This window comes from Tinamus guttatus, unplaced genomic scaffold (assembly GCF_059628265.1).
Source record: "Tinamus guttatus ecotype Peru unplaced genomic scaffold, ASM5962826v1 Tinamus_guttatus_pri_ptg000028l, whole genome shotgun sequence".
Lineage (NCBI taxonomy): Eukaryota > Metazoa > Chordata > Aves > Tinamiformes > Tinamidae > Tinamus > Tinamus guttatus.
Genome location: NW_028288562.1, coordinates 4,147 through 76,235, shown reverse-complemented (window position 1 = coordinate 76,235; position 72,089 = coordinate 4,147). Strand labels below are relative to the sequence as shown.

The 72,089-nt window shown below is 40.3% G+C and overlaps 1 protein-coding gene across 1 annotated transcript; it reads right to left on the bottom strand.

Annotated features, from left to right (window-relative positions):
• Positions 1 to 44,300: 44,300 nt before the first annotated feature.
• MMRN1 (multimerin 1) lies at positions 44,301 to 68,219 on the bottom strand. Its single transcript, XM_088529398.1, has 8 exons — positions 68,176 to 68,219; positions 67,628 to 67,747; positions 65,862 to 65,968; positions 60,556 to 60,651; positions 56,509 to 56,682; positions 50,003 to 51,985; positions 45,898 to 46,044; positions 44,301 to 44,722 (listed from the first exon to the last, which is right to left on the bottom strand). Exons 1-8 carry the CDS (start codon positions 68,211 to 68,213, stop codon positions 44,301 to 44,303), a joined length of 3,087 nt encoding a protein of 1,028 aa, XP_088385524.1. The 5' UTR covers positions 68,214 to 68,219.
• Between the last annotated feature and the right edge of the window lie 3,870 nt (positions 68,220 to 72,089).

Sequence of the window (72,089 nt, the reverse complement as noted above, 5' to 3'; positions counted from 1 at the left end):
ACTTTGAATAGGCCAGAGAGCAGGGTAGTATGTGAACAGGACAAGCTCATGTTTCTAGTCGCACTATGATAGCTGTATGTTCATAACACAGGAGTCTTGAGAGCAATTTTCAGTTGTTCATCTGGCCCCTCTGCCACTGAGAAATAAGGACAAGCAAGGCCTTTTGTTTGCAGGAGCTGAGGGTCAGCAGAAATGCCTGTGATGTGTGGCAGCAACCTTCCTGGGACTGCTCAAACAGCTGAGGAAAGTGAATGTGAGCCCATGAGCAGAGGAGCGGGGAGCAAAGATGAGGAGGTCCCAACAGAAATCCTAGGAATGGGCCAAAGGAAAAGCCCTCACTGCACTTGTTATTGTTTGTTACTAAGCTCTGATGAACGATAATGAATTTATTTAGCCTTTTAAATAAGGTAAACCTTGTACAGGACCTTGCCATAGCATCTCCTGTACGCAAAAAAAAGAGTTGAATCCCACGCTACCTTAGCAGAAAGAACATATTCACACAAAACTGATGTAAATATGTGCTTTTAAATAACATTTGGTAAAAATATCATGCATTTAAAATGTTCCATTCTGTCTCCTAACCATAACACACACAAAAAAGTAAAATTATATCACTTAAACGATCATTTCTTATAAGAGGAAAGAATCATTGTGCGTTCTATCAAATCTTCTATCATGGCTGACAAGGCCAACTTTGCACCTTCCTGTTGTTTGGTCATATAAAAACAGGATGTCATTCCACCAGGGAAATAATCATCAACAAGGTGGTTTCTTTGCCATTTGCTAGGATATTGCTGAAAAATCTCTTTAGTATGGATCACTTCACCTCACCGAGGAGGATAACAGACTAGAAAGTAAGCTTTAAAACCTGATGCCTGCCATTGTGGCTAATCTGCAAATACAAGATCTACATTCTCCATAGCTTAGAAAAGACATACCCCCTACCAGGCAAAACACACATACATGCTCAGCTCTCTCTGCCTTCACTTTCTGCTACAGACCAGCAAACAGCTGATCATGGTACTTAAATTCTAATAAGATACAATAGAAATAAAAGACAAATTATTGGGAAAAAAAAAAGGAGAGAGAGAGAGAGAGAGAGAAAAGAAATAGGGTGAGAAAAAAGGAAAATAGTCCTAAGATAAGGATGTACATATTTGCTACACCAGTATAATTTTCAGACTGGTTCAGAGAGATAATCTTGAAAGCCAGGATCACACTCTGAAGATATAAGACTCTTCTGTTCAAATAAGCTATGAAACATAGCCTGTGACTCAAAGATCAATAGGTTTGGGGGAATATTTTGGGGAAGAGTGAGAAGGAGCCTCAATCAGATGGCCTGACCCAATTCTCATTTTCCAACAGTCCGCATAAGGCACCTGCAAATAAAAGCCACGGTTTTTAGGGATCTTGACTTTTGTTAATTTCATAAGAATTTTTTTATGTATTAGACCATGAAACAAATGATCAAGTAGTCTGTCAGTGGCTATCGAATCATGTATGACATTTTACAGTGGTGGTCTACAGATCTAAGCATTTTCAGTGCCATCAGAATGAATTGCTGAAGTTTTACTTGACATGGTAATTAGACGAAAGATGCTGCCTTCCCCCCCCCCACCTCAGAACACTCAGGCAGATTAAAAAAAAAAAAAAAAAGTATTGCAATGTTACTTTTTTTCCTTTTCTTTTCTTAGACCACCATCCTAGTTAAACAGTACATGTGCTTCCTCACTCTATTTAAAAACAAAACCAAAACAAAAAGTCCTTGACTTTTTCCTGGAGTTCAAGGGACAATCTATCCATGGCTTGTGTTGCAGAGCAAGGGAATGATGATGGCATTTGCATCATTTCCATCCTTCATGCCTGTCAGGAAGGACTGCTGAAGGGTGTCTGTAAACAACCTGCAGGCACTGAAGATGTCATCATTTTTCGGGGCTCTGGGTTGCCCCCATACACAATTAGAGCCCAATTGCAAAGAGGAGATGGAAAGAGAGATAACGGCACCAATTTCTAAGACTCCTGCAACTTAACTCCGCAAGGCAAAGGGGATTGGAGAGATCTAATTTGCTCCATCTGCTGCAAGACAACAGCTTCAAATGGAATGAGACTATTAAAACATGGCCTAATCAAGGGCAGCAAAACTCATGGGAGCTGCTTCCCTTCTCTCTTTTCAAGACGGTTTCCAAACATCCAGAGCTGATTGCAAATATACAGCCCACTGAGCTCATCCTGTTCTAGAGAAAACCAAGAGCTGCTTTTAATCTGCAAGTCCTGAAGCTGCCCTTTTAACCTTGTCCTTTGTTTCCTCTCTTCTCTTGCAGTTTGTTGCTTCTTCAGTGTTGGTCCCTTCACTTTAAAACATCTCATTAACAGAAGCCAAGTACCAGCCAGATTTCCTTTAGCACTTAGTTACAGTTCCACCTTTCCACACAAACTTGACTGCTCAGCTGACCATAAATGATTTAAGAGCCACTGCTTCTATTTACTGCTATTAAGAAAAATCTAGCAGACACCACCTCACAAAAGCATTGCACTTGTTACAGTATGTACTACACATTTTCTTTTAAGTGGTGTGTATGTTAACCAGTCAAGTGTTGCATGCATCCCTGTAGATTAATATCAAAAAATGTTTCCATGCTTCCTTTTAATGTTGTTCTTTTTTATGATTTTTCTTTCCAGAGAACTATCCATCTATGTGTATTTGTTATAAATGTGTGCGGCATTTAGAAAGATAATTCAGGGCTGGTAATAATTAAAATTAACAGTGGAACTTTATTTGCACTGGAGCAGAATACCAATAGAAATGTGCATTAAAGCACACCATCAATGAGCCTGTGTATTAAAACACAAACAGCAGTGGCTGTTTCTTGTAGCTGCATGTGGATTGCTCTAAACTTCATCTATTTACTAGCTAAGCTGTTCACATTATGTGTGAATTCATGGCAAACTATTTTAAGAGTACAGTGTTTAATTCCACTAGATAATTGCGTAGCACAAATGGAAATACAGCCAGCATCCATATAAACACTAAAAAAAGATCATAACCATCAGTACTTTCTTAAAGCAATATCAGCTTAATTCAGAAGGGAGACTTACAATGATCTATATGATTTAGAAACCAAAAATCAAAAAACAAATGAATGCTTGTCCTTGGCATTTGTTCTATTCAACACTCTGCTTTCCACAATACCCACAACTTGTCTTCATTCGTGACCTCCCCCAGTGCAAATCAGACAGCACTTGACGGTGTGTTTTTCTATTTCATCTTTTTAGTAAAGTAGAACAGCAATTGCTGAAGATCACCAAGTCAATATGTACAGAAGGACAGCAAATGTGTCCTCAGAAAATGTAGTCAGCAACTTCTATTGTTACTTCAAGTGTGTGAGAAGACGGATCTGTATTTCACTTAACCTGCTTACACTTCATTTTATTCTTATGAAATTGAGCTGATGGGTGTATACAGCTGCAGAGCGCGCTGTGGTTAAGAGCCCAGACACAGGTCTGAAGCTTTGGGCTCTGTGCATGGAGCTTCCTTGGGGGCTGAACCCATTAAATAGACTTGATTTTCTTCTCCTACTTAAAACTGGATGGTAATACTGCCCCATTTCGTAAAGCCTTTTGTGTTAATTAAATAAAAGGCAATATATGTTTAAAATACTACTGTAATTGTCAGGGTCTAATTTTACATTGATTGGATTCAAGTCCTCTTGACGTGCCTTCAGTGACTGTTATAATTAGACGAGTGGCATGTTTAGCCCATACTTCCCCTCCCCACATTGTTTTCCCTTCTTATGGCAAAGAACTGCACAACACAAATGCTTCTAAAAAAAATCTCATTTTAGGATAGTCCCGGATAGCAAGGGAAAAAAAAATCATAGCATTTTATGCTTAATCTGTTTTTTGGCTAGAACATAGTAAAAAAGAAACTCAGCCAAGGATCTGAATCAAGTGACTAATGCAGTTAATGCCACATGCTGAGAAATTAAGAATAACATGCCCCAACATACAGACTGAGTTAAAGTAATAGCACCAAAGGTCACATTTTCATTTGAAAGTTTTGTCAGGAATTGGAAAATAAGAAATTCAGATAAGTTTTTTTCAGGCTGTAGACATTTATCCCTTTCAGCAGCTACCAAACAATTTCATCTGTATCCAACTTAATGGTCAGGATAAATGGAAGAACTAGAAGTCCCCATAGTGCTAAAACAATTCCATAGTAACAAATCCAGATGTACCCACTAAGCCTCTCTAACAAGACCACTGCAAAGTCAGTTCGACAGGGAAAAAGCAAAGCTAACTGTTCTGATGCCAGAGACCATGGCAAAGCCCTCGTTCTCAAGAGTGAGCAAAAAGCAAGTACTTAGGAGCTGCCTGACCTTGAACTTCACCAAGAGCTGCTTGGTGGGTAAGCAGGGCAGGCTGTGGTATGTTAAACAAAGGTAACTTCTTTAGCAACGTCACTCAGTCCTGGACCTCCCCGAGTACCAACCATCAGCTCTCTCAAAGGAGCAAAAAAAAAAGATCGCCTCCACATCACCACACCCAGCTCCGCCAAGACTCTCCCACCGACCAGACTCGGTGACTGTACGAGAGCGCGGCCTCAAGCGTGACAGCGAGCGTTGTCCCTCACACCTCCTGCCGGACGAGGAGCTTGTGGCCGAGGCGGCCGGCGGGCAGCGCCGGGCTGCGAGGAGGCCCCGCGTGGCAGCCTGTGCCAGGCCCCTGCCATTCCCACTGCTTCCCAGCTCGCAGTGCTTGCGCTTGCGTGTGCCCAAGCTTTAGTAGCAACAAAGCTCCTCAGCACCAGCAACCCAAAGGTGGGGAGGAGAAGGGGGCTTTTGTTCATTAACAGTCTTGTCATCTATCTGCTGAGCTCTACCCTCATTTTCATAAGCAGCAGAGGATTGCAACTCCAGTTAATGTTAATAGGAGTTCCTGTACACTGACATATCACAAAGAAAACAGAGCCCTTGATCTTCTCAGCGGAGTCCTGCTTTATTTCCTTCTGTGATGAAATGGAGATTTTGTGTAGCCTATATTACAAAGCTCATTTTAAGCTACTTATTCTAATGTTTTCTTTTCAGAGCAAAGAAATCTTTGCTGTTGCTAACTATGCATTGCAAAAGTGCATCATTTTATTTACTTTGCAGAAACCAAGTTTGCATCAAAGGTAGAAGGGTGATTTTGGCATTGGAAAGCACTTCACCTCTGCAGCTGGAATGTAAAACCAAGCTTGAAGAACTAAGTTGATATTAACTGTTGGGGACCAGTAGCAATCTGCTTGATAACTGGTTCTCTGCCTTACTCTCCTGAGTCATCTCTCTCTGCCTCAGGTAACAGTATTTAAAAGTAATATGGCTATATGCAGATGCCAAAGTATAGTTAAGCTCTTCCTACTTTTTTTTTATTTATATAGTCCACACCAAATACATACTTAGATGGCTTGGATTTATTACACTCTTTCCTGAGGCATTCAGAAATATTCAGAAATTATTCTTGTTTACCAAAGAATAATGGAATATATCATAGGGCATATCATCTAAGCATCTGTTATAGCAAAAAGTAAATGTTCTTGATATAATTCTCTGTGTAACAGATAATACTCCCTGATAAAAGCATCATAAAAATAATTATGTTAAGCCCAGACTATACATGGCATAAAGGCATGCAGGGCAACTGTGGGGCTATGCAAAGAACGCTTTAAATCATTTTCACACTGCTTAACTCTAGGCCACCTTCTCCCATCTCCGGTCCTCACGTGGCCATCACAGCATCAGCTCTGGGGGAGAGATGCAGGGGTTTCAGAGCTGAACCTCCTCTGCCTGCTCCACATGAAGTACTCGCCAACAACATGACCTATCGTAGCATCCTCATAACCCAACGATGTCACATCTAGGGCTACAGGGACACACGCCAAATACCTTAAAAATTCCCATCACAGCATCTGATCTATGAAATATACCCTGATCAACAGGGTTGTATTACAATAATAAAAATATATTTGCCACATAAGGCCCAGAGCTAGTGACACATTTCAACAATGTAATGCAGTTAAATCATCTTTCTAGAGCTGCAAAATATGTTTCAGTTGGATCAGATGCTCTAGTTTCAGAGCTCAAGAAAGCCCTGCAGCATCAACTAAAGCAGCCTAACATAATGCTTTCCCCTAAATTTTGCCGAGTTTTGAATTCAGGCAACTAGTCTCACAAAACATTTTTATTATTCACAGAAGAAGATACCACCTTTCCTAACAACTGTGGTTAACAACAATTGGAAATAATCCTAATCACACTCCAGTCTTCTAGTTCTCTTTGCATGAGAAGCAGGCATGTATTTTTAAGCTATACAGTTGTCATAAGAGTAAAATAAACATTCAGTAGCTCTCAGATTAAGGTAAAAAAAGCCACAGTAAGCATACTGTATCAACTCACACACGTTATCAAACAAGGTGTTAAAAGCTAATCTATTTTTTTTCTAGATTAAAAAGAGTTTTTGCTTGAACAATGGATTCTCTTTTAAAAAGATAACCAGATCTGAAGACAGCAAACAAAGGAGAAACCTTTTTTTTTCTCCACGCATTTTTATTCCAATGGCTAATTGCTCTTTAAAGTAAATATTAAAATTCATAATTAGCTTTCTTGATTACTCAGAATAATTTATCCCTCATGTTATTCATTTTTATTGTTGCTTTTAAAAGCAACAGGGGGTGGAGGGGGGGAGAAGACAATCTAATTTTTCTGCAGAGTGGAGAGAGAACGTGCAGGAAAACATATCTGACACTGAATGGCAATATTTTCAGAATATGCAAACCTGGAAAGCTCCCCTGAGCTCACTAATTGTATCAATTCAGAGTGGATGATAACTGGATTTTTTAAACACTTAAATCTTACCATATGATCTTTCCAGGTTTCTGCAGTTACCCATCAGCAGCCTAAGTATCTGAGCAGAGGCTAAAAAAGGTTTGTGCTATTTCATCAATAATTATGTACCTTGAAGAGAGACTATCCCAAGACCCACTTCAATTTTCTCTAAATAGAAGTTTTACAATTCCATCAGGGAGGAATTCCAGTTCTAATATACAGACTATGGATAGATGTTCACACAAGATACATTCATAGTCATAATTCAAGTATGGCTACAAAACTCTTAAAAAAATCCCAATTAAATCCTGAGACATGACTTCCTAGGTTTTAAATCTTATACTATCTAGCAATCTTATTATCTGATAGTAATTCTTACAGATAATAGATCTTATGCTATCTAGTAATGTACTAGTAATTCACTCTCTCAGACTAACCTACATAATTGAGTCATATGCCAGCATGGACTGTAGAGAGGCTAAAAACAACATTTACCTCCCTACAGTAGGAAGCCAGTAGAGGAATGATGAAGGGATCAGCAGTTTAGACACTTACTGCAATAGAGCTATCTGTGGTCATTAATGGTGGGAGATTCTCCAGCTTCAGCAGTCTTCCACAGACCAGTGGGTGTTTTTTTTTTTTTTTTTTTTTTTTTTTTTCCCCCCCTGGGTACAGCTCATGGTTTGGCTCAAATTTTCTGTCTGCTCATAGATTTAGCATCTGAGGAGTATTTTAGTATGTGTTAATTGGAATATGGACAATAATACCACAGTTTCAGAATGCGAATAAAGTTGTAGCAGGAGTAACTGGTGCATCCAAAGTGGATACCAATCAATCTGGTGCTCCTGATCTGCAGAATGGGTGGAAAGTATCAGGTTCGCTCCCACTGAGTTAGAGTCATACTCATTTTCTGCATCTCAGGGTGAGCTGACTTAGCAGCATAATTAAGGCCTTTGTATGCTCATTGATAGCTGAGTTCAAGCTTTGAATCAGATTTGCAAAAACTGCTACTTTCACTTAACACCAGAAATACTATCTCCTTTATCTATTGGTGGTCTAGAAATGAGTATCTCTTACCCGTATTAGCTTAATGGGTCACTAGCATGGGTAGAAGCTTTATAATCCCTTTTATGAACCATTTTGTCATCTAAATCAGGACATTTAATTTTTAGAGCCAGCATCTACAAAAGGCCCAGCCAGCTGCCAGGAAAGCCTCACACTTGCTGCATAGCCCCTAGCCTAGCAAGGCAGTAACTGCAATACACATCCTTAACTTACCTTCAAATTTCCTGTGTTTTCTGAGGGGGTCAGAGCTGAGTTTGCAAACATCAGTCACATTTCAGCCACACATGGCAGGCCCTTAATCTCCAGAAATTTGTGAAAGAAAGTGATCATTCCTTAAGTGCATCCCTTTCTCTCCCTCATGATATGCATAGGTTTCTTTTTTTTCCTTCTAACTGTGGGGCCACAGGAGCCACCAAATGAAAATGATCAAGCATAACCCGTCTTTTCTAAATTAGTCTTCTCCCTCCCCCAAAAGCAGCAGCTATTTCATGTAATTCACCTGAAAACAGCAACAGCTCATGTTGAGCTACTTTCTTTAGCAGCTCAAAAGCTAAACCATGCCTCATATGGTTTAGTAGAGCTTAGATCAGAGACAGACTTCAGTTGTACAGCCCCTCGCTATGGGCATCAAGGGTAAGTGTGGTGCTCCTACAACACAGCAACAAAGTCTTCATGGATTCTGAGAAGTCCTCAGTGGACTGTAGTAAGATCTGTACTGTAACACCTTCCTTGCTGATTTAACATATCCCTGAAAAAAAAAAAAGTGTCTTCCTGGACACAACCACACAGAGATACTGTTTTCCCACATTCTGCATGTTTTCTTCAGAGACAGGCCGTGCATTACCTTTCTGTGATATCTTTGCAGAAATAACTTTGGAAAAAAGCCAGAGCTCACTGAAAAGATGTAAGAACTTATAATAACAATACTTAATTTTTAGAAATATAATCTGCTAAGTAAGAGTGTCCATCACTATCTCGCAATACACATATGTTAGAAGAAAATAGTGTTTTCACTCTAGGTACACATTTTTCTTTCACTTTGTTTCTAGGAATACTGCATTTCCCAACCTAAAATCATCTATCTTGAAAACAAATGTTAACAGCTGAAAGTACTGCGCATCAGAAATGAAGAACTATAAAAGAAAAGTTTTAGAAAGAGCTACTAAGCCTCCTCTCTGTCAGTTTTCTGCAAGTGTCTCTACAGAAAGGAACATATATCCTTTATTTTAGACTTCATCACACACTATATGCACCAGAGGGATGGAGGCCGAAGTACCGTGGAGAGAAATGGAAACCCACGACGCATCTGACCGCGAGGATAACTCCTCTGTATGAACGAGTCATTGCTTCGGTAGTGACATCCCGGGACAGAGACACACTTCAATAGCAAATATGCTGATGTATGCAAATATGCTTGCAGACATGTATATACACATGCACTCTACATGCTAGCAGCATTTTGTACAGATACAGAGCTGAATTCAGGAATAGCTACCTTGTAATTATTTTGATTGTGGGAAACAAGAACAATCAAAACACCTGTGCTTGAAAATCAGATTTGTCAACTACCTTTTTTTGGTATTTGATCAAAAAGTCTTTTAAGGAGTTTGATTACATACACACAAAAGCCTTTTTTTCCCCCTAAATCTAGCCTTTAAAAGGCGTGATATTTATATTAATAATACTAACTTCACAGGGAGAATGATTTAATTACTTCCATGCAGAGCTAAGCTTCAGTTAACTTCAAGCATCAGCACTCTAAGCTAACTTCCCAGGAAGTGGATGTATCTGCTGTATTTCTAAAACAGCATAGAGAGCAAGGATGTTTAATAGCAACATTTTTCATTATACCTTTCATCCATCTTTCTTCTATATTTGCAGTTTGATCCCCTCATATACAAATTCATTTTAATTTCACATTCCCTTCATTAGCTCTTTTTGTAATAACTGGGATATTATGGATCAAGTTGGGACTATAGTGCTAAACCTCGCATCTCCTCAGTGTGCTGATTTGAAAATTGGGCAGAACATAAGCACAATACTGTACAGCAACTGCACAAACATATCAAACATGGTTATGCAGATAGGAAAATGAATGAAAACACTCTTTAAGAACATGACTATTTGCTACTTTCTCTACTTATTCTGTGCCAGTCTGGGCAATTACAGCCCATTCCCTGCAAACCAGTGGACCTTATCACGTCTTTCTCATTCTGTTTCAACTCAGCTGAGAAAGCTATTTTCTGTTCATATCTCTTTGGACTTACTTCTGCAAAACAGCCTCCCCCTTTCGTGAAGGGATCAGGAACTTTTGGCGAGCAGAGCAGCCAAGTTGCGTTACCTGCAATTGAATCATCTAGATGCCAAACACAGTTGCAGGTCCCTTCCACCTCTCTGTGTCTCATCCTTACTTGAAGCAGGCACAGCTGCCTTGTAAAACAGTATTAACAGTAGTAGGTGATAAGAGATGCAATTAAGCATTATTAGAACCCTTAAAGGAACAACTGAAACTCAATTTCTGTTAAACACAACACTGTTTTACTCCTGCTTAAGTTAGCATTAAATTGATCTCCTGACTTTTTCCAGACATCAGAAACTGAAAGAAGCCAGCATATCTCTCTCAGGACAGTCATTTTGTTTTCTTCCATAGTAGATTGGTTAACCAGCACAAGATTACAAATGCCAGAGCAAAGTCCACTGAGCCAGAAATTCACATAACAAAAAAATTAAAAGGAATTGGGCAGCCATATCCACCAAGACAGACAGGGGAGGGGGGGGGGGGGGAGGGAAGCAGGGGGGTTGGGGATTTTTAGCCTCATTTAGCCACACTGCCCTAGTCCTCAAGTTATAACATTGGAAGTAAGACCTAGAACCAAACCCACCCTAAAACACTCCTTCTCCCCAGCAGCAGGACCCCATTTAAATCTCTCAGCTGTGCCAATTCACAACACTCACGACTTATTTTATTACAGAACAGAGCTGCCTGCTCTGCCGGGGCCAAATTAAGCCTGCTTAAGCAGATAAACAGAAAAATATTGCAGGAACAACATTCTTTTGTGTCCTCAAATTGAATTTAACAAATATTTTTGCTGTCAAAATAGAAAAGGGGGAGATTTGTATTTTAGGAAAAGGCAGTTTTCAGAACATTTTACTTGGATATAATGTTTTTGTTTCATTAACCAAAAACGTCTGAAAAGCCTGAAAATGGAAGTTTTTAACTTGAGTAGATGTTCAATTTGGACAACACTTTTATTCATAATTTTTGCCTGGACATTCAGCCCGGTGCCATTTTTGTGCATGAGTGACCACTAGGATCAGAACGGGAATCAATAAGAGGGAAATGAATCGGATATTACAGAAATGGGTGGCAAGGCCTGGAATCTCACTAGGTTGATACCTGGATGTACTGCAAACATTAATTAATTTTCGTCGCACCCTTTGTAAGGTGAGGGAGTGATACTATCCCTGCTATGCAGAAGGGAACTGAAGCACCAACAGCAGAAAAAAATGACACATTTTCACAATGAGGATCTAATTTGACAGACGTGGCAGCTGATTTCATACTGTATAATTTTATATAGCACTTAGTATAGTTAAAACACAGTCTCTACTCACGAGTTTTTCTAAAAATATCGGTAAATAAACAGCATGTTCAGAACTTTCCCATGCAACAATATGTGCCAACAGTTAATAAAAGAGGGCTTTGACTAGTTCTTAAAAAAAAAGAAGTGCTTGTAAAAGTCTACTCATAGTTTCTCTAATATCCTGAGCTTATGAAGCACTTAGTAAGACAAATCATTATAAGAACAGAAGTGAACTTTTTCAGATAAAATGCTCTATATATGGGTTCACACTGAGAGGTCTGCTATCATTATTGTCTAGCCTTTGTTTGCTGAAAGCTGTATCTGATGTTAATGGTACGGCAGGAGCTAATTAGGGAAGAGTCAAGTATGTACCAGTGTAATCCTACCTTTTTCCCACTTTTCAACCTAAAACTCACGGCCATTCCCTGCTAATTACACTGTATGGATTACCTAGGTGCCAACATAAGCTGCATGAAAAAGATAACACTAAAGTGGGAGATGAGTGAAAAGGATCTGACCTTCTTAGTCAAGGTCACTGATAGTGTAATTATTCTGAAAGGCAAGGCGTAATGATCTTGTGTGCTAGCCAGGCATCCAGGCTTCTCAGTTCAGCAAAAAAACATGGTATTTTTGCAGGATGCAATCTGTGCCTGTGGTTGTAACCCACACATTACAGTTAAAGCTGCACACACTGCTCTGCCTGAGCACGGGACACTGCTCTCGGGAGATAGAGCAGGAGGCAAAAAGAAATGGATTAGAAAGGGTTGTTGCACACACAACTCCCACCAAGGGAAGCAAGAGCAGTGGGATGCAGCTCTGACTTTCCTGGAGCTTTTCTGTTCCCTCCCCAGCGGTACCCGAGCTCTCGGTGACGAGTGCTGTGAGGGGTAGAGCAGAGCAGCCCCTGCTCCTGCTGACGCAGAGACTCTGCACGCATGGGGAAGAGGCCACTTTCCCTTGCTACTGAAAAATAATCAACACACTAGAAATAGTAATTTTGTTCGCAGTGCCAGGAGTAGCACTGTAGTTGCATTTCATTTAGCTAAGAAAATTAAAGAGAAACTTTTTTTTTTTTTCTGGAGAAAGGAAATATTTTTATTAGGCCTTTTTAGAAAGCTGGACTAGAAAGCAGCAGACAAAACAGATAGGATACAGGTTCCCAAAACTTGCTCATTTTAGGTAATTGTATCAACAGATTAAATGCATTTTTTTCTTCAAACTCTACTTCCAAACTAAGTAAAATAGCAGCAAAAAACTCTGTGGAGCTGTAAGATTCTGGAAACTTTTATTGCCATTATTTTACCTACTTGCATATGTTCGATCACTGAAAGGATGCCTGGAAAAAGACAAGTGTGATTAATTATCAGTTAGCATACACCATTTTAAAATGAATCGATCGCTGTATTTGGCAGTATGTATTATTGACTGAGATGATCACATAATCTTTCCTAAACTAATTTGATTTTGCACCTTCAGGAATTTTGAGTAGAGGTCAAAAACCTGATCTCAACTCTGCTCCCAGGGTGTGCTTACCTTGCCTTTTCAACAGTTTTTGCTTTCCAGTTTTCTAAATTCAGTATTTTTAATTAAATCTACTGCTATTTGGCACACCTCCACACTACAGTCAAGGATGTGCAGGGACATATCAGTGAGCACCGGTGGGACTCAGTGCGCTGAAAGAGCGGCGCGATCAGCAAGCCCAGGGAGCAGCTTCTACGGGAGTTAGAGGCGCTCCAGCCTGAGCGGGTACCTAGATTTGGAGGCTGGGTTTTGCTAAAATGCAGAACCTCACAGACTTCCTCTTTCCTTTGGGACTAATGAACGTTGTGTAACAGCTGGCACGTCACACTCAGCATTTTTTTTTTCTGACTCAGTACAAATTATCAGCAGTGTTAGGTACTGTATTCCTGTTACAGAAACAATGTCTAATTTGCTGTTCATGTAAACAAGCCCATCTGATCTCAATTTGCACTCATAGTGGTCTGATTTATTTTCCTGTTTTTTTTTTCTTTGTTTGTTTGTTTTTTGAAATGTATAGTTTATTTTCTCCAGTATTGTTCAGAATTTCTGGGAGCCAGTCAGGTAAGTTCTAAAAGGATTAGGACATTATATATATATATATATATATATGTATATATATAAAACCAGGCACCTCAAAAGCAGAAAATGACTAAATAGTTAAGAAAATAAAGGCTCAAGCTTTGTAGTTTCCTTCTGAGAAGATTGAATACATCTGTGGTTAAGACAGTGCTGATATATAAGGCTTGGGAAGTGATGCCGAACGCCCTGGAGAGGACATGCCGGGAGCAGGATTCGGCTGCCATAAGCTGCTTGGGATGAAGCTGAACCTGAGGGATGCACATGTCCCAGCCCCCACCGAAAATCCTGGCAAAATCACCCCCTTGCCCCCCAACATGGGGTTTCAATACACTGACCCAACAGCTCTGCTGCAAACTGTAGCCAAAATAAATTGACTATGTAAAATCACCTGGCCCATGTTTGTAGAAGCGGATGAAATGAGGCCATGGGGTTTTATTGTGGGGCCTACAGTGCAGAGGGAATTGTCCTCACTTTTTCCACAAACAGTGGGTTGAAAGACAGCTCAGTCCTCAAATAATCCCTGAATTTAAAAAAGCCTTAATCTGTATTCACAAAGAAATTACTTATGCATGCACAGTAGACAAGACAAAATGCAAAGTTTCACTAACTTCAGCCTGGCTGCCCTTTTGTTTTCTTTCTGATTCCTTAGGCACTTCAGATAAATTTCAAAACAGCCAGGACAAACAACAGTGTAGCTCATACGGATGCCTATAAAACCAAGGTGAGGATTTTCAGCACATAGAAAATACACTGAGCATGTGACTGAGGGAATAACAAAATATTGCAAGGTTTACAAGGACCCGTATTTGACACATGACCAATCCCTGCAGATTGTTCTGTGTGACAGGCAGGAAATCATGTATCCGCCCCACAGGACTCCTCTCACAATTGACAAAAGCAGCTGGCGAAAGGGCTGGGCAGTTAATGGAAATGCAGGCGCGACCAAGTGAAAGGTTTCAGAGAGAATCATCTCTCTGAGGGCGCGTGGGAGCGCTGGCCAGAGCTGGAAGCCTCCTGTGGCTGTGGGGAGAAAAAGGGAGCAAAGAAAGAATCTCTCTTATTGGGGTGAAATCAAAGGAAGGTGATTCCAATGAACAAAACCAGTGAATCATGTTCCTGAGGTTTTACCAAAAATCAGATGTGTTTAGTACTCCCTTTTATGCTGTACTGATAACGGCACGTATGTTTCTTTGATGGGAACCATCCTCTTTGGCACCTCGGAAGGAAATGCCCAGTTTCCCATTGCAGATGGCAAAATGTGTGCTGGACCGTGACTTGTCCTGAGCAGTGCTTGGATACCTTCCCCCCTGAAGTAGAAGGGAGGAAGCAGGAATGGGTGGTCCCATGCAGTGCAGGTGCCCCTCCTCACACAGGGTTGTGCAGCCCCCAGTGCCCCTAGATCTTTTCCCAGGTGGAGTTAATCAGTGCAACTCCAGTGATGTTTGCAGTGCCATGCTTAACCTTCACATCTGATCAGCCTGCCTTCTTCTTGGTCACTGTGTCTTTCCTGTGGAAGGCGCCAAACGAGAGCAAATCCCCTGTTTTTGATTTACAAGAAGTGTTTTATTTGTTTGTACACAAATGCAAGATGCCTAAAATCATCACTCTTTAGTGGAGTGTTTTGCCTTCTGTTTTTTGCACAGTGTCACTACTAAAGTTATTTCAGAACCCCTTGAGTTGCTTGTGGTGCTTTCCTACACCCATAGAAGTGCATATGTGCGTCAGTGCGTAAGCCAGGAAATATGCAAGTGGATGGACAGACCTTCATGACAGAGCATGAAGAACATTGCTCCCTATGACAACACAGCTCCTAAAGGACATTCTTCTTCTATTACTCCACACTGATATTTTTGCTCTTTGTAAATCACTGACACTTCAAACCCTTTGTTTGAGACTCCCCAGCTCACAGACAATGCTGGGGTGACATTTATCTTATTTCTAGAGCTGCTTCATGGCGAGACCAACACAAAAAGAAAAGAAAAAAAAAACCAAAAGGCCTGATGGCACTGTGATATGCCAAGCTTTGGGAAAATATTCACCATTTAATTTTCTCTTTGCTCCAGTCCCAAAAGAAAACGTGGCACATGTGCTTCTTCCTTTGTGATGTACCTGTTTTAATCCTTGACTGCAGTCTGTCAGCTATTCCTTTTAATTCTGGGATATTTGTTCTTTGACTCTCACATAAAATATTCTTTCATCTAAATCCATGCAGGTGTACTCTCATCTTCTCCATTTCAGGTCAAGGGAGGCACTAACTTCACTGTACACAATAGAGGTCTCCGAATTGCTGTGTAAGCTGTTATGAAAATTAATGTATTCAAGTCTGTGCAAACCTCCTTCTTACTTAATCCTCACTTCTGGATTGGCAAATCTTCTTTTCCTTGGTGATTCAACCTCTCCTTTGGAATATGTATCTTTAATTACATTTTGCTACACATAATCCAAGCCATCCTGTGTCAAACATGTGACAAAATAGATAGAAAGCTGCTTCATAGCTAGGGTGGCATTTAGGCAGCAAGCAGGCTGTCAGGAATAATAAAAAAAAGCGGGGCATGGTTTCTTGTATTTTAGAAAATCAGAGACTGTATGTAAAAAACAAGAGCAGAAATTATGGTATAATTTTAGATTAAAATAACTTTAACATGCAAAAAAATCAAGGCAGAAAAGACACTTCAAAACTATGGTAAATCTGCTTTAAAAATATATTCATTTTGTTTTTAGATTTCTACACATTCTTTTCTCTGTTTTTGCTTTGCAGAGACTAAACTTGCCCTGAAAGAGAAAGTCTCTTGTTGTGTGCCTGCCCAGCACGCTTCGCCATGGGGCCTGCAGCAGCTGGGATCCTTAGGTGCAAAAAATCAGGTAAAAAATTATTGTTTTAATAGGAAAACCACATCCCAGAGGCTCTATTGCAACCATCATCTACCAGGACTGATCAGAACATAGGAGAAAACAAATGGCTTGTGAGTGCTGCAGCAGTAATCAAAGGAGTTGCTGGCTTGGAGAGGGAATCAAAAGCAATGACGTATGATGGCCGGCTGCCTGTGCAGCCAGAACGTGCTAGCTGAAAGTTGCTCTTGTGTCTGCTAAGATGATGAAGGACTATTACCCAAATGAGATAAATTTCTGAAATATCACTCAGGAACAAGCAGCATCTGGATTTACCTCGTCAGTTGGCTCAGGCTTTATTCTCCTCTGAGCAAGTCTGATTTTTAAGAGTGTAACTCACTCCTACCTTGATATAACTACTGATTACTGTGCATAATCATTTAAAAAATACTCCCTTTTGAGATGTTGCAAGTTGGGCAGACAGAAAAATCGAGATATTTCTAGTAATTTCAAAAATGTTAGCCAAAATTCTTTTAGAGGCAAAACCATGTGACAAGTATGTTAGCTGTGCCAGGCATTTCCAGATTTGCCTTGGGTCCTACGTGCCATTAAAATGTTTGATGGGGAGTCTCTTAAATATGGTCCTCCTGTTATAATGTCTGTTATGTCTTAGATAATTAAGTAAGAAATTTCATTTTTTCCCCGTCTTTACCAAATTAGACTCTGTTCACATTAATCTGCTCCATATGCTCATTAACTGAGCTGTATTTCATATGCAGGATAATAGGATGGGATTTATTGTAGACATCCCACAATTCCAGATGTGGCTCCATGGTCATGGGTTGAATAAGTGATCCCTCCCTCTACCCTCCCCCCCACTTCACTTCTGTGTCAGATATTGCTTCTTAGCAGCCAAGTAATATGCCAGTGCAGTCTGACAAGGAACTCAGAAGAGCACATGCCATAAATGCCAAATGAAAAAGAATCACTTTCTCTTTTCTTTTTTTTCTGATGAAAAATGTAATTTCTGATGTAAGCTTATTTTCAGCTGAGGAGAAGCAAATATCATGCAAACGAAGAATAGGTATGGATGGAGGGATTGCAAATTTCACATACCCAAACAAATTTTCTTAATTAAGCAAGTCTCTCTCCTCACTTCATCTGTTTTTTTTTGTTGTTTTTTTTTTTTTTTTGCGGGGGGGGATTTATTTTGCTCAGTAATGAATGCTGTGTTTTTTCTGCCACAGAGCAATAAAAAATGCAGCTGTGTATCCATGTTTTCCCAGCAATCTAAGAAAAAGGCAAATAAACTTTTTTTTTTTTTCAATCATCCACTTCTGATATGAGTGGTGTTTTCTTTGGCAGTTAGCCTAGGAGATGCCAAGAATGCTACAGTGATTAAACATTATCTTGTCACATCTGTTTGGAGGCAATATGTAAACTCTTAAAAAAATCTAGGCTGCGATAGCTTTTTACCCATCTACACTGGAGAGATGTGGGGCCTTATGTGCAACTAAGACCCCAGCTGAAGATGGTAAAGAAGAAAGATGGGAGATGTTGATGCTGGGTGTGAGAGAAAATCCTGCATTTTTAAAGACAGACGGACATCTCTCATCAAGTGCAGCGTCCCAGCTGGCATACAAGTGGCTTTATAAAAGAGAATATGGTGGGGGAAAAAATCAGTGAGATTCAGTGATAATCAGTCATGTTTTATGGTAGTCTCCAGAAAAGTTGAGAGACCAACACATGCTTCTGAGCAGAAACAACAGAGCTGGGGAACACAGTGTCATATTCTTGCATGTGGACAGTTTCTCCAAAAGTGATTTCATTTTTTTTTTCTAATATGGGATTGATGCTATAAACTATTCTCTATGTAATAAAGATATATTGATAACATCATACAAAACAAAATAATTCTCTGCTCCTGATGGACATAAAATGCCAAAGGAGCTGAAAATGTACTCCCCATGACAACTAATATCCATGCATTAATGAGCTGTCTGCATTTTCTGGATTACCCTACTAATCATGATGTTCTGTGAATGATGAATACAGATATTACATGAGCAGCACCCTTGTGATGTTTTCAAGCCTTGGGAAGGGGGCTTGATGCACAGGGAGCTGTGCATCCTTTCTCCTCAGCGTCCCTGCATTGGAAGAAGTGGGCACACACGTGTTTCACTGAAACTTGAAAAATCCGTGGCTGATGAGCATGAAGTGTCCTTATTTCCAAGTGCCAGCAAGGAAGCACTTAAAGGTCTTACACTGGGGAGTAGCTTATCAGGTTTGTTTTCTCTTCTTTCAGCTATAGAGCTCTATATAGACAATGCTGGGTGACTGGGATCCACCTATCTATAAATCAGACAAATTTGTCTGATTTTGCCAATGCCTCTCTGGAAACAGGCTAATGGAATCAGTTATCCAGGAGAAATCAATGTAACATCAGTGTATCTCTTTACTTATACAGTCTTGCAGATTTAGCATTATGAGATTAATGCTCCAAGGAAAATTTTTTACGTCCTGTTTGTCCAAGGTACTTAAAGGTCTCCCCTCAGCATAAGCAGTGATCTAACATGTTCACGAAAGTGGATTCTTGTGCCCCAAAAGCCTCAGCGTGTATGGAGAGGTGGCGTGGACTGGAGCCCATGGCTATAAGCCATGCACTTCATTTATTTGCAGAGCGCTCTGCATCATCTGTTGGACCCTTGAGGCTTTGCCATAGAAAAGTAATAATAAAGGGAAAAAAAGTGCAGAAATAAAGCTCTCAGGAATGGATAAGTTCTTCTGAATGATTGACTGAGCGCAACTCTAGCTAAATATGATGCTCAGAAATCTTGTAGTGGTACTTACATATGCACATATATGCGTGCATGCACACATAAACACACAGAGAAGTGGCTGCAGTGGATCCAACTAATAAAGTTATCTACTTGTGGTTTTGCTTCTTCTTTCAGTTAGGTGCCTGATTTTTGTTTTACTTTATTCTTTTGTGATTTGTTCTGCTCTAGCCATGAGTTCTGGAGATTGGGAAATTTTAACATGATTAGGACTCTCGGGAAATAAGCAGCAGAATTGTTTATGCCATTTCTGCTGAGACTACTTCTGTGTTTTTATCCTAACCCTAGTGTTCTGGTCACATAGAGACTATACAAAAGAATACAAAAGATGTTAAGCTACAGAATTGCCTTCCTCATGTGAGCACAGACTGGCAGCCCTGGCAGCACCTTGGCTGTAAATCTTTGAGCTGTAGGAGATCAGGGGAGGATAAAGCAGGTTTCTTTTGAGTGATCTAGGCTAGGCTTCTTTTCGGCTTTCAGTCTGATCACTCAGGTTAATAGGCAAGAATTAGCAGTAGCCAAGGGAGCAATCTGCAGGGAGGCTTTGGCAGCTGCAGTCCTGCATGTAGCACATTATGCAACACCTGCCATCAGCATTCAGTAAAAACATCCTGCAGGACAAAGACTCAAGCACACCTTTCCTGAAAAGGGCATGTGAAATAAGATGGCACTAGAAAAAGGCCCCAGAAACTGCCTACCTTGCACCTACTTGTCAGCATGAGGTACAGGTCCAGGCAGGGAGCCTGCCTGCTTTCCACCTGTGGCTCCGTCAGCAGCAGAGCGAGCAAGGCCTTTCTGCCACATGGAAATGAATGGCCACGTGGCACTTTTACCTGAATGAGAAGCAGGTATCTTGGAAAAATCATATAATATATCCCCAAATATGAAGTAAAAAAACAGTGGCAGACGGCAAAAGTACTACAGAATTCCTTCTGCCCTTAATAGCCAAAGAAAGCTTCTTCTGTAACTGTATCCTTACAATTCTTCATTTCTAACGCAGGCCCGTTTTCAGCTCTAAGAATGAAAAGAGATCACATAGTGCCAAAAGCAAAATCTGCCCACTCTTGAGGTTCATATGCTCTGAGTCTCTCCAAAAGAAGAGAGGCTGAAGGGTGAGACTTGTGCAGAGGAACCTGTTCAGGAACCAGCTCATTATCTCGTCCATGCATAAAAGTTGCCCAGAGAAGGCAAGCAACACCCTACCACAGAGAGTTGACTAAAACCCTCTCTGTGCCATTGCTCCACAGAGATCTGAAACAAAGGGAAAAGCCCCAGCAGGAATGGAGGAGGAAGAAAAAAAAAAAAGGAAAAAAAAAAACCCACCATACAGTAGACAATAACCAGTCATGAGAAATTTATAGGAGAAGGTGGAGAGAGAGAAAAAGATGCATAATGCGTTAGCGGCAGCTAACAAAGCTAAGTGTAATCAAAGCCTGTTTAATGGAATGGGCATAAAAGAACCACCAGGGAAAAGCAGGTCCACTGATAAATGAGAAGGATAATCAAATTAACAAGAACTTTATAATGGCAGGGTTAATGAACTGCTATTTTGTATTAGTTGCCCAGAAGAGGGGAAAAAAGGTGAAGAGGTATGAGCAATTATGCATTAATGAAGACCTAGATAACAGGATAGAAATAGTTGACTGAAATAATGGAACAATGTTAGCTAAGTGATGGGAACCTGTGCCGAAATCTGCATCTCATTCACCCTTCAAATTCCAAGTGTTCTGGAAAGTTAGGAAAAAATGCTGAAATGGCAACTTGATGGAAGAGCTGACAGAAATAACACTGCCACTAGGATTGGGGCACTTCCATTTACTTCAGTGATTTTGGATCAAGAATTGAACAGATAAGCGGGGTATGGGGCTGCTCAGGCCTGCAAGGTAGAGAAAGGCATCTGGACCATGTCCAAAAAAAAAAAAATGCTTAAGTAGGTGATAGATTTTTAATTACCCATGTTGCTGTTCTAACTGTCATAGGACTCAGTTTGCTTATAATTAAGCACATGTTTTACTGAATTAGGGCCATTTTGCTTCATAGTTTTCAGGACTGACCCCATCTAAACCTGCCATTTCCCTTGTAAAGCTTTGTAGTCCATTTTTTTTTTCTCTCTAATAGGAAGCCAATAACTTTTGCAAGATAAAATGTAGTTTAAAGAAAGTGAAAGGTAAGTGGTTATTTCAGTAAAACAATGCAGAAGCACAACAGTTCTTGGCACATATTATAGCCAAATACTGAAACTGCCTTTTGGGGTTTTTTTTTTTGCCCTGTGAACAGATTTATACTTACATTAAAATATTACACTGAGGCTGCTTTACTAATTTGTACACAAAAGGATTTCTTTATTCAAATGATAAATGCACGAAAGAGATGAGAGTGGGACTACAAGATACCACAACCTTTCTAGCTCAGGAATTACTTTGTATGTGGAACTGACCATCAGAAGAGCAATTGCTAATTAGGAAGGGAACCATTGATTGACTACGAACACATTTCTAGTCAACTTCATGTATCACTCCTTTTCAAAAAGGGTTATCAAATTTTTGGCCTTTTGAGGTTCTGATTAGCTATCATTTTTTCCTAAACATATCAACACTTAAATTGAAAAGATTTTTATACCTTCACTAGAAAATGATTTTTGTATCTTTAGTTTTCATACACTACATCTTAAAAAGACAGACAGACATTCCCTGTTGCCAGGAAGCAATTCACATCGTCCTCAGTCCTTCTAATCCAATTGTGCATTTACCAAGTAGAAACCCACGCCTGGGCTCCTTGCATTCCTAGCATAGTAAGGCTGCTGCAACTGGAGAGTGTTTTGCCTATGGAACATAAATCTTTCAATAACATAGCTGTTTTCCTTACAAAGTTTCCTCTGGAAGCCGTGCTGCCAATAGCTAGAAACATTTTGATGGGTGCTTTGTTGCTTCCAGCACTGCTGGTAGGTCTCTTTCTTCTGCTACCATCTTGTTCACAGCGGAGCTGGAGACAAACCCTGTTTTCTCCAACACATCTCCTCTAGCAGTCATCTGGGTGCATTTACTTTTCCATATTTACCTGGAACATCTTAGATTCAAACTTGTGTGAAGACTCTGGCTCTACTGCTGCACTTAAGATGTGCACTCTGATGCCCATGTTTTTAGTGGTGGGCACCATGTGTATTATACAGTAAAATGGGCCTCAGTTTAGCAAGCCAAATTTCCTCTTTTTCCTTTCTTCTTTGAGGTAGCTCATCCAGTGAAGTATAAGAGCAATTGTTCCTGTTATTCAGCTGCCCTAAACGAACTTGGTGGTAATGAGGCACTATGCCCTTCCACTAGACTTGGAGGAATATTTTAGTCCATACTTACTGTGCTGAGACAGAAATCCACAACCAAGACCCCTGCTCCTGAGGCAGCCAGGCTGTAAAGCAGGGAAATTCAAGCAGTTGCACCAGAAGCCAGTGTGGTTTTGCAGGGTTTTTTCAAGCATATTTAATCCTGCACAGTCTCAAGTTAGGTTAACAGCAGCCTCAGAAGCATTATGAGATGGCTGGCAACTGGTTAAGTAAATAAATTATCTAGTTTTGGGTATGAGCCTCACTGAAAATAATCTACTGATTTCATTTTTCTGTTTGTATGTGTTAATAATGTCACAGAACACAAAATAGTTTATTATCAGTCTAAGAGAATTGAGTTCCTTTATGTCTCTAGCATTTCAAACAAATGATTTCTCTTCAAAGGAACTTGATCATCTAGAAATTACTCTTTCCTGCACAACATGACTTGAATTTCTCAGTCTCCTCATAAAATGATTGTATTGTTTCTCAATATGAAATACTAATTAATTTTAACTGACCTGGTTGCTTTTCTGTCAGAAACACTGTCAAAAAGCCTCTGAAATTGCTTCCCTTACTAGAGTGGAAAAAAGGGCTTTCAGTGACACATGCCATCGTTCCCATCTGATCTGAAAGCACAGTGACAATAGACACTCTTAAAACAACATTTTAAAGACTTATGCATTAGCCTTCAGTACCATTTGTAACACACGGGCCTAAATTTCTAAGGTTACTTTTATATAGATATCTCTCTATAACCTATTTAAATATAATTTATATCAATATAATTTATTTCAACTTTCTTATTTCCCCTTCTCCCCCACAGACCTTATTCTCTTCCCTTGTAAAACTTGCTTGATGGCACTGATGCCAGTGTGCTGTTAAATATATTAACATATATTATTAGCAAGGAGCACAGGAGACAAGTAGTAGAGCAGTATGAGGCAAATGCGTTTCATTTATTCATAAAGCAGACATTCATTAAAATCATGATGACTTTCCACCCAGGATGCAGGACACACAATGAAGTTGGCTTTCACGTGGCAAGAAGATGAAAGCATAAGTTTTACTGTTTAAAGTATTTACTGTTTAAATGCTCTTCCAATATTTGATTTCTAAATCAAGATTTTTTCCAAAGTGGACACATAGACACCTCTACTTGAATTCCCATCACAGCTGTCCATGCACACTTTACTGGCCCGATTTTAAAACACTTCTGCTTTGCAATATATAAACCCCCCATGTTTTTTTCCATTTCTACTTGAAAGGAGAGAGAAATAGCCCTATTTCAGAACAGTGCAACAGGCACTATGCATCTAGTTTGCCCTCACCCAGGATAATTCTTATTTGGATAACTTCTATCTTGGTTGCATATTACACAATTCCTGAAAATTCTGAAGGAGTCTTAAAGGCAGCAGAGCAGATAATCTGAAGAAAAGTCCTCTGCAGAGACACTAACAAGATGGCCTATGTGAAGCGTTCACCTAAACAGAGTATTGATCACAGAAGATAACCATAACAGGCAAAATTATGTCAATAATGGTTAAAAACAAAGAATGATTAGTAGAAAAGAGGTAGGGCTTACATTACATAAACATATAAACTTAGGGATTTGGAAACAGTACATTTGGAGGGTAATATTTGCAGAGCAGTAGAACCAAACCTCTCCAAAAAAATCACCTAAGAACAACTGTGCTGCGATTTTTCAGAATCCTCTAGGGAAGAAGCAAGATAGAAAGCATGGCTGTTGCAACAAAATAATGAAAAAAAAAAAAAAGCAGTGAAGCAGTGAGGTGAAGTTATAGGCAAAGATGAGGACACACATTGTGCTTACAAGCCTTGCATAACAGTGGGGGATGAGCACATAATACAAGAACTGTTCTGCTGCACTCTTGCTGCAAGCAGGTTTGAACTAGACCTGGCAAAAGGACAAAAATATTATTTGGCAAAAGCCTTAGGGAATTCAAAATCTGTCTTGGCTTCACTATGAGCCACAATAAAACCTGATAATTTTGAAATTTCTGTTTAAGAAATACTCCAAGGAAAAAATAATTTTATTTGGAAATTCTCTCTGAATACAGAAAATATTTAATTCTGAAAATGTTGCAAGACATAATACAGGACTAGAAATTGAAACAGTTCATTAACATAACTAATTTATTACAGAAAACGTCAAAGTGTCAGAAGCTTGAATATGAATGTTTTTAGACTCAGTATTGGAGAACAAGAGAGTTCAAGAAAACTGTAAAAGAGAGAACCGCTGTGCTCTAGAGGAGAAAGGCAGCAGAAGAAATAGGCCCATTAGCGCATTCCCAAGCATTTCACCTGGGGTGGACACCGCACAGCAGACTGGCACCGCGGTGTCAGCGGCATCGCTCCATGAGCTCTATATAGCCTTTCTAACCCCCAACCAGACTTGCCCGCCCTCCCCGCAGCCTGCCCTTTGCCAGGGCCTGCTTTCTCCTACCTTCTCTCATTAATAAGAGCTTCACTTCATGCCTGTGTCTCTCACTTAGTAGAGCTGCTGTCATCAATAATATATTCCCTTTGATTCCCTTCCTCACTTTCTTCCCTCCATGGCCTCCCAGCAAACATCAGGAAATTTGCATTTCTATTTTAACAGTCCACAACACAGGAACAAAGGTAGCTCAAGATGCACAGCCAGGAAAGGCACCACAAGCGACTCCTACTGACACGTTCGCAGGCTTGCCATACCTAGGGCTTCCAGCAAGTACTTGTCATGAATCAAGTGAGATCTTTGCTTGGGATTTTAGCAATTCATTTAAGATGTCCAAAAAACCCTCTGTGTACTTTCAGTGAAGTAGGAGAAACAGGATTTTTGTACTCCTTCCTTCTCCCAGTTCTCCAGCAGAGAAATTTACAAGGAGATTTCTTTCTTATTTATTTTTTTAATTAGGCATGCAGACATTATGGTCAGTTTGTACATAAATGGAGACACAAAACTCGGGATATGTTGACCTATCTGTCCATGTTATTATACACTTTTTAGATTAAAACTTGTTTCAGGCAGGCTTGAGACATTTGCTATTTAGAAAGCTCCATTTCTTCTGGATTCTCTAATTTCTCAGAAGAAAACAGGTGTTTGTGTACCTGACATGAACCCCTAAATGACTCACTAAACGAACAGGCTCTTTCTCCAACATTTGTTAGTGAATCCTCCGAGTCACTGTATTTCTTGGACTCCCTAATATAAAGGGTTGTCAGCAGAACGGAGGCCTGAGCCACAAGCATATGGCAATATGGACATCTCATCAGATTTCTAATGAAAAGTTTAAGCACAGTGTGTGACTACCTGCCATTTAGAAAGCTTTTACTGTGGTTGCAAGTAAATTTAAAAACATAACCTCATAGGGTTACCTAAACCAAGTGTGTGATTAAGATAACCCAGAGTTCTTCAGCAGATAGCCAGTATTCCAAAGGTAAAAATCTAGCTCAAATGCTGTAGACAAATACAGCCATGCTCAGTGCAAGGAGTAAGAAGTAAAAATGTCAATATAGACCGACCAGTAAAGGGTGATTAATAAAAACTTCCTTTATGATCAAACTGGTTTAGATCCATGGCATCTTTTTTTAATTGCATTTTCTTGTGATGAGACTAGCATTATTGGTGTAGGGGCCACCTCAATACAGTGCTTGATCTTGTCAGTGGGAATTTTAACCCCAGCACACCACTGAGGCAAATCCTTTAGTCAGATTAAAAACTGATTAGCTCTTTGCAGCCACAATTTGAGAAAGTACATATGTTGGCAAAGAGCATTTTTGCCAATATGTCATACCATTCTCTTATTCATTACTTGCATGTTTCTCAGCAACGCAAAGAAACCAAAAAGAAAATAAAGTTATATACTTCAATATTCATGTACTTACTCATCTCAACAGGAAAGATGATGGGGCACAAATGAAAAATGTAAAGGAAACAACTCACAATACAAACATCCCAACGATTTTTGTTGAAAGGCTATTTAATCAAAGCTAGTTTCCCTTTCTGTATGTCAGTAGCCTTCAGAGCATGACACCTGCCTGCAATCTTTTCAGGAATTATCCTTTGTGCCTTACATTGCTTATATTTATTTTCTTATTTTTCCCCTTGAAATTGTAATCCTTCATATTCACTCAGAAGTTTGTTTCCATTTACTATATGGTTAACTTTTCCTGACCATTTGCATCTAGCTGAAACAGTGCAAAAGTAGTCTTGGCTCAATATCTACGCTTTCTCACTAAGCTTTTATCCTTATTGCTTCTATTTCCAAATTTGTTATTACTAAAAATATTATTTATGCAGACTTTTTAACTCAGTAAATTTTGGCCTTAAATAAAAAAATCTTCGCCTTACATTTTAACATTTTCCTTTGAGGTACTGTTTCTATTTGTTTGCATAAGGATCAAAATGAATGCAAGCTTTAATGGAAAGTCTTACCAAAACACATCTCAGGACAGTAACCTTCTTATACCCCTCTGCTGCACTACTTCTACTCTTTCATCTATTTCATAGTGATTTGAACACTCAAGATTCTTTTAGAGAAAGCTGGAGCAGTTTAGGCAGTTGCTGTCTAACTACTTCATTTTAACATCCCAGCTAAGCAGCTTTTCTGGGCTGTATGAAAGCCTCGAGTCCACTTAGGGAGAAGTTAGCCAGGTTTTTCTGAAATGCCTTGAGTGGCAATTTAAATTAATTTGGACTTGGGTCCTGTTAAGAGTTATCCCTGAGCTTGTCAGGACATGCTGCCTGGAGGGCCACGTGCCTCAAGAAGGCTGGCTGCACCGACAGGCAACAAACTGTAGCAGGAAGACAAAACTACCCTCAAAATCATCCAAGTTTGCTTTCAAAAGCCCTCCAATGCAATGACAGACTAGCAATAGTACCGAGCGGGTTTTTTTGTTTGTTTTCTTTTGTTTTTTATACCAAGGAGAACTATATAAGTGAGATTTTTGTCAGAGGCCAGGTTTAATATACAGCACTTGAAAGTTTTCATTAGGTTATTTTTCAATTGCACACCAAATACCGGTGTAGCTGCATCTAGGTCAAAGACATTTCTTAGTGCAAAATCCCATGCAAGAGACAGACAGATCTGCAGGCCAGTAATACAGTACTTATCAGCATGATGACTGTTTTAGAGCTGCCTCTTGCTTCTACCTTCCTCCATGAAAATACTCTCAAGGTATATCTTCTGATTTTCCCTTGCAGAGTCCTATTAAATTCATAGAAATATATTTCCTGCTGCATCATCATGCTGAACTTGCATACAGTTTAAAAAAAACGGTAACTGCAGATAAAAGTGATGAGAGGACCAGACTGTAAAAGCGACAAATAGCAGCATCTTCCTGCAATGATTTGATGGGTGCCAATGGCTAGTTTCCTACTGACACTCTGCTCAACTTTGGGCAAGTTACCTTCCCCATTTGAAGAGGAAGCTCTTCACCTGAAGAGGTTACCCTTCAGGACATGCTTCTCTAGTACTTGATTCCACAGACTTGCTGTGGGCTGCTGCCTTCAGCACTATTGGGGTAGAAACAGAAATTTGTATTTGCACTTGGCAGGCATTGCTTACAGCCCATGTTGCCGGGAGGAAGGTCAGATGCTCAGGTGCACACACATTACCTCTCGCAGAGGCAATATTACTTCAGCCTTACACAGTGTGCAGTATGCAGGTTAGAGCTCCTTACCGATAAGGAAAAAACACAGCTGAGCTTGATGGCTGGAGTGTTGTGACATGGTATATTTGTTCACCTTTTCACATGTTCTGATCATAATCCCTAAGTCCAAAACAGGTCCATAACAGCATGTTATCTTTGCTTTCTGTACAAGCCTTGAACAGGACATGGTGTTCTGTGCTCTGCAAGAGGCTAAAATCCTCTTTAAGTTATAGACACAAGCACCTGCATATTCTTATCACCTTGAAAATGGCTGAAGGTGCACAGCAGCTTTGGCACCTTCCCATATCCTTGCAGCGTTTCACAGCAAATGCTCTTGACACAGAAAGAGCCAAAGTCACAAGCTAGAACTGGCTACAGAACACAGAACTGGCTACAGAACACAGCAAGGCGTGCCAAATACCTAGAGCAAACCATCCCAGTGCAAACATCTTCTTTAAAGCATATAGTAACCTGTAAGATCCTTGCAGATGTGCTACAGTGGGTGAAGGGCCTTATATAAAGCCCTGCAGAGAAGCAAATTATCTTGAGGAAAAAGCCTGATTCAGTCCCACAGAGGCAGAATTGGGTCTGAAATCTAAAATATAACAGCACAAATTGACACCTTGTCTACCTGCCTCAGTAACCAAGATGAATGTTGCCTGCTGTTAATGATATAGAACCAGTGTCATCTGCACTTTGCTTTCTGCCAAGAAAGGCATCAAGCCAGCTTTGATATTTCTTGGTGATACAAGAAACATGAAGGCTTCAAAATGCCTTTTCTCTCTGAAGTAGAATTTACAGCACCAACACAAAAAAGTAAACCTTCACATAAACCACCTTTCCTTCTCTATGCAAAAGAAATCCCACCAAACTGCTAGCATTTTCCTCCAGTACTTCAGAGAAGCAATGGAACCTAACACCAGTGCCATTTATTTTCATAAGGTCTCTCTTTCAGAGGTTCCACATCTCCAAACCTCCAGCTCTCCTCCGCTTCAGTCAAGTCCCCTCAAGTCACAGTTGAGGGACAACAGAGGAACCTCATCCGAGGCAATGTGCCTTCTTACAAGAGCTTGAAAAGAGATTCCTCTAAGAGCTTGTGTTCATGCGAGCTCTATCCAGGGAGAGCTCCATGCGGCTTTACAAAAGCTAGGCTTGTGCCTAAGCAGGACCAAGCCTTGCAAGGAGAGATTTCTGCTCTCAGGCTTAGTGACCATCCTGGCCAAGGAGGCAAGAACTTGCATACAACTACAAACAAGAGCTATTGCAGGCTGAGCTGACACTACCTTGGCAGTATCACAAGATTCCTCTCCTCATTCTCTATCAGTAAAAAAATAAAACAAACAAAAAGCCCACAAACCAAAAACCCACTGTCAAATACATTCAGCAGCAGATTACCCACAGGACTAAGTATTTTAAACATTACCCTGAAAACAACTGAGAGAAGATAAGTGTGTATGGCACTCAGTTATTTCAGGTGCATTTTTTGGCTAACATTTTTTTAAATTTATTATTAATATCCATACTGATATTTCCAGGCAAATATCATTTAAAATATGGATTAAAATGTGACAGTGTTGTAGAAAGTATTCAATTTAAACTATGCAATGTAGAATTAACGTGGAAATTTTCAAGTGTCATGAGGCGGTTGGAAAAAAATTGTTTCATTCACCCATCAAATGTCTCAGCAGCTCCCTACTCCAATTTAACATAAAGAAGCTTGCCCTGTCCTTACTGATGCTGCAAGGACTACCAACAAGGTGTTAATAAGGATTTTCTTAGGTTTGCAGGGAGAAGGGACATGCCTTGTCACAAAAAGCTTGACTAATCTGACAAGGTCACTTCTATATAAGCCATGAAACATCTGTCAGCCTGTAATGACTTCTTCAGATCAATAATGACACAGCCAGATTTGAAACCTGCAACCTAGAGGCAAAAGGCTTTGTACCCTATTACTAATCTCCTGAGTCTTCCAGTCCCCTCTGAGGTGCTGCTTTCTAATGAATACATTCTCCATTCAAAATGACGAATGGCTTCAATTAAAAAAAGATCTTTGGGAAAACATTCCTGTTGTTTAGTGAACAAGTCTACAATATTACTCATTCTTTTAGGCCATTGGAGTTAATATGTCAGTTCTGTAAATTAAATGTTTGTGTGAATCATGAAGAAAGATGTCTTAAGAGCCACATTGCCTTGGGATGTGAGCAGTTCCTTTTGCACTAACAATTAAACCGAACTATGTGGTGGTTAGGGCTGAGAGAGGTGACTTAGAGAGCATTGCTGATATTTATAGTATTGAAGCCCTACTTTAATTGTTAAGGCTATCGGTTATAAAAAACAGCAAGTAAACATTGCAACATGGAGCAAATTGGGCCAGTTCAGTTACCATGAGAGCAAGCTGTTTCTCTCACTACTGTGGTGCTGCAGAAATAAGGGTTAAAAAGTCCCTGCTGTAGAACTGCGTTTTACAAAATTTTACTTTTCTTCCTCATCCCAGATAATTTTCCTACTGTTCCCTGGTGCTGTGGAACACAGGCTCTGTCTTTCAAGCCTAGACACTGGCAACATATGGAAAACTAGTGCAGAGGTCTGAATACACAATGATTTACTCTGAGCCTGTCCTACCACCTGTCAGACTACTATTGCTATTATCTTTTCCAAACACCAAGCCTTTCATCCACATATTCAGGAATATATAATGCTGAAGATCAAGCCTGATTTCCAATGAAAACTGTGCAGATCATATGGCTGGTTAAATCTTCTCCCAACATCTATGCATCCAGACTTTCAGCAGTGCCTCATAGTTGTATACTGCAAGCAGTCTTCATCTGAAACCAGGAGTAGTAACTGAAAAGAAGAATAACTACTCTAAAAATTTTAAAAAGTTTACTTTTAAGCACAGAACTGTAGGGCAACAATAAAAAGCAAGCAGCAAAGCTTTTGGCTCACCTAACAGCAGTTAATGCTTTGCCACTTAAGCATTTCGATGAGCTGAACAGAGACAAAAGCAGACAGGCTCTGCAGCAACAGGGAAGCTGTCGGACCCGAGCTCTTCACTGCTGATTTACACAGTATTTGCATCCATCCTGCAGCCCACAGATCCTCACAGCTCACAGACCTCACAGTCACATCCTCAGTCACGATGTGACCAGCTCTCCTGATATGACTTAGGGGAGTCTCTCATTTACATCCCACTGTTACCTCACAGCTTGAGGCCACTGGAGAAGCCAACATATCATCCTGCTTCCCTGAGCTCTGCTGTGCTTAAATGACCTCAGAGATGTCCTCATGCCACAAATGCCCTGAGCTTGCTATGTCAGAAGCCAGCATTCAAACCTTCGATGGTTTGTGTCTATTCCCCGTGCATTGTATTCTCCCTGTGCCAAACGTTCAGAGGCACACTGGACGTAAAGCATGACCATCGGAGCTGTTCCAGAATGGTTCCTAACGTGTACTGGTGTACACAAGCCTAATAAGGCTGCAGGATATGACAGCAGAAGTTTTAAAGAACCTAGAAGCTGTTCTGGAGGGTTATGATGTCTGTTACAAGTGCACTTGGAAAAAAAAAAAAAAGAAAAAGAAAAAAAATCACATTATAGCTTTGGAACAATTTCTCGTCATGGTGTTGCTGTTAAATAGTATTTGCCTTCTTCCCTCCAAATTGTCAGCAAAATCTTCTACGGTATGATGTGGCTGAAAGGTCAATCAGGCCCCACAATTTCCTGCTGTCTCTTCCTTTTCAAGTTCAGGGGTTGTCAACTCTTTTTCCTCTCAACTCTTTGAAAAGCTTTCAAAGATTTTTGTCGGTGGAGTTCAACTCACACCAGAGGGTTTTTTTTTTTCTTCTTAACCTAAAGAATTTTAACAAACACAAGTTTATTGTTTCATTGGGAAATGCTAAAAGGACCTAAATATAATTCTGGTTGTCAACTGACTGTAAGAAAGGCCCTACACAGCCAGGTTGCTCCAGTTGTGCTTCTCACATGCTCATTTATGTAGGAGCCCCGAATATAAAACCACATTAGCAGTTCAAAGGAGATTCAGATCAACTGGAACCCTTTAGATGTCCCTACTTAAACAGTCTAAATTCAAGAAAATGAATATCTGCAGGTCTGTTTGATGGCAGTGATGCCACTGTTGGATTGTATGAGAGGGTTGAAATTTAAGTCAATATTCAAAATAAAGGTAAATGTTAGAACACCATGTATACAATGCTCAGGCAGTATTCTACAGTTCTCATAAAAATCAAATTGCCTGCTCCAATATCTGCAAAAAAATCTGTAGCCATCATATCCCACAAAAATAATATTAAGTAGTAATTGAATATTGAATTAATCATAAAAGCACATGAATCTAATAAGTCCTCTCTTAAATGTCATGCTTCCAGCTGTAACAGTCATACCCACAATGCAGATGGCCATTAATGATTAACGAGGCAATACAATGGAGAATAGCCCAGGTCTTGTTTCTCATGGCTAAACACCTACCAAATTTGACCATATTGTGCATCTGCTGCAGCTTGTACACACAAACAAGTTTTATTCTGTAAATACACAGGCATCTTTTCTATGTTATTCTTACTACTCTTACCAGAGTGATTCTTACTATACCCTTGATGCAGCACATTGAGCTTGCTAACCACTGCACATACAAGAAACAAGAGAATCAGGAGGCCAGCCAGCAGTGTGGTAGGTGCTAATTCCATCAGTTTCAAGTCTACTACCCAAAGCATTTCAGTAGGCAGATAGAAACCTCAGCCCAAGGAGCCTTTCAGCTCTTGATACTGAAAAGCCTGGAGACCAACATTCACATTAGGAAGATACTTGTGCTGCAGCTCATTTTAGCTGTGTTACAAATTCGACTTCTATGATGCTTCCCTCCTGCTGTATAATACACTGTGTAGTCATCACATGTGCAGTTCACTGACTGGTGCTGCAGGTACCTACCATTATGATAAGCAGAGGAATGAAATGAAGGAAAAATTGTATATTAACAATTTTGCTTAGAGGCAAAGTTGTCCAAAACAGCAAAGGTATAGGTTAAATGGTACACTTAATTTTAAGTCTCAGCACATTTTCCCATCAGCTCTAGTAAACTGCATTACACTGGGGCACACCTATCAGGATGCTCAAGTTACTATTCAACATGTTAATAAATAAAAAAATAAATAAAAGACAGTGAAGTTTGATAACGTGAGAAGTGAACACCAGCACTAAAAAGGGAACTTAGTGATAAACACATTCATGTTCGTTTGGAAACAATGATACACAGTAATCTCATCCTTAATTCACAGATGATATCAGGAGCATCCAGAGAGCTTTGAACTGCAGCAAACCCAGATATCACTTGAGCTACTTAGGGAGCAGTCCTACCTGACAAGAGGCCATTTAAAGGCTTAAGGTAGCTTATGGATTTTCTTGATGCTTACACCAATAATGTCATAGCTTCAATTTCTTTGGCTACGATTTTTTTTACACTCTTTAAAGATGATAATCAACATTCTAAATCCTAACCTAAATACAAAAAGCCATTAAATACCTAGACAAATCAATAGACTTGTGCTAACTCAGTCCTGTGCTTTTCCGCATGCATCAGCTAATTGGTATGATCAGAGGAACAGTAACAGAGAAGTCACCTTATTATGCAGCTTGTCTAACTCCCTAGGTGCATTCTCAGAGCCAGGATCCAAGGGTTGGTACTTTCCAAAATCATGTTTGCGTTTGCAAACACGAGTTACCTGAGCATGGGAAACAGGACAAACCCTGCCCGGACCCACACACCGCAGCAATGCTAACCAAGCACTACTTGGCAAGTGCTCATCTAGCCCAACTCTGCACATTGGCTGCACCTTAACACCTGGAATCAGCATCAATGGCAACAACTCCCCATTTATTTGATGTTATCATCCTAGGGTGGCACCATCTCCTTCCACGTCTGTCAGCACTTAGCATATAAAGATGCTTAATTGCAATTATTAGCAATCACTATGCCTCCGCCTGAAAACACAGCTTGACTTCACACTCCTGGCTGAAGTGCTAGCACTTTACTGGGATCTATCAACTGCATACAAGTGGTTCACTGCTGCTCCTCCAGTCAGGGCAGCCCTTCCCTGCTCTGGGCCACATGAGCAGGAGGATCCCCAGCACCCATGGCAGCTCCCACATGCTGAACAGTTTTTGCATCAGTTCTTGCACAGCCTCTCCCTGCCTCTAAGCCCAAGTGGCTGAAGGAAGAAATAGGCAGCCAGCTCATGCTCCTGTAGCCTGCGTGTCCTCAGTAACCAGGCAGCCTTTTGCAGAAGCTACCGCCCGGCACGTGTGCCATTTTGCACTGCATAGGCACAAGCGTGAGCTTAAAGGAAAAGAGAACACAAAGGTCTACATTTCCCATACCTTCTCTCTTGCAGTATGTGCCCTACATCATAGCTGCATCTCCATTTCTTGACAGCCCATGCAAGGAGAACAGGCAGTTTGGGGAGAGCTCTCCTGCATCACTTCTTCAGACTGCCAGAGGTTTAAGTCAGATGGGGAAGGAAGCAAAGACTTCAGCCTGGTTTTCTAAGGCCATCTATCAGCATCATGCCATCACCATAACTCGCACCAAGTATTTTTGACACAACAGAAGGTCAGCTGGGGGTACCCCGTGCAGAATTCAGGGTGCATCTATCTTGTGAAGTGGCTTGCATATTGAAATCAAGCTGCATCAAAGGGAACTAGCTCAGACAGCTGACACAGTATAATCACAGTGCTGAGCTAATCAGCACAGCACAGAAAAAGCTGAATAACATTCCAACTATCATACACCTGGTGCTGTAGACCAAGCAGTCTGTAGGTGGCATGAGGAGTGCAAATCACCCACAAATTAAACACCCTAGAATTAAGAGTAGCTGCGATTGCATAATTAAAGCTTCCCTCCTCTCCTCACTTTTGCTGAGGAAGTGTCTTGGGAACAATCAAGAGATTCAGCTAGTGGGAACTAGAGCTGCAGAGGTAACATGGAGATTACTGGCCTCAAAGAAACAAAGAAATAAAAGGAGAGAAGAACAAAGTTGGGAAGAATCTGGCCTTCAGGGTGCAGGAGCCACCTGACCCTCTGCAGCTCCCCCGTGAGCCGCATGACTGCCGGGGTGGCTGATAGACTGGTGAGAAGCTGGTAACAGGGGCTGCACATGGCGCTGCTCAGTTCTGCACAGTAACTACATATTCAGTAACATTTGCCTGTTAAAGAACAGATTTTGCTTAGGTTGTGACTGCTCAACTGATTGCTACCCAGATTGCTACAGTACAGGAGCTAAATATACACCAAGACGAACTAAATTTGTGGAATCAGTGAATGCTGTTTTCTTAGCATCCACATTGTAACTGTTCTTAGTTAGGAGAGCACCATCCCTCAGGCTTCAATTCACAAATATCATAAGACCCGTGTAGCAACAGCTCATTCAAATATGACTAGTTTTGCTCAAGATTCCCAGATCACAGTGAGGAAGCAATAAACATTCAGCCTAATTTTGAATGGCTTACTGCTTGAAACAAGCAGAAAATCAAAACCATAAAGCTAAAGTCTGGACAATTGAAAGCATTCAAACTGCCTTTAAACTGAGCAAGGAGTGGTGCAGTCAATGTAAGATGCGAAATTGCTGATTTTTATTTCTAAATTTTACTTGGAAAACCTGTGGAAGCATGGAGGTTTCTCTCACTGTATTAAGTCACAAGGAGGAGAGCGGCCTCCCTTTTCTCCTCCTGTTCCTGACTCCACGCGTAGCTGCTGCACTGGGGCTGCCACTAGCTACAGTGAAGGCCCCTCTCACGCTTGTGACAACTGCCACACGCCTGTTCAAGCATCTAGAGCTGATTGCCCAACATGGTGCCACTCCCCCTCTCTTTAGCTTTATTGACAGCGTAAAAGACAAAACTCTCTTATCGCGCTCTATCTAGAGACTCCTCATTACAGCCTGCAGTGTGGTGCCCCTAAATAGCACCTTTTATGTAGGTCTAATTGGCCAACATATAGGCAGCTTCTATTGGCTCCTTTTAGTACTTACACAGCACACTGAGCAGGCACACATATAATTTATCATGTCAAACTCATTTTCTTTTACACACCATTGTTCTTGCCTTTCTTCCCCCACAGAGTTATTATTCCATGCGAGTTTCCTTTGTAATTAAGTGGCTTGGTTGCCGTTCCAGCCTCTGAAGCGACAAAGGAAAAACCGAAATAGCTGCCACCTCAAATTGGTTTATATTCAGCAGCGACGCCTGCCATTTGCTTAGACCAGCAGATGTCAGCCTAAATTGAAAAATGGAGAAAAAATACTGTATCATCACGCCAGCGTCTCACACGCCAGATGGGAGTTTCGCGCCACGTGGCAGGAGCAGGGAGCCAGCAATGGTTAAAATGCAGAGCTGGAACAAGTATGGTGACAGCACCCGCACTGATAGCATTTTTTGATTATGGAGCTTAATTATATCATAGATCAATGATGGTTTAATTTATGAGGATTGATTTTGTTAATTCAAGCAGTTCAAAAGGCACTGTTAAAGCTTCAGTCCATTTAACTGTGTCTGACTTGTGCTTTGCTCATGCTACCAGAAGATAAATGATTGCGTATCAGCCAATGCTCTCCCCCCACCACAACTTGTAAATTTATTTCATCATCTGTCAGTTACTGCGAGTTACATTTAAATGCAACATGTGAGTGGGACAAGATACAATACTGGCTTTGAATGCTTCAGATCCAGTAACAAGAACACCACATAATCACTTGCACTTGGACACTTACAGCAACAGTAACGTGCCACAATTGGAATCACTCACCTAAGCTTCCCAGCTAGTATTTTATTTATGTTGAACAGGTCGGGAGAACACCGATGAAAGAGGCATCAGGAGCAAGTCCCCTCTACCCACCGCTCACCTTGCAGCTCCTCTGCTGCACAGACTGGCATTCCACACAAGCGCATGCAAGCAAGTCCCCGGCCTGACAATCTTTCCACACATCACCTCATTTATATTTTTCTTGAAGGTCCAGATTATAAAGCCATGAAATGAAACTAATCATGAATTCCATTAAATCTTAATGTTTACTTTAAATTAAAAGCCCCCTCTACATTTCTATTCTTATTTTTTCAGATAAAAAATAGATTTTTTCTACAGAAAACCAATGGACCAGAAAGCCTTTACCATGTGACAAGCATTGCAGCATGAAATGCTGGAAAAAGATAGAGGTGATTTTTCACTAAACCACATGTCATATCATAGCAGACTAGAAAATGCAACACTTGCCTAACATGTACCCCAATTCAACAGCATAGATTGAAAGGGAGAACAAAAAATCTAATCTACCACAATTTACTTTATGTTTGTAACATTAAAGGAAAGTTCCTTCCTTCTGGCCCTCCTCAGCAGTAGCTCCTCAGGCTAGCTTGCATTTACATTATTTGAAACCAAGTGGCTGGTGCTGATTTAAGCCATCTGATGCTCCAGACACTTAGCTGAGCTCTGAAGAGAACGGCAGAAAAACCCTTCTTTTTTAGTTGACAGTCACAGCACTGCCAAAAATTTATTTTGTGGAAATGGGAAACTCAAGGACAAATGACAGACCATCTGATCCTGTCTGTTTTACCAGTTTGGGCTAGGACACTTGTTTTCAGAACAATCTTTGCAGCCCTATGTTGTTTCATCTTGGCCATTTCTGCTTTCCAGTTTCATCCATCCTCCTCCAGCAGCTCTGCAGCATTCAGCTTATATCACAGCCACTCTCATTTTCCATAGGAGCATTCTCCCTTAACACTTTCTTTCATTCTTACAAGGATGCATCCCCCACCTAGGCTTTAGATTTTTATTCTCTACATTTTCAGCCTCTTTTTTTTCCTTTCTCTCTTTCCCTCTTTCATTTTCTGGTTACATTCCTAGGCTCAGATCCTGCTGTGCAGCCACCTCGAGGGAAGGGGATGTCATATTCACCCACTTCGTGCTAAGTTAGTGATGGGCAGGTGGTGAGTAACCCAGCACTGCATGAACAGAAACGTATTAAGCTGAGAGCAATGTTACAACCACCTCAGGGACAGATCCTGTAAAAGGGAGAGTCTTAAACAGAACCACATGCTGCTGTGGAACAGAAGTGAACTGTGACAGTTGTAATTACTTGCCAGAGCACTCTGAAAATGATCACTACCCTCAGAATCAAGTTGCTCATCAGTTTAGCAACTGTAAAAGCAAAACTCCTTCCATAGTGGTAGGATAAAGTGTCAATGTGTGCCTGAGTATTGCATTTGGAAGATTTTAGATCTGCAAGAATAATTCATGCAAAACCAGCAACTTACTTAAAGTAAATTACAGTAAGTTCCCAAAGAAAAAAATGTGCTTTTATCTCAAAGATCACAGCACTCCTGCAGTCTGCAATCTTACAGGGAAATTGGGTTCACATCTCCAAGAGGAATACAAGAAAGCTCTGTGACTTCCAAATGTGCAATTGAGGCAAGCAAGCTGCAAGCATTAGTACATCTTGTAATGGAAGAGGGAATTGAAGGATTCAGAATATTTCTATGAAAGCATTTTTGTACCTCTGAAATTCAACAAAGCCTCTGAATTGTCAAGCTGCTTACCTTCAAATATATTGATGACTCCAGAGGAATACATAGTTTCAAACTAATCTGTGACAAACTTCTACTCCCAAAAACAAGTATCAAACATCTAAACGGTTCCCAGAGGGGAGAACAAGCTTTCACTGTGTTATTTTCACAATCACAATGTCTAAAAGAATAAGATACCAGACTCCCTTCAATTACCCCTACATGCATGCATCTCCACTGAGATTAGTTTTTATTCTAAGAGGACCGTCTGATAACTTTTTTCTTAGAAGTCTCTCAGCTGCCTTTGCGCTCAAGGTGTTTGCAGAATGACAGTGACAGCTTTGTGCGTCCGTGTCAAACGCACTGTCTAGAAGGGGTTCTTATTTACACAGCTCTGAAGCCTAGTGTAGGAAATCACTGACAGGTCAGACAGAAAGTATGCAGTCACTATGTCAGAAAAGAAATGTACTTTCATGAGTGGGGAAGCAAGAACAATTCAGGTATAGCCTTGAAGGGAAAGTCACCCTTAAAGGGCAGTTTAACTTCTCAGGGTACATATGAATCAACATACTAGGGGCTGAACAGAGCAGTGTATTTTACAGACAAGAACCTTAAAAAGCACACAGCAACTCAACGATGTTAGAAGTTCATAAGCCAAAAAAGGCTCTAAAAGCTATAAAAGTTCACCTCCCAAGGTGATAATTTGTTAGTGTCGTATTTGTTGATAAGTGATATTTGATTTAGGTCAAGGATACCTTAATTCAGTACCTTAATTATCTACTTCTTTCACACTCCAAAAGGGGAACAACTGTATGGGGCTTATGCCTCTAAGTTGAACATATAAAGAAATAGGAAATAATTTAAAGCTAAATTAAAATAAATAAATAAATAAAAACAAGCACCTTGTCCAGTCCACTATAAAACCTCTAACGGGCTAATATGGTTAACACAGCACCTAGAGCTAACAGGCAGCACTTCCAGCAGTCAGATAGTAGCAGTTAGCAAAATATTTTTTTTTTTTGTATAAACTCATCTGTGCAACATAGATCCGTGTTTATTTTGTCAAGGACAATGTTGTGCTTGTTGTTACAACTTGATAACAAGAACATACAAAGCCAGGGTCTTTTCCAGACACTTTTTTCTACATGCTTGCTCAAGGAATATCAAAAGAAGGTTTTGTTGTTATTTGGCATTGTTTTCAGCTCATCTGTTCACCTGACTGAATTCAGCTGCTAGGAAGATTCACTTTTCCAAATGTCCCTAAGCACCAGATATCTCACTGTCAAAGGTAATTAATTATCAGCTTCCAACTGATTTTGGCAGGGTTTAGCTGCAGTGTTGCTTCTACTAGATGCCTACAGCTCAATGTCTGATGCAGAAATAAAGCCCTTCCTGCTTGCTGCAAATTTAGATGTTCATATCTCAGGAGAAAAAAAAAAAAGAAAAAAAAAAAAAGAGTGAAAAGAAAACCCATGTACATGGACAGAAGGTAATACTCTGAAGTTGGCACCTGCCAGGCATCTGCTAACGGAGCAGTTTGGCATGAGCTGGAAAGAAGCAGGGTTGTGCTGGCTGTTGAACTAGAAAGGGGCTGGGAGGAAAGGAGAGCCCTGGTCTCGCATGAACACAAAGTGCATGTGGGGCCGGGAACGCATTCAGCGATAACTCGCCTGGTGGAGGTGAGGAATTGATAATGCAAAGCTCCAGAGCAAATTGGATGGGCTTGCCAAAGCCAAGCCACACAAAATGTTGCCATGCTTATTGAGTCACCCAAAGAAAGGGAACGGTGCTCAGCCTGAAGCACAAAGGCTCTGTGGTCCCTCCCAAGGGCTGCAGGTAGAGACAAACATTCAGATTTGCTGCCTGGTATCATCAGGGAACACAGAGCACAAATGGGTACAGAGAGGTGACAAAACGTCTTGGGATCCACCTTTGCTGGATAACTCCTAGAAAAGGTCTCGTGGGAGTTCAGACTGATTGGTTTATCACTGTCTTCTCTGCATAATGGGCAGTCTGACTGATTTTATTGATCCTCAGTTATTTTCAATCCTCTATGCTTCGTTAGTTCAGGCAGCCAATGTACACAGTTACAGTCCAATAAGTCAGTTTCCAGCGCGGATGCAAATATATATTTATGGTGAAAAATCTGCATTTTAAGGTTTTAACAATAGACAAAGCCCAGTCTTTTTTACACATTTGAGAAAAAAAATGTTATAAATTATTACACAATATAAATATAAAATTACAGTTATATTTTTAAAGGATTATTTCTTTGGTGTTTGAAATAATACAACAAAAATAAGCAGCAGTCGTACTCTGCGCTAGGGAAATCATTTTTTTAATGTGCTCCTCCTGCAGCCCTGGCTCTAATCAAAATTCTTATTCTATGACTAATGAATTTAGAGTTATGCAAGAAAAGAAAAAGAGAAAACAGGAAAGAAAATTAATAGAGTGACCTAGCAAGTATCTGGCTGTTGGGAGAAAAATAATTAGCACTGATGAAGAGGAGGACCGAACTTGAAGAATTTTAGTAGCAAGGGTACTAAGGGCAAGGAAAGTCACATTAAAACAGAGACGGAATCTCTGGTGGGTCATTTGAATTTCATCTGCAGGGCAATTTTCATGCCATTTAGCCATAGCCGCAGCAGAAATAAAGAGGACTAAACACATTATTAAAACGACAAAGTCATACAAGGGAGGATTGGGGCACACAGGCATTACATTTGATAAAATTCAATGATACGGTAGGCTGAGCTAGTGACAAATAAGGATCTGAAGTGTTTAGACAAAGATAAGGAAAGCTGCAAGAGAGGGGGCTGTAGTAGACTGATTTAGGGTTCCTGGTATATTGAGAATCCATGAAGTACAAAGAAAAGACTTCTGGCCTCAAAAAAGCAAAATAACAAAACATCCCAAGCTGTTAACAAGGTTTGCAATTGACACTGTGGGTGGTGTCTGTTTATTTCAGATAGCTCAAAGAAATACAGTATTTTTATGAGTATGTTAAGTATTGTTAGACCCAGCAGCAACTAATTAGTGGATTTAGGACTTGAGAAAATAGGCTTTTATTCAAAAATTTTGCCTCCCTTGAAATTCCAATAAACCTTTCAGAATAGAGTTACATGACTGAGATTTGTGCTAAGTGGATGATGTGGCAAAGAAACAATAAGAGGCTTTCTTTCAGATCACAGGATGCAGTAAAAAAACAAATGCAATTGGACAAATTGGGCTGTAGTGGGCTTGATAAGACTCCCCAGCCCAAACAGGCTTCCTATTCTTCAGCAGGATTAACCCAAGATTAGAGCAGATGGTGATAACACTGTCTGTCCTCCCTCGGGATTTCCAGCGTGTAAGAGCAGCCTTAAGTTTGTGGCTGGGCTGTGCAGGCTCTCCTGTTGGTGTGGTTTGCCACGTGCTCCTTTGAGTCACTTCATCTCCCAACAGACTGAACAACCCTGCACTCCATTTATGCTGTAGTGCACCGTGTAGTGTGGGATTTGGATTTACGAGTAAAGCCTCTACCACAGAAACACATTGATGTGGAGGCACATTCAACATAACGTAGTACTAGTGAAGGCAGATTTAACACAACGTTATGCTCTATCCAGCTGTACAGCCCTACCTCATGCTGTCCACTTCCAGCATGACCCCTGCTTGCAGGTCTCCTTCCACAGGCTGCTCTCCATGCTTTCACAGAGCAGCTTTGGATAGTTTGGCCCAGAGTGGTTATTTATGCTTAGCACGAACACAGGAGGCTTGTCCAGGGAAACATCTTGCCCACCTAAGAGAAAAGTTCCTCTTGCAAGCACAAATGGCTGTTCTAAACCCCAGCTCCTGGTAGGATGCCACTTTCTGAGGCAGCGAGGAGTGGGCACTGCTGTGTGCTGCCTTAATTCAGGCAGCCCTGTCCAGTGGCACGTGCCCACAGAAATGTTTCAGGAGCCAATGCAAATAATTTTTATGGTGAAGAACATGAATTTGAATTTTCAGTCACAGAGTCTGGCCTACTTACTTTTACACGCCTGAAAAAAAAAAAAAAAAAAAAAAAAAAACCACGACGCAGATGATTATACCAAACATATACAGCATGGAAGAATTATCTTGCAACCATTTCTCAAATGTCCATCTTAAGATCTGATAAGGTACAAATACAAAGTAATAATGCGAGCAAAGCTGAGGATTCACATATACATGAAAGAGGAGTTCCTGAGTGTGGAAAACAATATATTTCAGAGAGCTTCAAAACATTTTTGGTTTCTTAAAGTTGAGGCTTGATCCAACATCCATCAATGAAAACATTTAATAAATCCAGAATGGAAAAAAAAAAAAAGAAGAAGAAATCAGAGATCATGCAGCAAACTGGTATTTGTGTTACGAAAAAAATAAGATTCAACTGACTGTAGAATTTGACCAGGCCACCACCCTCGAATCATTTACATTACTCATAGCATTTCCTGGAATAACAAAACAAAATGCAGCCACCTTGTTTTTTACAATACAGTATTTAAGCTGCTACCATTTTAGGAATAATGGTGTTCATAGTGTGACCTGAAAATGCTGTTTTTATTGGATTAACTGTCATGTTCCGACTTGTGTAGACAGGAGTTCATTTCATCCTGCCTTAGCAGTGAGAGAATATGATGCAGAAACAAACAACATAATAGTTTTATAGAATTTAAGATTACGAAGGACTATGATTACCTCATTTAACTTTGTGTACATTATAGGCCAAAAATTACATACTAAAATGTGCATCAAGCTCATATGTTCATGTCCGCTCAAAAGCATATCACCTAAAGAAAATCCAGCTTTGTTTCAAATGCTTCAAGCAACAGAGCCTCCACCAAATCCACTCCAAAGTTTTTCCTGTGACTAGTTATATTCACTTTGAAAAATGTGCAGCTTCCTTCAAGCTTGATTTCATCTACATGCAGCTTTATTGCCAGGCATCATGGGATTTTTGCTAGATAAAAAAAAAACAGTTCACTATCATATTGTTCACAAACAAAACTGTGAACGAAATAAATGTTAATATATCAAGATATTTGTTTGAATAAGGTGAGGCAGCATAAGAGAAATACTATTTTTTTCTGAAAGGAATATATAATTTTCACTTAATACAATGAAGTAAGTAACCTTTGCTGTGATTTTAGGTTGTCAAGGAATAACCAAACCCAGTTCTGTCTTGAGAAATGATTCTCAGCTGCCTTGTGTAAGCATATCTTATGCAATGTAAAAGCAGAACATAATTAGATTAGTGTTTCCTACTCACACTTATCCAGTGCTAATTATCTCCCCATCCCTCACTTGCGGATGTGCATGTGGAAACACACAAGCAACTCCTTGGAGAACTGGCCCCATAGACACCTGAAACGCTGTTAATCTGATTACTTTCAGAAACTTACTGATATGAAAGACAAGAAGTATTTAAAGGTAAAGATAAATTCAAATGTCAGTTTCTTCATACAAGAGTAGCATTTGTAAGTCATTTAGGTACGATACAACAAGTAGCCACTAAAAGTAGTGACTGGTGGATACTTGGCAGGGATAGAGCCAGTTGCCAGTCTAAGCCAGACTTCCTGACCATAACTCAACTCTAATAACGCATTTCCAGTAATTACCCTGTCAGTGTACTTGTTACTATTAATATTTTCAACCTGAAAAGTGAGTTTGTCTATTCCATCAACGACCAGATAGCCAGAGGCTCGTGGACTAAATGATTCAATGGTATATTCAAAAACATAGACCCCAAGATACGGAACATGAAACTTCCCCGTTGCTGGGGCATACGATGCTCCGTAGTTGACATCCAGATTGTTAAACCTAATGGGCCCTGGTGTTGTCATCCCATAGGTATGAGAGGCAAAAAAAGCCACCATTGGTGCATATCTGTATGATCCTTTTGAAAAATCTGTAAAAGAGAAAAAGAACAATTTTAAGTAATATTCTTGATCTTTCCCTCCTCATATTACACTGTAGGCAGGTCAGTCAGAGTGGCCTGAAGATCAAAAAGTGTACAAAGCTTTTCTGAAATCACGTTTGTAAATAGCTTGAGCAATTAAAATAGAAGCTAAATAATTTCTTTCTGTATTGTAGAAAAAGTATTTTTCTTCACAATTAGTGCCATTCACCAAAAAAATAGATTTTAGAAACAGCAAGGGAACTTTATGCTTTATTATACTATATTGTCGTTAAAAGAACTGCTATTTTTGTTTTCTTTCCCTTCATTCCTCCCTGCTCCACTCTGTTCCTACCACAGGATTTCTTTCCCTCTGCCACTGTATCTGTATGTGTGTGCTGAAGCCAAGAGTTTTCCTTGCATATCTTAGACAGATATTGGAGAGGTTTAGCACTCTTGACATTAAATGGAGAAATAAAAGTCTATGTTTTTCTATTACAATGGATCATATATATATATGTATAGGATTCCTAGCACTGTAAAAATGATTTTGCTCAGTATTTTTATGTTGTCATAAATGAGAATCAGCCAAACAGCTGCTGAAAGCTGCATTAAATTCACATTTGATGTGGCCAGGATGTAAATTATTTATTTGTTCTCCAGACTGAACGAGCATAGTTTCTACATTCCCTTTTTGAAACATCTTTCAAGGGCTGTGTCCCTTTCCACCAAAAATAAGTGCGTGCCTAAAATGACTCCTTGAGGCCATAGTCCCAGATATTATAGGAGCTACTGGTATTTATATTGCTTTTCTTGCCATGCTGAAGCTAGTTATTCCCCAGTGATGTGATTTCCTCTCCCCGCCTTGAATTCCATAATGTTGTGTTCAAATATATCTATTGCACAGCCTCTCTCAGCAACCCCTGTGCAATTCAGCAGGGAGCTTTCTGGCTATTATGGTTGGTCCCAGCCCAATTTAATCCCATCGTTTGGTCATATTAGAGAAAAAGATCCTGAGTTACCCATGGGGATTGATTTCTTGAGCGCCAAAGCACAGGACACCACCAGTTGAGCTGGCGCTCATTAAAGTGAAATGTGAGACCTTTGACCAGCAAACGCTGTCTAATTAGACCCCGGGGCAGAAGCCCATACTGCCAGCATATTGCACTACTAAATTTTTTACTTGCCCACATTGAGAGAATTGTCATCCACCAACTTCATGCTGCAATTGACTCCTCCAAAGGGGTGACGACAAGCACAGATAAAACTCTGTCTGTCACTGATACAGGTTCCTCCATTCTGGCAGGGAGAACTGACACAGGCTGAATACTGTCCTGTGGTAAAAAGGGAGGAAAACCAATAACCTCAGCTGAAATGGCATGTGCATACCTGAGCATTCACTACAATGGAGTCTCTTTATTGATTCATAAAGAGGGTGGAAATTCTTCAGAAGCTGTGATCAAATCCTGTTCAGGCTGTTTTGCCTGGACACAGCATAACCTCAACTAGGATCTGATACACACAGAATTACCTACACATACAGAGCTCTGCTTGTCTACAAGTGTCTGATATAAAATTAAAGATACTACGAAAGCACCTGAGGCAGGATGGCCCTGTGGGTAGTCCTCAGGCCAAATCCTGTTTGGAGGCTGCTCATTCCCTCCCACACAGTGGTGGCTTCTGAGAATCCATCTCTTCTCGTCACAGGCTGACACAGAAACCTGCAGTCCACCCTGCGCTGGCTGCTCACTGCCCTCTTCCAGCTGGCAGTCACACAAGCAGCAGATGTTTCTGTGCTGAACACTACACTGCTGCCTTAGCCCATTTCCTTTCTTCATGTATGGCAGCCCTCAGATATCAGAGCAAACCAAGACAAATGTGAATATCAGGCAGTCTGTGATCACGTGGTTAAAGAAATAAGCTGAACGAGCTAGTTAATCTTTCTCAGAGAGGGAACAAGCTGAGAAGCTTGGAGCTGACCATACTACAATAGTCCTTTCGAAGCAAATAGCAAAACTTGGAAAAAGAAATGCAGTTAAATCCAATTTTATTTCCTTCTTTTGATGAAGCAAAAGAATTAATTGTCTTCCTGCTACTCCAGACCAAGCTGTGTTTTGTCAGCTTTCCTTGACGCAAGGCCTAGCAGGCTCCCTCACACAGCAGAGCTGGTTTGGTTTTGGGCATCCCAAACTGCGGCTGGGCCGTCCCGGCTGTGACGTGACTCACTCAGACGTGTCTCAGGAACTGGGGACAGTCTGGCTACTGGAATTAACACACCTTCAGTGCTATCCAAACAGATTCCAGGACTTGCCCTTATCTATTCTACCAATTCTACCACCAGAATGAGACCAGAGACCACTGTAGAAGTTCCACAGAGACTGTAACTCTCATTGCGAGCAACATAACTTGCACCAAACAGGTGGATTTGCAGAGCCCTAGTCACCCTTCCCAAGCATGTCTCAGCTGGGCAAATTATGCCCAGATGGCATAGGGGACCTGCTAGCTTCTGAGTGCCGAGGCAGTAGCTGCCAAATGTAGTTATATAGCCTTGTTATAACAGTTTTAGGAGGAAAAACATTCAGGATACAACAAAAATCAAATATTGCTATAAAAAAATCAAATATACACAAGCCATCTATAGACATTACTCTCAGGACATGAACTTGCACATTTTTCCCTTTTTCTTGCATTAGTCAAATACAAGTCAGATGTTTCAGAAAAATGAGCTTTTCCTTTGCCAGAATCTACCAACAGAGATCTAGAAAGAAAATCTCAGAGCAGAAACAAGGCATAGTCCTATGTGGCATATATCTAAAATTGCTGGATGGGAGTGTCAGTAAAGGGTTTGCTTATTGCCACGGAAGTGCAGAGCTCCATCATCACCCAGATACTTCGGTAATGCCCCCAGTGATCTCTAGATTCCAGGCCAACCATTATACAGATATTGAGGCAAACTCTTTCTGTGAGAAATTTTAGTCCAGTGAGCAGAATGTTGCAGCACATGTTATAATACTACTTGAATTTGGACTGCTGAAGCATAGGGACTTAAATACAAACAGTACTTTCCACAGAAAATGCTATCCATCCACTAATGCCTGAAACACGCAATTCTGAATTGCCACCAGGGTCACGGCACAGACAAGTGCACACAAGGACATTGTGTTTCTTCTCAGATAATAGTCTTGCCTGTAGACTTAAACAGAAGTGAAGAATAACTTCAGTTATCACACATCCACAACTGCCCAGGAGTTGTGTGAAAGGAAAGCAGGAAATAAGCAACACAGTTGATTTTGCTGACTGCATCGCGCTCTCAAAATACCAGAGCTTCAGGTAAGACACATACTAGCCTCTCTTACTTAGTCTATGCTTACTGTAAACAAGAAAAGTATATTCAAGAAATGCAAGAAAAAAAAACAAAAACAAAAATAAACACACACACACACAGAGAAAGGAAGTGACAGTGAAGGATTATTTTGCATGAATTTAACCTCAGAGTTAAGTCAAATTCAGGCATTGCTTTACTTAGGACAAACTGACTGTAATAAATCGGTACTACTTAACATCAGCTAGAAGTCTATTCCACTCCCTATAAACCAGGAAAAGCTGTGAGAAGGATGAGTCAAGTTGGGAGTTTTGGAATAAGGCAAATGCACTAGAACTCCACTGAGCAGGTGATATCACTATGTCTTTTCCATGTGGCTCTACAAGGGCATATTCTTTTTGTAGTTTCTGGCACACGCTCTTCCTCACCAGCCCCTGCCCCATTCTTCTTTTTCATCTTCCTTTTTAACAGGCATCCTGACACAAAACGTCCCTGCTATATATTCTTTCATTGGGGTAAAGATGCCAAGAGCCTCAGAGGAGAAACAGTTTTCCAGCTATAGTGCATACTCTGTTTATCCAAGTTACTAGGATAGGTGAGCAAAAAAAGGGAGTAAAAAATAAATGAAAGATTAAAACTGAGGATACTAAGAGCAGAAGATAAACTAGAAGCAGTTGCTCTTCACCCACGATACGATGGGACTGAGCATAGGTGGTTAATGCAGAGTTTTGCTCTCTTTGTGAAGGCAGGCACCAGAGGGTCTTTCAGGGAACAGACTGCCAAAGCTGTACAAACAAATCTTCAAATGGATCAGAAAGCTCTGTCAGTATCTACTAGGGTACTGTTTAGAAGAAAATCAAATATTTAGTGATTGAATAGTCTCCTTATGGAAAACACTGAATAAAGTGATTTCTTCCCCTATAAAGGTATTCTACCTCTAGCTATCATAAATCTTTTGTTTTGTCCATTCCACAACATAAGAATTCCCCAAACACATATCCACCTTTGTATAACCTTGTATTGCTTCCCCTTTGATTTCAAATGTCTGTTTAAGTAAGTATTACCTCATGGTCACATCCTGAGCAGATTAAATTTTTGGAATTTTTCATTGGCTTTAGTGTAGATGAAATACCAAACATGTTGGAATCAATGAGAATCAAGTCACTCACCTGGGTAGTGGTCATGGCATTTGATCCTCATCTTTGCAAATTAAAAAGATCACTTTAAATCTAATACATTTTCTAATTACCCACTTGTATCTTAGGATATTCTTTAGAAGCTCTAGTAGAGAAAGTAGTAGGAAAAATTTTCATTCCTGTCTGGTGCCAAAAAGCATAACTCCAGTTTTGTATTTCTCTGAACTCATACACATGAACTCATTTCGTATGATGATGTCTGAATTTAAGCTGGGAAGTCATTTATATTCAAAATGTTCTTTTTAAGAGCATTTTGATTCAGCAGAGCTATTCCCTGAATGGACTCAGTTAAACCTACTCTATTGGCTGGACTCCTGATCCTGCCAGAATGCATAGTTAAGGCTGTACCTGAACTAATCATCGTAATGAGGTCCTGAAAGAGCTGGCAAAAGTCTCGTGACAATCATTTTACTTGCTTCAAGTTTTAAATACTTCTTATTCCTCACTGATCCAACTCCAGCTTTCTCTCTTTGGGTTGCACATTTTTACTGAAATGGGTTTCTCATGAAAATTAAATGGAGCTTCTGGATGCCTTTGTGCAGAGTCTCCTCACAAGAAAAATACATTGTTTCATGATTAGGTTCAGACTAGAGTAACATCTACTTCCTCTGGAACATCCTTCATAACATTCTTTGGACTTTTTATTCACCTTCAACCAAGTTCTTTAGTCACTTCCATTAGGATTACCTTTTTGACTCAGTTCATCCCAATGATTACATAAGCCTTTATTATGTCGTAAAAGAATCTAGTTATAGGTACGGTAAAACTCATTACCTGAATCCAGAGAGTTATCTGTGTTTCTCTGGCTCCGGCCTGCCAGGCTCACAGTGAAATTTGCTGTGCCTTTTTTCCCTGGCAGTGGTTTCTTTACTACTGGTTTCACTAGTTTCTGAAGTTTGGTCATGTTGTTCATTACACTTTCCAGCGTTATGTTGATGTGCTGGGTTAAGTTCTTCAGGATGGTCTCTGCTTTTATGTCAAGCACAGATTCAACGAGCTCTTTAAAGCCTCTCTGCAGCAGTGGGATATCTGGCTGAGCAAGTTTAATCAGCACAGGAATACTTGTGTTCACTTCTTGGATGCTGCTGGCGGCATCCTGACAGAGCCCCCAGGCCTCGTGAGCAGTCTTGTTCACAAGGGGCAAGCTATTTGAAAAGCGGATCGACTTGGCTTCCAGTGCCTTCACCCTAGAACTCAGTGCCTGAAGCTGAAGTGAGACCATTTGCTCTTTCTCTGGCAAAGCAGCTTTGTTTCTTTTCAGAGATAGACAGTTATTTGCCAAAAACTTGGAAATTTTTGACTCCACACTCTGCAGGCGAACTTTGTGGTCCTTTGCTCCCTCCACAAAGTCAGTTAGTTTTTCCTCCAGGTGGTTGATATCTTGTTGTTGATTGTCTATTTTTGATGAAGTCTTATTTAAAATATAGTAAACTTGTCTGAAATTGTTGAGGATACTTTTATTAGATACATCATATGGAAGACTAGAAAGGGACTGAGCCACTTCTGAAATGAATTCATGCTTGTTCTTGTCTGGGAGCAGTATCCAGAGGGATTCATTCAACTGTTGGAACTGGGGAACAAAAGCCAGAAGGGTGTCCAGCTTCTCAACTTTGCCACAGCAGACCTCAGTTTCATTTTTCAGAGCACTTAGTGTACCTTTCAGTACATAGTTATCTTGAATAGAGTCAACGGCGCTGTTTATAACTACCATGGTCTTATTTAAACCATCTTCTAGGTCCATGAAGCACTCATTAATACGGCTCTCAAAGAGTTCCTGGTAAGCCCGAGATTCATTTTTAAGTCCTTCCTGAGTTTCAGAAAGTTCCCTAATTGCTGAACTCATTTGGTTCATGACAATTGTCAGGTTTTCAAGCTTCCCGTTAATTGCTTCAGCTTCAATTTGCTGCTCATATTCTGAAGTCAGACTGAACGGTGCCCCTTGTTCAATCAAGGGTTGCAGGATTTCCATGTCATAGCACAAATCGTTAATCTGCTCATTCATTTTGTCCATCTTATTGTCCAATGGAAGGATCAGGTCAGAGAGGCTTCTGTTTAAGACAAGAACATTCTGCTGGGTTGCTGCCAGTTGTGTTTGGAAATCCTTTCTGCATGCTGACAGCACGTCATCACAGACTCCCTGAACAGAGTCTCTCTGAAATTCCAGTGTGAGACTGAGATTGCTGATCTTGCTATCCTGGACTCTTAAGTCATCATAGATCTGCAGCATCATCAGGCCCTGTTTCTTCACTTTCTCATGCAGCACGAACATGTACTCTGTAACATTGTACTCTGCGACTTCATCTGCTGAAGGGATCTTTCGGCTGGAGGAATGTTCAGCTGTTAGCAGTTGTTCGTGCACATCTTTCATTTCAGTAAGGGTCTTATTTAGAGATTCGTAGTAAATGATGCTTCTTGACTGCTGATGCTCCAAGTTATCTTCCAAGGATTTTTGCTTTACCTGTAGGGCTTTCATAGGCTTGTCGCAAGTGAGGGTCATCTCCTCTTTCATCTGCACTATATGGCTCTTGAGCTCCAGAACATCAAGCTTTGTCGGCCCACCGTCTATCTGCTGAGCAAGTTTTTCTTGGGTACCATTCAAATGCTTGACTATTACTTTTGTCCTTTCAAGATCTTCTGATAAACTAGACACAGTCTTGAACATTTGAGCCATGTTCTCTTGCATTTCATTTTGAAACACTTTAAGCTGTTCTTTGACGATATCTTTGACTAATTCATTAATCATTCTTGATTTGAGTCCTTTAGGAAAATAAAAAAAATAGAAACAATCAAACCAATTGTTAGTAATAATGACATTCAAAACATGAGGAAACTTGCCCTGCAGTACAGAACTGAAATGTAACCGATAGCCCCTTCTGTTCTGCCACTCACTCAGCAATATGTAAAGACATATTTAGGGGACAGTTAATGCTGCCTGAAGACTCGTCTCTTTCTAGTGCAATCAATAGCAGCTTTGCTCTTGATTTTGAAATGGTAGATTCAGACCCTGCATATATGGTACCAACTTCTGCATACTGTAGTTTTCATTATAAGCTTCTAGGAACACTGATCCTAAAAAAGTACTAGCAAACATGAGGGAATTCCAGTCTATGATTCATACTAAAATGCCTCCCTGTCTTAAGTTGTTAACAACAGCCCCACTACACACACTTTACCCATCAAAACAGTGTCCATGAAGCCCCTGCATAACAAATTTGGGCTAACCACTAATTCTGCCCTGTTTTTGAAGATTAGAAGGATTCCTTTGACTTGTTCCTTAAAGGTAGCACCTATGTCCCATAAGTTAATGGACTGCTGCACTTTCTTTCCAAATCCTATGTTCCTTTGTATCAAGCTTGTCATATAAAAGTTAAGGAAATTAAACCCTTTAACCTCTGTAATTCCTTAATGACCATCAGCTCTCATTAAAACAGTGTTGATAAAGGCAGAAATTCTCCTGTTGTCTTCCTCCATTTTCCTCCCATTTTACTGTTATCACTTGGATTTTTTTTTTTTTTTTTTGCCTCATCTCAAACAGCACAGCAAATCCTCAATTTCAAAACACATTCTCAGGAAGAACAAGGAAATTGCAGGAAATCAGACCCATGAAACGAGTGATAGTAAACTCCCATGCAACTTGGCAAAACTACTGGAGCTCCATGGGAGCCCCAATCTGGTGGATTCCAAGTAAAAATGGTTTTGCTCATCAAGCTAAAAAGCATTACAGCATTTTTTTTTCTTCCTTTTCAGAAAACCTTTTTGAATTATGTGGCTGCAGCTGGAAACAGAGCTAGAGTAATTGATAATAGCTGCTTTTTAAGAACTGAGTCTCCTTTTTTGTGTCTGGTAAAAATGGACAGTAAACACTGGCAATACTCATGAAAGAAAACTGTCACTTGCTCAATATTTTTTCAAGGCAGGATATAATAGCTGGGTGCACTAAGTCTAATAGCCTTGAAAAAAGCCACCTAAACAGCATCAAGCTTCTCAAGCAATACACTCAATTGCTGTGAACTGTGGTCACAAACGTTATAGTAATTTTTACACAGTGTAAAAAAACAGCAAAGTGATAACGTTGAGATTTTCTCTTTTTTTTTTTGTACTTTTATTACCATAACAGTAAATAAAAAACTGGAGAGATGCAAACATGCAGAAGTGTACTCACACATACCTCAGAGCTTTGTCATTTAACTTTGGGGAAGTCAAAAAACAATAAAATACCTGAAATTGAGTTTATATTAGCAGCTGAGTAGAGGTACCAAGACATGGATGAAGAGCAAGATCAATGACACAAAAACTGCTGTCACTAATGATTTGGTCATGTTACTTAATGCTGCTGAAAAATATCCTGTGGTTTTAAGAGATCCAAGGAACTATCAAAAAGTTTAACAACTACAAAAAGAAGGTAGGTTACTCAAAGCCTTCTTTGAGGAGCTCATTAGATTTCTTCATCTGTGTCACATCTTGATGACAGGGATGTTGCAGCAAGAGTTCTTGCACAGGAGCTATACTGTCCTTTTCTGTGACAGAAGAAACAACCTTACTCTTTCTCAGTCCTACTCTGAGTGAATCATAGGTGTCAGGGGGAGCTCAGCTTCTGCTCTTCAGATGATGTCCTTGTTATGAAGGGAGTAGAAGCTGACAGAAGTGCAAGTTCACTGGGAGCTGTGGAGCTCACTTGACAGAAAATCCTGAAGAGAATTTGTGCTCTCAGTGACAACTGGGGAAGTTCTTAGGTTGAGCTAAGAATACATGTGAGTGAATTCATGGATGTAACTTGATCTTTCTATTGCTCTTTTGGAAATAGGAATGTCCAAACTTCTTGTGATCGTTAAACATCTCCTTCACTTTTTATGAGATTATAAATTTTAAATGGAACTCACTCGCTGTTATCCAAAGTGTGTAGTTACATCAGGTCAACACATATTCCCTTTGCAGTTTCAAGTATTATTTGAAGGATAACGTACAAAATAATGTATGTACATAGAGTACTAAGTTAATGTTATCTACTCACTTGTAAATGATGTTTCTGACTTGGATATGATAAATTTTCAACAGTGAGGTTCATTTTGAGAAGAGTGTATATTGGTATTTTAATACTGTAGGGGAACGGCGTCCGTAAAGGTAGACATTGGTGAAGGAATGAAGAAGGAAAGAACAACACATAACACCACATAATAAGCAGAGTGAAAAATTAAAGAGACCAAATTATTTTCTCTAAAGTGAAAAATGAGATCAGTCTCTTCACTTCTCAAAACAACCTTTTCGAATTTCCAGCAGGTTTTGCTAATAAAAATTAAAGGAACATATTGTTTGCTACAGTGACTGTGGCCCTACATCAACAGATGCTGCATGTGGGACCAAAATCTGTCCACAAAAGAAAACAAGAAATAAAGACTTTATGAACTGTCTGGTTTGTTCACAGAACAGACCTCAGGCCTAATGAAGCTTGATACACATCTAAGCACCCATTAGAAATTCTGTGATAAGAAAGTAAAACATCAATGTGAACCAAGGCTCAGGACATCATGAGAAGCAAATGGAAAGGAAGTCAAGCACCAAGTCTGAATAGCAAAGAGTCATTACAGACTTAATCATGTTTCACAAGGATAGCAGAAGTGGCAGGGCAAGTTGTGAAGCGTTTTCTTTCCAGTAAGCTTCTATGCAAGCAAGTCTTGCAAGTCTGACGTACTCATGCTGAAACATGCTGCACATCTATACCACCCGCCCTCACCACCACCACCACTTTAGGATGCTCCCTACCCACTCTCCAAGGAGGACAGTGATACTCAGTGGACAGGAACTACCATTGCGCCCTTGACATTATATAGGTAAGCCAGAAAAATATGAACTTGGTTCTCTCTCCTCCACGCAAATGTTTATCTAGGTACAAGCAAGGAAAACTTGTATTGGAGTGCCCATAGTAAGAGTAAAGGAATGCAGTTGATAGCAACATTTTCATTAGAGCTACTTGATTACATAAATCAAAAAACATAATTGAGAACATAAAGCAAAAAAAGCACTAGCAACTGGAGATTTCATTGAAGCAGGTATAAAACAGAATATGGCAGATAAAAGCAATAAAGGCTTAAAACACACCTGCAGACAAACATGAAGCTATGCTTCTCATACCATGCATTTTAATCAGAAGTCAGACCCAAAAATGGGCCGAAGGAATGAAGAATGAGGGCCAAAGGATGCAGGAAAACACCTCCCAGAAGAGCATGAAAATGACAGCTAGAATGAGTAGAATATATATATATATTAAAAAAAAAAAAAAAAAAAAAGAATGGAAAGAAAGCAGAAGGGAAACAGGAATATTCTAGGACAAATTAAATGTATGCCCAAGGGTCAAGAATGCCATCTAGCAATATGTGGAGAGGTGAAAGCAGGTCACAGAGAGAGATGGGATAAATGTGGTCCAGGGTACAAGAAAGCTACTGGTACATAGCCCAGGCCACTCAGGAGACAAAGGAGGACTGAAAACACAAGAAATGGCATCACATTTAATAAATTTGAGGGAGATACCAAAGGACTTTTTATTTCAGTGTAAAAAGTTTAATATAAAGAGCTACAGTTTGGGGAAAAATTCTGAAAAAAGAGGAAAAAATATTGATAAAATGGAAGATTTAGTCCTAAGATATTTGTTAAGCACCTTTTGTAATTGAATAATAAGTAGCTTTTATTGTAGGGTTCAAGAAGAACGGATGTCTGAGTCTGCTGCCCAGCCTTCTGATCACCAGGCCGTATCTTTCTCCCCTACCTGACAGACCAGAGGTAGTTTTTACTTGAATTTTTAAAGTCATGGTTACAGATGTTGAGTACAGTTAACCTATTATCATAGAGCCAAATTATTCAGGAAAATGGTTGTCATATTATTAATGCACTTACCAAATCCCTTTACAGTTTCCCCTGCCTATGTGTTCTATATATTAAGGAATACTATGTGGACTTTGCAGCCAAGCAAACACTTACCTCCTTTAGCAGCTGTCAAGTAAACAAGAAACAGATTAGAATATTTGCAGAAGGTCTAAGCAAATGGAAATGCCTTGCTAGTGACTCAAGTTACTACATAAATAATACAGTATAACATTTTTGTCACTATAAAAACTCCATTAAAAAGTTGAAAAGACACAAAACCCTCTATCATGATATGAAGTTAAGAAAGAGTTCTCCCTACAAATGGGAAACAATAGAATAGGACACTATCAATGTTTTAAACTTTTTTTTTTTTTCTGGCACCTTTAACTGGGTGAGTGATTACATTAATTTATTTTTCTTACCTTTTAGAAAAGGCTGGAGGTCTCTGCCCTTATCTTCATTGATTTTGCCTTCCAGAGAGGAAATCATCTTGCTCACATCACTCATGGCAGCAGCAATGTTGTCAACCTTCTTCTGTAGAAAACTCAGTTTCATCTCCTGCTTGCTAATCTTCTCGTTCATTTTTTGTGCAAGTGCTTGGTCAGAGGACACAAGAGAGGGTGAAAAATAGCATTATTAAATTGTGTGTACGTTTGGGGGATGAAAGTATAATTGACTTGAGAGACATTAGCTGAAAGTGGAGTAAAAAGTTTCTGAATTATTAGCCATGAGTGAATCATCTCAATTTTTGTCATGTATCATGTATTAGTGACATTCAGCAGCACAGCAGTAACTAATTACTGAAGCATCTGTATCCATTATAAAGTATTTATAATTCTAGAAGAGTACTTGGAATGGTTAACATATTTTAATCAGCATAATGTCAGTCTTCCTCCACCTAGCACCCTACAGGGGATTCAGTTAGCTCTCATTTATTCTATCTCCTTTAACATAATCACAAAAGCATTAATTTTTACTTACCACTTATAAGCTAACAACCGCATGAATTTACAATGCTTGCATCTGAAGGAGCATACCGTCTCTTCAGTGTTGGGGTCAAACTAAAGACTAGCTCAAAACAGTGGCAAAGCAGGAAAAATGCCAGAAAAACACCTAATAAATGACTAGAGAATTATTATTTGTGTCTCATTTAAAAAAAAACCAATCTGTGAAGTTCAGTTCATTTTAAAAACTACACAGGATTTTCCAGACATCTGTTGTCTCTGATGCAAGAAGGGTTGGATGGATGTTTTTAGGTTAGGTAGTGGTGAATAAGGCCTTGATCTTGCAAATCAAGGCACTACATGACTCATACATGGGAATTTTACTATTTACAGGGATGAGACAACCCAAGATTTTTAGATCTTGGCAGAATTAAATACTCTACAAATCTCTTTTCGGTTCTTTCAATGATTCAGCCTATATGGCCTACCTTATACCCATGATGATACTCTACATGATCCAAGCCATGCTACGGCTTAATAAACTGCTCTACAAGATAACTTTCAACAGCGCATGCAAATATATCCTGCTGTAAATTTATAGTATTGCTATTATCTTATGTCACTTCTCATTATAACAGTGTCCTTCACATGGCAACAAACATTTATAATCAGAAATAATGTGGAAACACAGGAGCCTAATGAAAGAAAGAGCAAGCTGCACGTAAAAGGGCATATCTTATGACTTAATTTTCATCATTCAAAATTTCAGTAGGCAGAAAGCAAAAAGATTCAACTCAGTAGCATTCATCGAAAACAAACAAAACAAACAAAAAAAAACAGGAAATTCATTAAATACATCAAGTCCATACAGTCACGTGCCAATATCCACAAGAAAGCTCTCATATAGAGGCACCTGGGTTGTAAAATCATTAATAGAGCAACCTGATGGATATAGCTGTTACGGGTTAGGATGACCTCCCGCTGTCCGCTCTGCCCATCCACGGTGTCTGTTGCCATAGAGGTAAACCTGTGTTTATGACTGTTTTCAAGTCTGGCAATTCTCAGCTTTGCTCAGGGTCCCCACAGAGACAAGCAATTGCTCTACTTCCTTTGTGTGAAGGCTCTTAATCATAACACTGCTCTCTGACTAGGAGCAAGGTCTAGATACTTCTGCTGCTGCTCAAGTCATGCTAGGAGATAATTTGAAGTCATTACTGGCTCAAGGCACAGTGACCAAACCTGGGGAACTGCCATCTGCAGAGTGCAGCCCCTTCCTCAGTTATGTTTCTGTGCGCTGCTCTCAAAGGGACGAGACAAGCTGCATGAATGAACCTGAAGGTCTGGTTTATACATGCACAGCTGCATAGTAGGAGCTCAAATGGAAATCTGGCTTGTGGAGTCCTGGCAGCTCTCAGTGAAGCAACATACTATGGATGGTGGAGAGTTTTAGCCTCAGACAGCATTTGCAGGGATTGCAAAGAGAACAGGTATCTCTAATACAATCTGATTTAAAAATCACTGAGAAGTAATTAATGCAGATCTCTGAGATGCAAATTTTCAAGTTAGCTCTCAGAGCAGAAATGCTATCAAAGAAGGCCTGTTCGCTTTCACGCCATATCAATGAGGCTCACTTTATCACAGGAGTCCTGATATCTTGGCAACTTCCACCAGGGTCAAGGACCTTTTGTCCAGGCTGCATTTAGTCTTTCCCACCCTAGCCTCTGCTTTCTTATTTTTCCCTTGCCTACTATTGAAGAAAACACATACATGGCCGTTAACAGAGACACATCTACTCTCTGTTTAGAGCCACAAGTCTGGATTCAGACTCTGTCTTCACTGTACCTGCATGAAGATTCCACTGTGAACTCAGTATATTTACAAAGGGAACATATAAACCTGAGAATATAGTTTGCCTCATTATTTGTTCTGTAAAGTGCCTTAGAATTGGTGCAGGTTATACCAATTGAGGGAAGGACTGCAACAGTGCAAAGTACAAAATAGGGTGGTGAAGACATCTGTAATCCAAACACCAAAGGATCAGAAGAAAAGGAAGGTAGTGGGGAAGTTCAAGGAACCTGCCTGTTTACTTTACAGTGTCTTCAACCTGTTGTTCATCTCCAGGCCCCTCACCATGCAAACTATGGAAGCTCATTTGGTGGTATATAAATAACATAGCCAAATAATTTGAACCACTTGCCACATAAAGTTATTTGACAAATGCACTGTCCCTTGCTGTAGGTACATATATCACAAATAGAGAATATTTTTTCCCATTTTCTTGTTCTAATACATTTCATGTATTTTTTGTTATTTCATCACATGATATACTGATTATGAGCAGTTCTCTGAATATAAAGACTTTATTTCTAAATCACTGTGCATTACCAACATCTCTGCACCCTTGAAGATAAACCTTCCAGATATACCACCTGGAATATATTAGAGTCTAACAATTACTTGACTACATCTAGCTCATGGGTCTCTTTTCATGTTTCTTTATAGTCAACACTTGATATTTGAATTCTTAGCTAATTAGACTGATCTGATAAATCACATCATTGTTTCTGCCTCCAGTTTAGCGAGCGTGCAAACACTCCTGGCATGAAAAATATTATCTTCCTATGAATGCTTATGCAGAAAACTATGAAATTAATTTTCTGGAACATTTGTGCTGGTAAACTTTAAATCACACAGATGGTAATGGAAAATAAATCTAAAGGGAAATGAGCACACCCAAAAACTCAAGAGAGCAGCAGCAGCTTTTCATGCAGTAGTCACATAAGTTAATATCTCAACAGAGAAGACTTGGACTAAAAGCATTATTGTCACTAACTAGCTCCAACAGGGCTGAGCGCTGTACACACACAGAAGAAAACATTGATCAATATGCTCCAAAACCTTAAAGTATAGACAGACAGAAATAAACACAGTAGTGGGCAGATAAACACTACAGTAAGACATGGTCATATGAACTTCTGCGATATAACTGTTTCATCATCCTCAACCATTGTGTGGTCATCCTAGAGTGGCTGAAAATAAACTTAAGCTACCCTTGCCAAAGTTTGAAGAATCGCCATGCAGTACCAATTTCAAAAATGGCATCAATTTTATAAGATTCTTTTTTTTTTAAGATTCATAACAGCAATGATCATGTCTTCAGATAATATAATTAACTCAGTTTTCTTATATGGTGCCATGCTGAGCTATATGGCTACTTCCGGATGTGTTACGTCATGTGAGTTCAACTGTTCCACCTAGTAATAGAATGGTTTAAGCCTTCTTATGCAGAATTACTTTCTTTGTTTTTATTAGCTTAGCCATAAATACTCTGCAACTGCTAAACTACCGGTGTCAACCAGTTTCTTATCCCTAACTTCCTCAGAGAAACATAACTACCAGAAAACCTAATCATTTATGCAAGTCTCTTCAGCAGGCAGGGATTTTTCTTAAATGATTTTTGCAGTGATCTCCCAGTGAATCACGTGGTCAGTGACTTGTCTAAAGATGACAGTAATAGCAGCTGACCTGGCTTGCTGGGGTCCTGGGCAGCTCCTGGTGCTCTCTCACTGACAGTTCTGCTGCTTTCAGCCTGGTTGCTATGTAGAAGCAATTGTTGTTGAGCTAAGAAAAGAAGAAAAAAGAAAAGAAAATCAAAGGAAACACTGAACATGACAACTGCCTTGTCTCTATTCTATTCCATTTCCAAAGTCTAATTGTTTGCAGTGATTTGTGTTACCTGCTTAGTTCAACTATAACACAGTGTCGGACCAAATTGATGAAGACAGCAAAAGGTTTTCTAGGTGCCTTCCTGAGACTGTAGCTGCTGGCGATATGCAGGGGTTGGTGTTAATACTCAAAGGTCAAAGCTTGCCTTATAGCAAGCAGAACTCAAAAATTTCCAGGGCTAAAAATTCTTGAGATTTTTAGATCAATATAAAACAGCACTAAAACACATTCAGTGTATAGATTGTCAGCTCTAAATATGATTAGATTTTTTCCACAGGTATAACACTGGCCAAATTTCTTGAAATTTATTTTTTGTGGATTACACAGAAGGTCAACTCCAGAAGCTGTTCAGGGGAAGCAGCAGTTATATTACATCTTTGCAGCGCTTAGGAAAAATTACAAAATGCAATAATATTCTAAGAGATGTCTTTGGAGATTTGCAACTGATTGGTACCAAAAGATCCCAGAGAAGTCCACAAAAACAGAGGCAAACATAACATCAGTATTGCAGTTGGAGAAGCTGAGGCTCGTAAGAGTGAAGGGCATTACACCCGCAGACACACACACCCGCAGACACACACACCCGCAGACACACACACCCGCAGACACACACACCCGCAGACACACACACCCGCAGACACACACACCCGCAGACACACACACCCGCAGACACACACACCCGCAGACACACACAATGGGAACAACTGATGGGGTTGACAACTGAAATTTCCACCTTCCTGACTTCCTTATCTAATCATCAGTCTTAACTCTATCCCCTTTCAATATTGTTGAAAAAAACAAAACATGTACAAAGCACACAGTAAATGTGCTAGTATTAATTCATACCAATTTTTATTTGCCTGTTCAGTTCATGAAGTATTTTAAAGTGGATGTTGTTGTAGTAGGAGTGGATCTGAGAGATTCCACTTTAATTGATATGATTTGTAAACTTGAGTTTAGAACTGTGCAGCTGATGAACTTGGCATGAGGACACTGTTCTGCAGTCCAATCTGGCCATAATGTGAGTTTCCAAGGAAACAGAATGAAATGCTGAATCAAGACATTTGCTACATATCATCAGCTTCTTAGCAGCATATATAAGGATCAATAGATTATACTTAAGGATGGTATGTTTGAAGTTGTAAATTAATGAGGGAAGAAACAATTAAGACAGGGACTCATCACACTAAATTATCATATGGACTGGAATTTTCCTAGCATCTATGGGAGTAGACTGGTTAAAAAATACAAAATCAAAAATCTCAAACATTCACAATTTCAACAGTCTCTTCTATGTTTCTGTGGCCACAGTTGCTGACAGGAATTAAACAACCGCATACAAGCCCAGTTCCTCATACAGGATTTATCAGTTGGTGATGTGATGATATCATCTATGACAAGGGAGACAGTTCCTTGCCTGTGATAAAGACCAGCAGATCGATGTCCTTTTATTCTTTCATTTACCAATCTTTCTGGCCCTCTCTCCTTCCCCACCTCACATAGCTACCCCCAGCATGTGCCACAGACACAGGCTCTTTATACGTATTATACACTATCCATCTTAGCTTTAATCCTCCCTATCAAGTCACATGCCTCATTCACAGCTCCACATTGCAGAATTCCCAAGCCCTCAGGGTCCCTTTTTTTCCCCACTTCTAGAGTTTCTAAAATATGTATTTATCACTGCATGCTTGCTTTCCTACTGCTTTAAACTGTCCAGGTAACTTAGCCTCTGTAACACGAGAGGCACAGATACAGCCCTGCTGGAGCAAACCTGCAGCACCACTGATGCATTATCCTGCTTTGAACACGAGCTAGGACTGTAGCCAGGCACGGGCCTGCACATCCCTTTGCAAACACGAGACAAAATGCAGTATTGTACAGCTATGGAATAAAATAAGCACATGGCAAAAGCACTCCCTGGGTAACCTACAGAAAAATCAGTTTGTTCCATTATGAAACAAATTCAGACCAGTCAATGGCAATATGGCTTCCCCAACATCATTCTTCTAACATGCCCCAACCCTCTTCCAAATGAACCACCATGAGACAGTGGTCACCACTTCAGGTGGTAGTTAAGTCTGAGGTGCATAATGGTCCTGCAGCTGAGATCCCCATCCTGGATGGGAAAGAGCAGGAGATGTGAAGGGATCACTAGCCTGACCCCCCAGTACATATATTCCTTGGGTTAAGCATAGTAAATGCACGGCTTACATTCAAGAACAGTTAAAAACTAGAAACACTACACTCACTTTAAGCTAAATATTCAGAAAAGAAAACATAAAACTGCAGTTGGACTTACAGGTCTCCCTTATAGGTCCTATTTAAAATATGAAAAAGCAAAGAAAGGAAATATCCTGCAGTTTGCAAGTGCTGAGCAATGAAAAGTGTTCCTGTTCCTCCAGGAACTTCAGGGTATTCAGCACTTCCCATGCACTGCACAGAGAAATCCAACGTTAGGCTCCTATTATTGAATATATTGCCCTAGATGTATAATTTAGTGCCCCATGCATTTTTAAACACATAATGTGCAAAATGCTTTCAGGGAATATTAAAAATATGGAGATGGGATGTTTCTTCTCAATATATTTTTGATGAAGCAGGAGTAGCCAAAGGGGAATCCCTAGGGGAGTTGGGGAGCTCCCCGCCGTTCTGCCTTAGAGCACCGGGGCGTTTCAAGGGGAGCCGCAGCCTCCTGAGCGCGCCCGGCAGGCGCTGGCCGCCGAGCGGAACGTTTTGGAGCCACCTGCTGGAGAACTCGCGGCACTACGAGGCGAGCGGGCCCGGCGCTAACAACGGCTACGGCCCGGCCAGCAACCCTGAGCAGGAGCGGTGCGCCCCAAAGCACGGCGAGCGCACGTGGAAGGGAACCCAGGCGCACAGCCACCTCAGCTTCCCCCCACCGCGCAGCTGACGCGGCATGCAGGGTGACCCACACGTGAAGGTGCGTATTGTTCTGGAAATCATTTGACATGAAATAGTGCACACAGACCGTATGTGCATGAGCAACTGATATACACTTGGATTTCCGCAATTTTTCCTCCACTTCAGCATTTGATATTCCTGAAACAAATTATTTTGTTGAATGGTTCAGATTGCCTCCACTTTACCTGCTTATGCATGGTAGTATTTTTAATAAGTAATCAATGCCCACATTGCTCCTTGCTTAACACCACACCCTGGTAAAACTGCATTGTCCACTCTCCGCTAGCATCCATGTCACACCCTAATTGGGTCACAGGCCACCACATGGCCAACAGAGTTAGAGCCTCTTCCCAGAGGCTCTTTTGTCTCACTCACGATGTTACCTGCAGAAACCACTGTAACCAAGCAATTGCGAGGAGGATACCTGGTTAACAAACATCTGCTAACAGCTATCAGATGGCAACTATTTTTCTTGCTTAGCCAGTCACAGCATAGTCACTATGCACCATAACTGTGAGGAAGCCAGGACGAGAAAGCAGCAGTTGTTACAACCAGCCCCTATTGCTGCAGGGGTGCTGTCCCAGGAGGCAGAGCACCCTGTCGGGACACTCCAGCTCCTGGAGCAAAGGAACAGGGAAACGGCAGGGCTGCTGCCTGTCAGGGAGGCCAAGGGGAGGACGTGGCAGAGCGGCGCTCGCGGAGCCGCTCCTGCAGCGAGGCCCATCGGGACCTGCCGCGGTCACTAGCCAAGTGCCACAGTGGGAACAGAACGAGGCAGCGGGGCCCGCCGTGGTGGTCTCCTCCTCCCAGGAGGCAGCCTTCCAGAGGCAGGGAAGAGGAAGATTTCTGACATAACACCTTTCATCCCAATCACTTTAAACACTTCTGCAAGCCTTAATTAAATCTCCCAGTGCCCCTGTGAGATAAGTGTCATCTCAATTTTCTGTAAGGGTAAACTTAGGCATGCACATTGTGACTTCCCCAAGTTATTCAGCAAGTCAAAAGAGGTTTGAGAATAGAAATCAAGAGACCTATTTTCAAACCCACTGCTGTAACACTACATGGCATATAATCCTTTTTTCTTATTTTTGCACTACATGCCCATGAGCTGTTACATATCCTCTCCTGATCAAGGTTTCCTTATTGTTTTGGTGCTATATCAATTATATCAATTGTACTCTCCCCTCCTCTTTTTATGTGATATTAAATCTACTTTTCCTATTCACTGTGCATTTTTTCAAAGCCAACCTTTCAGCCATTCTATCCTCACTCACTGGACAGCCTTGCTCACTGAGCCCCACATTAATAGCTGACTCCATGCTTAGCTGCACAGCAAAGAACTCTGTGCCTGCTGAGCTTCTGTCTCTTCAGCATTGATATTTCCCTCCTAAATGTGAATAACAGTGATTTCTCTTCATTCCTCTACATTAATTTTTAATCACAACCTCTACTTTGCCACTGCTGATTGAATTCCCTACCACATCTAATGGCCTCTCTTGTAATATTCATTCATTTAAAGTGTGTGCGCTGATGCCATATCTTATTTTTCAAGGGCAGCCTGTTTAAGTCCGGGAGCAAAGAAATAGCTATTATACAGATGTTAAACTACAGTACATTGCCATATGTTTGATCACCAGGGCAAGGGTAAAACACTCCATTTCATCTGAAAAGGGCACAATTATGCAAGGATCATTCATTATACAACGTAAAATTGTGCCACTGTTGAATTAAACAAAATTATTACCCAATTCATAGAGAAACAGAATTGGCAGATTATTTTAATCACATCTAAAAGATATTCTTAGAGCCTGAATCTGAAAGTCAGAAGAATTATAATGCTGCAGACTTTTTATAGCAAGCATTCACTGGAGGACCTGGATTTATCATCTCCAAACCTGTAACACTCAATAACTAAAAGGTCAAAAGTATTGAAGCATTGATTGCAAACTCCATATTTTAGCAAAACAGAATCAGATTCAGGATGATGGATTTTGTTTAGAATAAAGGAAACTGTTCATCTACTTTGGAAATTCATGCAGCACACACAGTCAATATCCTAAAAGGTTTTAGCCTATTCTGCATTTTTTTTTCCTGGCTTTGAATTAGCAGAGTCCTATTCATTTCCAGCAGAGCTATTGACTCTCCAATCACACTGTTTCAAGCCACTACAATTTACTCACTTTTGGGCTGACAGTTTTGTCCGCTGTGCCCAGGACAACATTTCCACTCCAGGGATGTCACTATTTTATGTTTGATTCTGTAGGCTTGGAGCGTTGCTGCCTGAGACCTGCAAAGCAGAAACATTTTCAAACTCCTCTAGGTAACTGTACAGGAGCTGTAGGATACATACAGAAATACCTTACATGTTCTACCATGTCAGCTGTACTCTAAGTGCTTGAAACAAAAATCTCAGGGTTTGGTATTTCAATAGCAACTAGAATTTTAAAACTGCAATCTCCATATCATCTGGATATATATTCTAAAGGACTGGATGTTTATTTGGTCAAGCTACTTCCCTCCTCACTCCCAACATTGTTTTGAGGTGCTAAATACTACCAATTGTTATGGGAGATATTATTGACTAAACTGGAGAGAACAAGCCAAAAAAATCCATGTGAAATCCTGGCTCCTGTGAAATCAGTGATTTCACACCGAAACCATTCCTGAATGGACTCATAAAACTCCAGGTATTCATGGAAGGAGTTAATGAAGAATAGCTCCACCATGAAGCTCCTCTTCATGCAGACAAGCCCCAGAACTGTATATAACAAGCTTCTTAGCAGAAACACCTTGAGAAGGTTATTTTGGTACAAAAATCAACATAATTCTAAAGATCAAATGGGGGGAAGAGAGTGGGGAGCTAGCCAAACTGCAATTGCTGGACTCATGTAACAATCGAGCCCCTATGTCAGAGTCCTTAAAAACTGCAGATAAAATACTCCAGGTTTCACATTAAAGCTTTAAATATGTTCTGTCATACCACCTAGAGGACAAATCTCAAAACAGTCTCATTGATTGGTGAGACGCTTTTGAAATTGAGGGACAAATGTTTTGCAATTTTGGTTCTGTTGTTGTTTCAAGCTGCTATTTGCCAGGCTCATATTTAAATCCAATCTCATTTACTGAGGGCAGCACATATATAGAATGCAATGAGACACCCAAACCACAGAGGACAACATGAACATGCTCAGCACAAACCTTATGTACAAGTAATGTCTGGGCCCATTACTCTCCTAGCTTTACTGCATTAGCAACAGAGAGCCCTGTCAAAGATAAACACCCCAGCAGATAAATACAATTATTTATGCTGTTTAGAGAAAGCCTTATGCTCTGAAAACACACAAATCTGAGAAGCTGCAGAGGGGGGCGTTCTTTCCCACATGTACTTCAATGCTTGCTGTGTGAACACCTTCCAAAAGATGCAAGTGGGCAGTGGGCTCACTTGAAGGCTTAGTACTAGCCAGAAGATGCCAGAGTTAGGGCCACCCCCAGAGCATTTCCCAGACGTGAGCTTTTATAATCATTTTAGACCCTTGTTAGGATGAGACCTGAAGTAGGCTAGTCTTCTACTCACTCTCTGCACTCTCATTTGCACTGGAAAAAGCCAGGTAGGAGTATGGGGACCCCAGGCTTCACAACCTGCTCCAGCAAGCTCCAAGCTGACTGATCATATAAGCAGGTGAATGTACATGGCCACCTTCTGCATATAAAAACTGCATGGAGACCAAGAGATCATACAATTTGACTACTGCAGCCCTTTTATTTTATAAGCGTAGTCCTACACACAGGATAAAGGGAGTAGAAAGGGCACAACTGTATTTTTCATTTGACTATATTAATTCAAATGCATTCTTGCTTTCATTTTTTGAAGTCTCACCTGTATTAATTAGCCAGTTGGTGATAATTTAAATTTTTGCAACTACTCTTTCTTTCCAGTTCTACATACCTCTGAGCACAGGATCCAGCAAGCCAAGTGCAAGGCTTAGCTCTGCCTGATGAGAAAGTTTCCAGGTTGTCCACTACTACTGTAGGTACAAGTCTAGTGTGGACATAAGCACACCAGTTCCTAAGGGAAACAGAAAGGAAATATAATTCAACATACAAATAGTATTTGCCAAAACATGATGAAGACAGAAGAGACAGACAAAAGATCAATCCCATAATTAAGGGATAGAAAAAATATGAAAATTAAGTTTAAATTCTCTCAAACTGCCAGAGTAGTCTTGCCCGAGACATCTGGTCTTTATGCTTCAGCCATCCACAAACAAAGAAAACAGCCAATCATTTTCTCTACCTCTGCATATTTATATTGCAAATCTAAATCTTTCTTGGTAAAGGTACTTGGTGCTCTCTAAAGAGGCATTACTAGATCCCAGTAATAACAGGTCTACATTTCAGACCACAGCAACTGTTTCTCCATAGTTCCAAGGAAGGTTTACTAATGTTTTTACACACCCATATCTCTCCATCCTTCTGTTTTACAGATAAACATACCTACTCTTCCTCCTTTTCCCAAGCAAGACTGAGTACATGGAGATTGCAGAACTCTTTGGCATTGCCCTCTGCAGCCCAAAGCAGACTCGGCAGGAATGCGCCACAGCTCCCTGCCAGCCTGAGCCTCCGGAACTTCCCCTCTTTTCCTCCTCCCCCTCAGAATAAGCCACATACAAAGTGATCAAACTCCCCTGTAGGACAAAACCTGAGTGCTGGCAAGCATAGGGCCTATTTCAGAAAAGATTAAGGAAGCTGCAAGAATTTACAAGGTGTTAAATCTGATTTCAAAATCAGGCAACTTGGTAAAAACTTTAGTGAAGAATAGAATTTAGTGGTAGTTAATGGCATAATGGCCAATAAGAGATTTTGTACAGGAAAAACATGCCACAAATGTATTGGCATTCTCTGAGTCATAAACAAGCGGCTAAAGAGCAACCTCCAGAGGCTTCTGGCAAGGTCGCTCACCAACAGCTTTTAAAGTACAGAGTTGAATAATGAAAAAAATAGGTACTGCTGTAGATTTCTAAGTCATTAACTGAAAGCGCATAGAACCAGTCAGCTTTCTAAAGAAAGGGTTTATCAACACAATCCCACCTGAATCTTTAATGGACATTATACTCATTAATCATGAGGAAAGTTGTCCAATAGTTTTCTGTATACAAAATCATTTGCACGAGGAAGCCCAAAACTGATGACAAAGAATTGCTGAAATCTCATGCTACTGAATTGCCAAGTAAATGGCAGAAGAGAGTCATAACATCTTCCCTACGAGGAGAGGCTGAGGGAGCTGGGTCTGTTCAGCCTGGAGAAGAGAAGGCTGAGAAGGGGACCTGATCAGTGTCTATAAGTACCTCAAGGGAGGCAGTGAGGAGGATGGTGCTGGCCTCTCTTCCCTGGTGGCCACTGACAGAACTAGAGGTAATGGCCACAAACTGAAGCATCAGAAGTTCCACAGGAACTTAAGGAAAAATTTCTTAACAGTGAGGGTGCCAGAGCACTGGAACAGGCTGCCCAGAAGAGGTTGTGGAGTCTCCTTCTCTGGAGATCTTCCAAACCCGCTTGGACGCAGTCCTGTGCCACGTGCTCTAGGTGACCCTGCGTGTGCAGGGGGGTTGGACTAGATGATCTCTAGAGGTCCCTTCCAACCTTAAGCATTCTATGATTCTATAACACAGCATAGTGGACAAGGACAGGTTTGTACATTCAGCAAGACAACACCCACACGAACTAGCAACAAGAAAAAGATTTTAGAGCCATTGCAAGCATCTTGCTGAATATGTCAAATTGATAGTTTGCATTACTAAAATTAGCAAGTCAACTGCTTGGGGGTAGGAATGAAGAACCACATTAAAAAACAGAAACCACACCACTGTTTCACTACATGAATTCCTTTTTCCTGTACAAGAACTTATCTTTAGCTCACATTTTCAATACAGAACACAGTTTTTATCCCTATATCCTAGAAGGGAGGAATAGATTCAAATTGAAAAGATGGAGACAGATGAAAAAGGTAACTGAACTACTAGAAAAATTCTCTATGAGCAGATATTAAACAGGGCTTGACTTTTTAAACCTGGAAGATCTGTGGGATAGGAAGTCAGGCATTATTTACTGTTTGTCATAACACAAGACTAAGAGGTATAAAAAGAAAACAATCAGGTCTAAAATGAAAAGGAAAAATGTTTTTCATTGAATTGGACTGTGTGCCAAACTTGGATGTTTTGAAAGCCAAAATAAATACAAAAGAACCATGGATTTCATGAAAAAGTGTCCTTGGGGTTCTTGGACATAAAGATTCAGGTATAGTCTCTAGCCCACCCTTTTTGAGTAAGAAATCATGTGACAAGATCTATATGATTGGTGAATCTGTAAATACTTCTGCATCAATATATGTGGTGCCTACAATGCATGAGAACGGCAAGCCCGCCTGCACTGACATGTGTGGGTCACACTACTTGCTATAGTTCTGCGTTTCATAATTAGGTAGGCGGGGAAAAAATATATATATATATATATATAAGCATTACCCAGAGAGCCCTAAAAATCAGTATTTTGTTTCATAGTGGAAATCAAAAATAGATTCAGAAATAAGTTCTATTTACTTAATTACCATTTGTACAGCCCTACATTGCTCCAAATGAGAGCAGGGGTTATCCCCAAGTGCTTGCTTTGGCCTTCAGAAGCCCTGTGCTCTACTCGCATCAGATTCAGCAGCACTTTATTTGGAAAAAAAGAAGCCTTCCTGAAAGGACAGTAGAATAACCTAGGAAAAAGTTAAGTGATCATAGAATCATAGAATGCTTAAGGTTGGAAGGGACCTCTAGAGATCATCTAGTCCAACCCCCCTGCACACGCAGGACCACCTAGAGCACGTGGCACAGGACTGTGTCCAAGAGGGTTTGGAAGATCTCCAGAGAAGGAGATGCCCCTCTAGTAAACCTCTCAGTATTCTTTTAGTGCTTCCTTATACAATACATATGGTTCAGTTGATGAATAATGCATTTTATGTGAGAGTCTGTGTTGTTGTTAAATCCCTCTGATCAGATCTCACCCACTCACTCTCCACATCCTTGAGAGTTTCCATTAGGTTAATTTTTTTTAATTAGATATAAGGAGTTCTAGTTTTTTTTTTTTTTTTTTTTTTTTAAATACTTCTTTTAGGTTTTTCGTCCTCTGGCTATGGCCTTCTGTCTAAGCCGATATATTAAGAACTCCATGACTAAAGGCTTGCTAAAGAGGAAACTCAGCTCTGAACCATAATCTTAAAGATTAGAGCCTTTTCTCACCACCTGTGTGAGAGTCAAAAGGTGCCCCTTCAGGGTTTTAAATACACCAAAGCAAGCAGCATCAAAAGGAGATGTATACCTTTTCAATTTCACAAATAGATCATAAGGTTGCCTTCAGTAGCACTGTGGTTGGTGCATATGGCTCACATGCCATCTCCTGTAAGCTATAAACAAAGGCTAGTACTAACTAAATAATAATCATACCTTCAGTTGAACTTGATCAACAGGTTGGCACACAAATTAAATGACAGTGAAGCATATTGATCCCTTCCAGCACGTATTTGATGATAAAATAGGTACCTCCTCCCACTCAGTGTTCCATCAGAACAGGAGGCCATGAGGCAGCTGCTGGACTCCAAACGCTGAGGAACATGTCCAGGAGCCCAGCTCTTCCTAATCGCTTTCCTGCTCAATATCAGCAAGCAGGAGATGTACAGCTACCACCCCAAGGAAAGCAAGCAGGAAGCCCATAAGGCTACATCATAAGCCAAATACTAAGCTCACTGAGAGGAACCAATCCCACAGTATCTGAGCCAAAGGAGCCGAACTGCCCAGCAATGAATCTTCTCAACAGCCCAGGAAGCACCCAGCAAAGACTACCTACCAAAGTCAAACTCCCCTTCAAGCTGCAAAAGTCAGAAACTGAATCTAAACACAGACAACCCCACAACCTAACATTCCCCCCCCCCCCCCCCCCCCCCCCTCAAAAGAATAAAACGCCGCACCTGACTTTAAATAGAGCCCCCTGAGTAGGGTGTGTGCCGAGAATCCAGGTGAGGCTGTTCAGGGCAATTAAGGCCTGTTGGTACACCCCAGCACCTGATAGCACCTGTGGCACTACAGACACTGGGCCTCATCCCTGCCATAACTGCAGGGAGGATTCTGCATCTTTATACTTGAGTATAAAAACTGTACTTTTCTGTGAAGCACAGTAAAGAGGTTAAGAAAAAAAAAGGCAGTGTTAAGAGTACTAAACATCTTCTAACACATACAGAAAGAAATACTTGGCTAGACTGATAGTTTTTTATTTAGGAGGAGCTCTGACTAAAGGTGGGAGTTTGCTTCTGATTTAAACTTGGTACAAAGAATGTAAAATCCAGATTATTGAATAATTCTTAACCAACAATA

Bases quoted from the DNA above. Each gene is read 5' to 3' on its own strand.
- MMRN1 (XM_088529398.1), bottom strand. From the start codon at position 68,213: ATGTACTCAGTCTTGCTTGGGAAAAGGAGGAAGAGTAG. The intron at 56,683-60,555 runs GTCAGCTGCTAT...CCTCTGACCAAG, and splicing joins CCAGGACCCCAGCAAGCCAG to CACTTGCACAAAAAATGAAC. The intron at 46,045-50,002 runs GTAATGAGTTTT...TTTTTACCACAG, and splicing joins AGATAACTCTCTGGATTCAG to GACAGTATTCAGCCTGTGTC.